This window comes from Colobus angolensis, unplaced genomic scaffold (genome assembly GCF_000951035.1).
Source record: "Colobus angolensis palliatus isolate OR3802 unplaced genomic scaffold, Cang.pa_1.0 Scaffold272, whole genome shotgun sequence".
NCBI lineage: Eukaryota > Metazoa > Chordata > Mammalia > Primates > Cercopithecidae > Colobus > Colobus angolensis.
The window spans coordinates 1,527,869-1,598,623 of record NW_012115955.1 but is presented as its reverse complement, the minus strand read 5'-3'; the positions used below and the strand labels follow the sequence as shown (position 1 = coordinate 1,598,623).

General features: G+C 40.5%; 1 protein-coding gene across 4 annotated transcripts; it reads right to left on the bottom strand.

Moving 5' to 3' along the window:
• Positions 1-15,777: 15,777 nt before the first annotated feature.
• DIRAS2 (DIRAS family, GTP-binding RAS-like 2) lies at positions 15,778-47,669 on the bottom strand. Of its 4 annotated transcripts, none has more exons than XM_011948012.1 (2): positions 47,529-47,669; positions 15,778-19,810 (listed from the first exon to the last, which is right to left on the bottom strand). In XM_011948012.1, the coding sequence occupies exon 2, from the start codon at positions 19,772-19,774 to the stop codon at positions 19,175-19,177; it is 600 nt and encodes a 199-aa protein (XP_011803402.1). In that variant the 5' UTR covers positions 19,775-19,810; positions 47,529-47,669; the 3' UTR covers positions 15,778-19,174. The 4 variants fall into 4 exon arrangements, with proteins under 4 accessions (XP_011803402.1, XP_011803400.1, XP_011803401.1 ...); XM_011948010.1 differs by having other exon boundaries at positions 47,299-47,652; XM_011948011.1 differs by lacking the exon at positions 47,529-47,669 and adding an exon at positions 47,163-47,344.
• Positions 47,670-70,755: the final 23,086 nt, after the last annotated feature.

Here is a 70,755-nt window from a genome sequence, read left to right as displayed (position 1 = left end):
TAGACAATGTGGAGGTTAAGTGCATCTCTTTTCATTCAGATGATCTAGAATTCCTTTTCTTAAAAATGGTCCCACCTTCCTCCAACCAATCACCATGGCAACAAGTTCCAATATCTAGAATTCACTCTCCGCCTGGATGCTGCTCCAGCCTTGGATGCACCCTGGGACCTCATTAAAACCACCTACCCTCGCCTCACCTTTCCCACCTTAGCTGGTGCTTTTATTAACAGGAAATTTAAATATCTTTCCTCTATCTACCTCATATAGGGATATTTCTGCCTCCAAAATCTTATGCAATGGGACTTCCTTCAGCAAGCTCTTCTGATGAGACTTTGATTATGATCTTATCTAAATACACAGCCAGTTGGATGTTGCATGAAATTGAACATAATTGAACAAAATAACTGGTGAATGTAGACCAAAATGGCAGGGATGATTGGCTATGCAGACAGCGTCTTCCCCAAATGATACATGGTCTCATTTTCTACTCTCAGTAGAGAGGTTTTTTGTCCTCCTTTGAAAGCACGTATTCTCAGTAAAAGCTATGAATTTTATGAGGATAGAATCCACCAATAGAAGGATTAATTCCAGTTTCCCATTGTATTTTCACTGCCTTTCAATGGAGACCCTGCACCCAGCTAGAATGCTGGATGGACAGGTGATCATTAGTGCTATTTTCTTCTTCACTGGCTTCCTCCCTCTAGGAACATGGTGGGACTGTATTTTCTGGCTCCTTTGAGCTTGGGCAAAGACATGACTAATTCTGGCCAATTACTTATGGACAGAAACAATGTGTGTCATTTCATTCCAGAGAATAAAGTCTACATTAACATCTTAGATCCTGTTGGAGGAGTGCCCCAGCTAAGGAACAGAGGAAAAGCAGCAGGACAAGAAATGAAACGTTGTTGTTTTCAGGCACTGGTATTCGGGGCTGTTTGTTATCACCGTATAACATAGCCTGTGCTGACTGATATGATTAGGAAGTTCAGTTCTTCAGAACTATTTTCAGACTTACTTCCAGAATCATTGTCTGCCACTAAGCAGAGTTAGTTATGTTTAATGAGCAGAGGGGAGGCCAGGAGAAGAAATTCATCCAAGTCACATTCAAAGGTAAGAGCAACTCCACATTACAGGGACATGAAGTGGGGCAGCCAAAGCCTAAACCATGCCTGTGGCTCGTGGCACTCCTGGGTCCAGTCATCCTCAGCTAAGGTCTCATTTCTTCCTGGAGGATGAGAGAAGGTTGATTCCTATCAGAATTTGAATGGAATCTATTCAATTTGACCAAAAAATGGCACAGATACTTCTGAAACAATACCTACTGCATTTCCCCCACCTTCCCCTGTTGCTGCTTAATGGAGACTGTCAACCTGGATAGAATGCTGGGATGCTGTCTGGTCATTATTTTTTCCACTTGAGTCAATAAATTCTGGTGTTAAATTATATAGCAAAATAGTAAAAATGTACTTTTACTAAGAGACTGAGAAGTTCCTTACTGCCATACATAGGATCATATTTTCCAGTGTGCTAAACTCTCCTAAACTCTCCTGAGACTTTGCTCTAGATAAGTGAATAGGCTTTTATTTCCTTCTCAGATCACTTATGCCATGCTTTGCTCATACTTCATATACAATTATGATGAATTAGGGGGACAGAACTAAGGGAATATATATATGTGTGTATATATATATGTATATGTATATTAAGGGGAGTTTATTAAGTATTAAGTCACATGATCTCAAGGTCCCAGAATAGGCCATCTGCAGGCTGAGGAGTAAGGAGAGCCAGTTTAAGTTCCAAAACTGAAGAACTTGAAGTCCGATGTTTGAGAGCAGGAAGCACCAAGCAGAGGAGAAAGATGCAGGCTGGGAGGCTAGGCCAGTCTCTCTTTTCATGTTTTTCTGCCCACTTATATTCTAGCCTCGCTAGCAGCTGATTAGATGGTACCTACCCAGATTAAGGGTGGGTCTGCCTTTCCCAGCCCACTGACTCCAATGTTAATCTCTTTTGGCAACACCCTCACAGACACACCCAGGATCAATACTTTGTATCTTTCAATCCGGTGAAGTTGACTCTCAGTTAACCATCACAGATGATAAATTAACATCCAAGGCCCAAGGCACTGGGATACCCCGACTGAGTTGTTTTATTCTCAAAAATATGAGTGACATGTAGTTGCTAATCTCTAAGGCCTCCCCCACCCCCCTACTTCCCTACTTCATCCCCATTCTTGGTAGATGATAGGCTTAACTGAGAGCCTAATCAAAGCAAGAGTTTTAAATTTTCCCAGGTGTTCATGTACTTAGGAAGTGTCTAATGTTGGGTAAATGCTGGGTAGTGCCTAAGGGAAAATTTGGTGGGGAGACGGAGGGAAGACAGAAGGAGCTGACCACAACTAGCCAGGACTGGAGGGTCACCTAATGTGGCATCCCACCCTGAAGCTTCCGTGTATCTATGATACCCTTGGAACCAAGGAAAACTAACTCTCTTTATCACGAGTGAGAAAGGGATGGGGCCCAAATGGCATCTGATACACTTTGCAATAATGGTTTTTGCAGTGACTTGCAGACAGCAATATGCTGGAATAATTGAGCTAGCACATAGCATAATCTGCTGTAGCCACCGCACAATTGCAGAATCAGACCCGTCGGTGCTGTATTTGACTAAGAGCAGCCACGGAGGGAAAAAAAATCTGTTACCCACTAGACTAATGATGCTAATTTGGCTAATTTGATATTAATTGTTTGGACGGTTTTACTTGAAGCTTCTGTGGAATTTTGTTTTTGTGTTCAAGTTGCATAAAACTATCAGCTTAAGAAGTTCAGCAAGCACTGCATTTGGACATATTAAGTAACATTAAGTACACATAGTATAGATCTCCACCCAAGGTTCACAATCTTTTCTTTTTTTTCTGCAAAGTTACCAGTTCATTACTCAAAGTAGAGAAGTGCTATTTGGGAGGAAATATTTAAGATACTGGGCAGCCGCTGAGGGCAAGGGAACAAGGGGGTGAAGTCCAGAGGCAAGCCCCCTTCTGCGGATGGGGTGGAGCTTCATGAAGAGTTGATGGAGACATTCTGACAAAGGCAGCAACCCAGCCAGGCTAGGAAATGAGGACGCTTTCTATGAAACAATCTCCTTTAGTTGCCCCAGCTGTTCAATAATGTCTGATATGGAATCAAAACACACAGTTGTGTCAGGGATGATGTCAACAATGAAGGGACAAGACAGTGGTGGCCTCTTCCCCTTTCCTACCAGTATACCAATTTCACAAGGTGTGGCAATGTGCCTAGCTCACTGCTGGCCCTCTCCCTTCCCATTCCTCTGCTAATTAAGGCTACAAAGAGCATCTCTGTGTATAAGATTATTTATAGTCTTATAAATAGACCAGTAGGTGGGTGGCCCTGTGAAAGAGTGCTGGGCAGTGAAGGATGAGTGGAGGTTAGGTGGGGCTTCCAGAAAGCTCCAGAAAGCAGAGGAGTGTGACTTGGCTGGCAGGATCTCTTTTCCCCTTTGCCTTTCCTCCCGCTGGCCATATAGAATATGGCATAGCAATTGGTGCTGCTGCAGCCATTTGCAAGTAACCAGGATGGAGAAGCCTAGAGAAATCCCAAGGATCCCTGGATGCTTCCTGAAGACTCCCTTATGACTCAAGAGGAAAACTGTGCGCAAGTCACTGTCATTGGGGGTTTCTTTCAGATGCAGCTGAGCACAAGCCTTCAGGAGAAGGGCACCCTTGCTTGTCACGCATCACACTCATCAGGTGCTGCATCATGGGGAGGACAGGGCCTCTCATAAAGTCCTTGGCCGGCAGCAAGGTGACCACGAGCCCCTGGCCAGTCCCGCAGCGGAGGAGGAAGAAGGTCGGTTGATCTCAGGAGGGGCCACCTGGGTCTCCATCAGGAAGAGTGAGCAGGAGCCCACCACAAACCTCTTTTCAAAGAACTCAGAAGGAAAGAGAACCTTAAAGGAAAAGGTAAAAATAGCTATTTCAAATTACCTATATTTAGCACCAGTTTGAGTTCTGGGTGAAAGAAAGTAACAGCAGATTTTAAAACAGAATGTGAACAGAAACAGTGAAAACGTAACCTAAAGAAGAAAAACTATAGCAAAGTCATTCTAAACTACATTATTTCAATTCTCATTGACTATTAGAAAGCATGATGTTACAATCAGAAAAACAAATAAAGACATAAAGAAATAGTGCTCAGGTTAGACTCACGTAAGGTGTTGGATGCTGTCTCGTGCATCCTGCCTGGGAACAGCTTTCACTGAGTGAATATAATCTTGTCTGTTACACCTGAGTGTTTACCATTGACAACACTGTGCCAAGTCTTTTACCTGTGTGTGGTTTCACTTAACCTTAAGAGATATTACCATAATTCCCAGTTACAGTTGAGGAAACTGGGGTGTGGATCTGCCCCCAATCATAGCTCTCGATGAATTTGACATTGCTGTTTTCTATCTACCTAAAAAAACTACATCGCCTGCAGCAGAAACAAACAGCCCTACTCTAAAGACACTACAAGGCTTTTTGTTTTAAATGTGATTGTAAAAAACCTCAATTAGAGGAGTCTTCAATTAATTGAGTGTGCCAAGTAATCTGATTTCCTGGCTTAATTGAGCACTAACCGGAAAAAAAATTTCCCATTAAAACACATTGTTTTAAAGTATATAAAACACACTTTCTTGACTTAGTGAACCCGATTTAAACTTTTTTGATAATTAAGTCACTGACGGTGCCTCAGGGTGGCTATACTGCCAGTCACTTCTCACTACCTCGTGCTATATCCAACTGTTAGTTTTTTTCCATTCTTCTGCTAATTAAGGCTACACAGAGCATCCCTGAGTATAAGATTTTTTTTTTATATTTCACATTAGTTTCAGATATGCCTAAAGTGGATGCCGGGCCAACAGGGTTGTATATATTTTTTTAATGCTTCCAAAAATATTCCCAAAATGCCTCACAAATTTTTACCACACTGCTTCCAGGTTATAGTTCTTCAAAACTCTTCAAATATAATTCCTAAGTGTGAATTTAACAATCAACTGGTAACTGACAAGCTGGGAGATTTGGGGAAGGTTCTGGTGAGAGGATGATGAAGATGGAGAGCACTGAACCAGGAGAGGAGGGATATGAAGAGTGACGACATCTCAAAGGGGAGAAGTTACAAGCTTTGTGCATTGCAAGCAACAGTGTGCTGGTAAAAGCTTAACAACCAGTCCTCCAGAGAAGAAAAGGGGAAACCCTGATTGGTAGCGTTTTGCCAAGGTGGAAATATTCCTGCTACAGCCCATTTCAAGTCACTGGATGCATTTGAAAAACTGGACCACATTTGGTTTTGTGAGCCAATAGGAACTATCCTCTAGAACACACAGACTGCAAGGGACCAGGGGACCACTGGGAGGGACAGCGAAATGAGCATTCTTGGATGTGGTGTGCTACCATCCTCTGCTCGTGCTATGCAACAGTCTGGACACTTAAAGGGCCCCTGAACAGAGGTCTGGGGACCTGGATGCCCTTTGTGGTCTCTCAACCATGGGACAATTGAACAGACCCCATGGGAGAATGTCATATGTTTGGGGGAAGCAGTGTCCCCAGGCACTAGCAAGTGCTCTTGTCTCTTCATAAGGTTGTCACATCTCATTGCCTAGTCACAGTCTTTTATTGGTCATATTAATATATGCTTACCAAATTAGAAACTCATAAGTCAAAGGAATAATGGCTCATTATGAGTGACAGTCAGTGGTTGATTATTTTAGCAGGCAGTTCTGGGCACTATGATTAAAAATGGACCCAGAAAGAGGGAAAGATTTCTCAGTGGACCCTATTTTCAGTGTTTTACCTAATGGTAGCCAAAGAGCATGACATACCCAAAAGCCAGAGGTTAAAATTTCAGTGAAAAGGTGGCTGCAAATGGATTCTTACTCTAGTCACTTATTTCATTTGGCTTTATAAAGTGTCTCCTCATGCTCTTTTTTCAGCATTTGGATATGCTCTCAAATTATTCATAATATGGCATTGCTTTATTTCTCTAAAAAATTTGGAAAAATCATAACACATCAGGGAAATGCTGATGATTGAACAATTTTACCTTCTCATGAAATCTTGATGCCCTATCCAAGACAGAGATTGGCAGTTTATTAATATCCTTTTTTATTTTCTGTATTTCTGATGCTTTGATATCTGGATGACCCTGGAGGCATCCTATCCAGATTAGCCAACTTTTAAAAGCAGTAAATGACTCCCTACAAGCACACCTCATGTATGCAAACCAACCAACCCAGCGCCCACCTCCTCTCCAACCTTCATCCTCAGGTTCTCACCATCTAGGCCACCATCTTCCTTCCCTAATCACACCAGAGCCAGGCACCAGATGTCAAGAGATAGCCCTCCTGTCCCAGAGCCTGCTGAAATTATCCAAGCTAGCCAATCCTAAACCTGGTTACCCTGCCTTGCCTTGTCTTTCCGGCAGAAGCCACATGATAAAGGCTCTTATGCAGGTTTCACCCCTCCTCTCTCAGCCTCCTCACTGACCCTGGTACTTCCCCGTGTAGCCCCACTTGGCATTGCATGCCCCCTCCTCTTAGGAACTATGAGTAACTGCTGACTTTTCAAAGGAAGCCCTCTCCTGATCTGTTGGTTTCACCATACCTGAATAGTAATAAAACCTACATTTAGAAACAGCCAGTTCCTCTCAATACCCATGTTTCTCTTCTTAATAAAAAAATCCCCAACTTCTAGGTAAGCATATGGCCTTCAAGATAAAAAAAAGACTGAGCTTTTGCTGATTCTCCCTGGCTATTAGCCGTGGCCACGCGAATCAGATCAGCTCCTTGCTTACGAAGTGCAAGGAGGAGTGCTCCGAAGTGCTGTGGAGGATGCGTGCTTTCTTCTGAGTGCCTCCTCCAGCTGCAGAGGATTTGATGGCTGAGGTTCCAGCAGTCATCATGGGCCGTTAGGATGCAGCCCACACTCACATCCTAGAATCATCTAGGATGGGGAAGATGATTTATCTAAATACTCTGAATAGCTCATGATTTCGTGGAGCCATGGACTCCTTTTGTGGAACAAATAATGAAAATCTGTTTTTTAAGTAACTATTATTTGAGGTTTTTCTATTGCACTCAGCTAGACTTCATCACAGATAATGAACTATCCTTAATGGAAGAAAGACCATAGTATCTGTCTGTCAAGGTACTCACTGTGTCTCGAAAGTATGTCATTTGACCATGCTACTGATATTATCAATATCAAAAAGAAAACAGTTTTACCCATCTGTAATGTCAAAACCATGGTAAGTGCCTTCCCCTTCAAGGGTCACCGTGCTCAGTGCTGAAAATCAGGGTGCTCAATCAATCCTCTGTCCCTCCCCCTGTTTTCCTAAACATAGCAGACCACAACATGCGGGTGGACATGATTTAGTTATGTTCACAACTTTCACTATTTCCTTGAACAAGAAATAATATATCAAGAGCAGGAGACATATTGTGAACCACCAATTGCTCTGCAAAATAAAGCAGCATGTGATTTGGCATTTAAGTAAAATCTTCCCTTTTCATGCCAGTCATCATGAGTCCCCGCTGGACCTGACCCCAGTGTACTTTCTCCAGCCCATATCCTCTATTAAATAATAATTACTAATTAAACAAATAACAATAACAGAACATCTTATATGGCATGGATTCTCTATTGACCACTCACATGTTCCACCAGCATATGATGAGCTGATCCAAGCATGAAACAGAATCAGCTAACAGCCTATTGCTATGTTCTTCTACATTGTGTGCTTTTAATGTTACGTGATATCTAACAATAAGTAAAGAAATTTTAACCAAAGACCAATTGTTCTTTCTCTCTGAGAAATTTTGCGAAACACTTTGGGTTTGGTTTTATAGGTCTCTGTTATGTTACTTATGTCTCTTTCTGCTACAAAATATATAACTTTGGGTTATTTTTCCCTTTTAAAAACTCATTTCACACTGCTACAAAATACATAATTTGGGTTATTTATCTTCTTTTAAAAACTCATTTATTTCAGATTTTGCACAGTATTACTTTGCATTCATTCTGTTAAAAAATAAGATCTTGATTGGTGTACCAGTGGTGGCAGAAGTTTAATGAATTGATAAACTTTCATAAAGATCAATGCATTGTCATGAGGAATCCAGACCTAAAATATCACATCTTCAGATATTTTGGTCTTATCTCCTATACACACCATTTTTGGTATGGGAGACATTTAAATTTTTAAAAAATTTTTGATTTCAGTAGGTTTTGGGGGAACAGATGGTGTTTGGCTAGATGAATAAGTTCTTTAGTGGTAATTTCTGAAATTCTGGTATACCCATCACCCTAAGCAGTATACACTGTACCCAGTGTGTAGTCTTTTATCCCTTAACCCCCTTCCATGCTTTCCCCTGAGTTCCCAAAGTCTACTTTGTCATTCTTATGCTTTTGGGTCCTCATAGCTTAGCTCCCACTTATCAGTGAGAACACACAATGTCTGGTTTTCCATTCTTAAGTTACTTCACGTAGCATAATCGTCTCCAATTCCATCCCGGTTGCTGCAAATGCCATTATTCTGTTTCTTTTTATGGGTGAGTAGTATTTCATGGTATATATATACACACACACACACATACACATGCCACATTTTCTTTATCGACTAATTGATTGATAAGCATTTGGGCTGGTTCCATATTTTTGCAATCGCAATTGTGTTGTTATAAACATGCATATGCAGGTATCATTTTTGTAAAATGACTTCTTTTCCTCTAGGTGGATAACCAGGAGTGGGATTGCTGGATCAAATGGTAGATCTACTTTTAGTTCTTTAGGGAATCTCCACACTGTTTTCCACTGTGGTTGTACTAGTTTACATTTTTTTGACTTGGAAAATTATCATACTCACAAACTGACAAATTGACTGTAGGCACAGAAAGCTTCAAGGTGCTTTATGACATCATAAGTTGAGTATTTCGCTCTTATTTTATCTCGACCTTTGTGCTTCACTGAACCATGAGTTAGGAATATAACAGGAAAATGCAATTTAACAAACATAAGAAAGTACAGGCAACAAACATGAAAATACACTAGCTGTCATGTCAAATCTCTGTTCACTTCAGTAGGGATGGCACCAGGTTCAAGAGACTAAAGAGACCTAGAGCCAGCAAATGAGACATAGGGTTTTATTTGGGGAATTTTAAATACAGGGACAGTCCAATGGTGGAGGGCTGAACGGGAGAACTACAAACACCGGCAAAAAGCATGCAGTTGATTCAGCACCCTCACTGAGCACCTTCCCTCAGCAACCTCCGCATGACAACCTTCATTTCTGAAATTATTGCTCTCAGATTGGACGTGGTGGCTCATGCCTATAATTCCAGCACTTTGGGAGACTGAGGCCAGTGGATTATTTGAGGTCAGGAGTTCGAGACCAGCCTGGCCAAGATGGTGAAACCTCGTTTCTACAAAAATGCAAAAATTGGCCAGGCCTAGTGGCACATGCCTGTAATCCCAGCTACTCGGGAGGTTGAGGCAGGAGAATCTCTTGAACCTGGGAGACGGAGGCTGCAGTAAGCTGAGATTGTACCACTGTACTCCAACCTGAGCAACAAAGTGAGACTGTCTCAAAAAAAAAAAAAAAATTCTTGCTGTCAGGTGTCTACCCTATACTAGCCAAGATGAAACGCACAATGTTAATAGAATATCTGCCTCAATGTCATGACAAAGGTCCCACTGTCTCTGCAACTGCTGTTGACAACACCACTGTTAGGAATTCAATGGAATTTTGATAAATGTCAATTAGTTTTATATTTCACGTCTTTAAATTTATAAGAAGAAAAAAAACTTCACTACGTTTTCTTTGGAGACTAGGTAAATCCTTACAGACTATTCAATTGCCGAATATCTTGAACAATACTGACTTACCAGGCAAAAGACAAAAAAGTGTAGAATACCTGAGTACTTTTTATCTGGTTGACTTTGTTGCATAATTTCTGTAGTCTAATTTATTTCTTGCTAACACTAGTCAGCCTACATTTGACAATATTATTTTTTATAACCTGCTAAAAGGATTGGGAAAAAAACCACTTTATGAGTTGCTGGCATTTCTTAAATTTCTTGAGAACTTCAACCTCTATTGTACTGTATTTATTTACATTGTACAGATTTTAGCAACTTCTCATTTGAATCTTGGAAGGAAAAGGGTGACAAGAAGGAAATGCTAATCTCTGAGACTATAAAAAGAGGTAACACATTAGTCAAGATGGGTTGGGTTATGCCCAGTAACAAACAACTCCAAAATCTTGAAGGCTTAAAACAACAAAGGTTTATTTCTCCCATAGACTTTTAAATCTATCACAGGTCAACAGGGACCTCTGCTCCCATCTCAGCCTTGCCCTAACTCTGAAAAGCAAGTCAGGAGAGCAACCCGTCTCTGGAACACTGCCTGTTCTTTGGGGAGAGGGCAATGAAATGCTCCAGCCTAAAATCAGGGTCCTCCTTCACTCACAACTACATGGCAGAAATGCTCAGATCTCACCAACAAGAGGGCCAGAAGTGCAATCTTACTCTGTGCCCAGAAGGGGGAAGAATGGGAAGACCCAGAGAACTGCACAGGTGATTCCCATGGCGAGCAGCCAGGTGAGTTTTGCTGCTCTGTCTAGCAAATGTGTGTGGGATACTTATTGGTCCAAAGCATAGTTCAGGTTGTCAAGAGGGTTCAATAATGGACTTGGGTTCAACTTCAAACAAGTCAGAATTATAAAGAAATCACTTCTGTATAGCAAAATGTCCTACAAGCCAGAAAGGTCAAGAAAGCAAGAATCAAGAAACATTTCAAAGAGAGAGAAAATCCTTTTTTTTTTTTTGACTTAAATGAATGGAAAAAGCATAGAGGGGGCCATTTGAGGGCAGCCTTAGTATAGGAAAGATGTTCATATGCAGGGATGGACATGGAGACTGAAAGAAGGGATTTCCAAGCAGAGGAAATAACATAATCAAAGCAGTACATTTTGACACATCCACTCTGTAAGTGTGTATTTCCAGTTTCATAGTGACAATGATATATTAAAGCCCATACTCTGGCCCACTCTGAGTTCCTGATTCTTATGCTAAGATTGCAGTGGGGATATTTGAGATATTTTGTAGTATCTAACTTTGGTGGCTGCTTTATTTCTGTTGGAGTGTGTGCATGTCGTGTGTGTGTGTGTGTGTGTGTGCACGTGAACACTTGGAGAGGTACTTCTTGAAAGCTAAAAGGACTGCAAAAGATGTAGTCTTGATTTTTGGCAAGGGCAAATAATACATTTCACATCTACTGTGTTGCTCCCTAACAAAGAAACTGGATAACTTTCATCTTACATTCATGGCGAACAGTTCTATCTCCATTAGGTTTTTTTCTGAGCTCGCCATCTCTCCTTACAAAAGTAAAGTTGGAGTATGGTGATTTCCTCTGTTTTCCTACACCTAAGCTAACTCCGTGTCTTTTGAGGCAGACTGTGAGGAGTTAGAAGAGCAAACAAATGATAGCAACAATAATGATAATTATTACCATTGTGACAATAGAATTTATGTTAAAATGTCTCAGGCAGATGCCTGCCTCTTTGGGCCTCTCAGTAACTTGTGATAGACTAGGATAGGCAAAGACCCCTTGTAGTGAAGAAAGGTAAATGGAAATTTAAAAGTGAATGAGGACAATTCAGAGATATGAAAGGATGAAGACATGAGAGTTCCTGCCCAGATCTGAAGCAGCAACGTTGGCAGGGCAGAGCCAGTGCCATGGGTTAAAGGAATACTGTGGATGTGCCGCAGCAGCAGCCACTGGGTGCTGAATGCAAGAAACTGTGGCCACGGACCCCACATTCACAGTATCTGGGGCAACAGCAAGTCGGCAAAGCCAAGGCAAAATTGATGAGGGCATAACCTCCTGACAGGTTCATCTTGCCCTCTGCCCAGGGGCAGCCAATTTATCAAGAGAGGGCAATCGCAACAGAGAAAGAACTTAATACACATGGAGATGGCTAAGCGGTAGACTGGAGGTTTTATTATTCCTCAAATGAGTGTCCCTGAAAATTCAGAGGCTATGGTTTGTAAAAGGTAGTTTGGTGGACAGGGTGCTGGAGAATGGGAAGTGCTCACGGCTGGGTTAGGAATGGCATTATAGGGAGTCAAGGCTGTCATCCTCTTACGCTGTGTCAGTTTCTGGGTGGGGGCCACAAGACCAGATGTGCCAGTTTACCAGTCTGGGTGGTACTAGCTGGTCCATGAGAATGCAGGGTCTGAAAAATACCTTGAACATCAATCTTAGATTACAGTAGAATTATTATATATAGGAAAAATTGGAGAGGTTAGAAATCTTGTGGTCTTTGGTTACATGGTTTCTGAGCCATAATAATTTCTAATCTTCAGGCACTTTGGGAGGCTGAGGTGGGTGGATCACCTGAGGTCAGGAGCTCGAGACCGGGCTGGCCAACATAGTGAAACCCTGTCTCTGCTAAAAATATGATAATTATCCGGGTGTGGTGGTGCATGCCTATAATCCCAGCTAATCAGTAGGCTGAGTCAGGAGAATTGCTTGAACCTGGGAGTCGGAGGTTGCAGTGAGCCAAGATCGTGCCATTGCACTCCAGCCTGGGCAATAGAGAGAGACTCTGTCTCAAATAATAATAATAATAATAATTTCTAATCTTGTGGCTAATTTGTTAGTTTTGCTAAAGAGTCTGGTCTCCAGGCAAAGAGAAGTTTGCTCAAGCAGGAGCTATTATTACCTATGTTTCAAAGTTAAACTCTAATTCATCCCAAAGTTAGTTCGGCCTAAGCCCAGGAATAAATAAGGGCAGCCTGGAGGTTAGAAGCAAGATGGAATCTCTTAGGTCAGATTTCTTTCACTCATAATTTTCCTGTGTCAGATTTTTCTGTCATAATTTTTGCAAAGATGGTTTTAAGGGCACCTGTCTTCAGTATTTGCAGGCATTGAAGAAACTTGAAGAGTTGTTAAGAATAGAGCGTGTGCCATGCTTAGATCAGGAGGGCAAGGAGGGGTGGTCCAGATGGTTGCTGGGGCTCAGACCCACAACCAGGAACATCACTGCCCACATAGCCCTGATGGAACTTCCCAGGGTGGAGCAGGTGGGCAGGTGCTCTGTACCTGAATTACAATTTTCTCTCAATGCTAACCCTGGAAAATGCTGTACATAGAGAAAGCCGAGACCCTCAATACCACTGATTGAAAAAAGTCACTAAAGGGAAACTTGATTTAACAAAGCCTGCGCCCATCTCCATCCCACCCCAAGACTTAGGGAACTGACAGGCATTCCCAATTAAACTTGGCTAACAGCAGTGATTCTTATATTCGATTCCATATCAAAATTACCTACTAACACACAGTTTCTGTGAGGGGTAGGCAGTCTGGGTATCAATAGTTTGCAAGACTCTTTTACCAAGTGATTCTTATGTGCAACAAAACTAAAGAGCAAATAGATTATAGCCTTGCATGTTAAAGTGTGGTCTCGGACCAGGAGCAAGGACATCACCTAGGAGCTGATAGAAATGCAGACTCCCAGGCCCTACTCAGCCCTGCTGCCTCAGAGGCTACAGAATCACAAGACCCTGAAGTGCTTCATTTGCACATTAAAGTTTGATAAGCACCAGAATACCCTTTAATGGTGCCTTTAATGGTGCCTAATGGGGTCTGCTGATTGTCATTATCTCCATAAATGGGAGCCCTGACTAATGTTGCAATAATGACCTGAAGCTGGGCGGAGGGTTGGAGTGGGGAGGGGCATGCAGACAGCAAGACCAGGAAAGCTGTTGATAAAAAGAGGCTGGAAGAAGGGGAAGTTTCTGGTGGTTTTTATACTTGGGTAGTTTGATTTTCACATTGCCGCCAACCTTCCTGATAGAATGCTACGTAGTCAGCAGATTTTTGTACGTTTCCACTGAAAGCTCAATACATGACCAGCCAGCGATGTGCTTCGTGCTTATCATGAAATTAATCCTCAGGGCCGCCACCCTGCAGACTTCAATCATTCCCATTTTGCAGAAGCACTAAGAGGGCAAGAACCTACCCAGAGTCACTTAGCCATTCCGTCGCAGAGTGAGGATTTTGCTTTTAGTGTTTCATGGATTTTTCCTGCATCATCAAAATTAAGCTTTATTTTACAATTAGTGTGGAAAAAGAGAAACAAAAACTGAAGCAGGACTCAGCAACACTGCCAGGGCAGAAACTGTCCCCACAGGGTTGACAAGAACAGCATGCCAGGTTCTGGATAGAAATACAGTCATAATTAAGCATTAATCAGGCTGCACTTTGGCCCACTTCCTTGTTGCTAAAAGTCACACAGCACTAGGTCCTGACCATTTGTATCTCTTTGTTCCTGTAGATAAGATTTCTAGCATTAAGGTTACAAGATGGTTCAAGAGTTGATTTGCATCCCTGTTGTTCTCATAGACAGGCCCTCTGACGTTAGAATCATAAGGTTTTTGTTCAAGGATCAGTTAAGACTTTTTTCAGGCCCCAAATTCCAGCACCCAATTTGAAGACCCCACAGAAGGATGGGATCAGCATAAGACTGCAGTTTCTTCATCCTCATCCCACAACTTCACCCCTCACTCTTCGACCAATCAATGATTTCCACACTTCGCGCCGTGGCGCACTCCAAAACCCTTAAAATCACTAGCCCCACAGTCCTCTGGGAGATGGATTTGAGGTTTCCTCCTGTCTCCTCATTGGGTGACCCTACAATTAAACCTCTTGCTCTACTGCAACCCCATGTCTCAGGCATCGACTTGTCCCAGGCTTAACACCATCATTTTGTCAATGAAAAGAACACTCTATATAAAATTTCCGAAGACATTTATTCTGAGCCTAATAGGAGTGGCTAATGACCCTAGACACAACCCCAGGAGATCCTGAGAACATGTACCCAAGGTGATCTGGCTACAGTTTCGTTTTATACATTTTAGCAAGATGTAAGACATCAATCACTACGTGTAAGATGTACATTGGTTTGGTCCAGAAAGGTGGGATAACTCAAAATGGGGGCTTCCAGGTCATAGGTAGATTCAAGAATTTTGTAATTGGCAACTGGTTGAAAGAGTTAGATTATTATCTAAAGACTGGAATCAATAGAAGGGAATGTCTGGATTAAGATAGGGCTTATGGAAACCAAGGTTCCTATTATGCAGAAACAATCAATAGAAGGAAATGCCTCTTACCAGACCCGAACAGTCTATCATTCTTCAGATGTTTTAATGTTAATGCTGGTCAGTTGTGCCTGAATTTCAACAGAAGGAGGATATAATGAGGCATGTCTGATCCCTACTTCCCATAATGGCCTGAACTAGTTTTTGAGTTAACTTTGGAATGCCTTTGGCCAAGGGGAGCATTCATCAATCACTTGGGGGGCTTAGAATTTTATTTTTGGTTTACAGTTTAATAGCCTGGGGTTGTAGAGGAAGGCAGGATTTAAGAAAAGAGAAGGGAGTTTGTCTTCACTTCTATTTTGACACAAGTAAGGGCCCTGTCCTACTCCTCCTTCCCTCTCACGTTAACCTGTCTGGAGCTTCTGCTTCATTTCCACCCAATGACAGGGAGCATGGGAAAGGTTCACGGGACACCCCAGGGTGAGCTACTGTTGCCTATACTAGTTTTGTGCAGAGCCTGATATCCTTCTATTGTGGTCATAAGCACATAACAGCTGCTGAGGGGTCACCAAGTCAAGGTCATCCTAGACCAGCTAACCCCATAAGACATAGCACCACCTTCCAGCCAGGGTGTCATAACTGTGACTTTATTGTAATATGTCCCATTATTTCCAGAACATCACTGGCAACTAGAAACTTGTATGCAAGGGTGATTTTTATAACCGCAGAGTAAATAAAATATAATAGAGAGTAGACTTGTAACAATAAATACACTTTAAATATAAATATACACATTGATATCCCACACATATAAAAGTCATGCTCTGCAAATACTTTGTATACACACTGTCCTTGTGGGGTACTGAATTCCAGGGTGTGTCTTCAAGGATTTACATGTGTCCTATTAATTGTAGATATTTCCAGAGAACTTACGTAGAAGCAACACATTACAAATTTAGGGAAAAAAAATTAAGTATCACAGAGCAATTTTTAAAATATTTAATACATTTTTGTTCTACAAAGAATGAGCATTTCTTAAATATTACAAACAGTGAAACAAATATACTAGCTTACAGATATGTACAATTTATGACTTTATACTTCAAAAATGCAGGAAGATCAATTATATGTTTTATATACATGTCATTTTAGATAGAATGAACAATTCAATATTGCTCTTGTGTTGGTCTTGCTGCATTGTATGCATGCCCATGGCTTGTCGCTGGATGGAGGAGGGGCTCGTGGGGACAGAAGGGAAGTCGTGGAGCCCCATGCTCATGCCCAGGGCGCCATCCTCAAAGCAATATTTAATTAAATATTAACCGATTCTGGCTGGGTCAAAAACTGCTGTGCCCATATGCAATGGAGGAGGTGTTTTCTAGAACCACAGCTACACATTTGGGAATGGAAACATACAAATGCTTTAAAAAAAATCTGATGCTGTGATACTAACTCCTCAAACCCTGAGTCAATTGGGGAGCTCCTAAAAGATGATTTTGAGATAACCATCGATAGCCTCAGTTCAGCTCATAGAAAATGATCTCAAAATGAAGACCCATATTTGAAGCTTCAATAGCCTTCCTAGCCTATAAATTCACAGGCAAAATATGAAGGGAAAAAAACGTGTCCTGAATGAAATCAGATTTTCAGTAATTATAAACTTCTCATGCTGATGAAGCCCTAAACACTTAAACATGTAGAAACTGATTTGAAAGGGATAAAAGAAATTCTGACTTACAATCAGTAGAAATGGGATGGTTTGTAGGAATATCTCACATTAAAAGCTTTATTAACACTACAGTCAGTGGTGAATATCACATTCTACTGTTAGCAAAGAACCCACTCAAAATCTATACACACCATTTCGGCCATGAAGTTCTGTTTCTTCTACCATTTAACCTATACCCAAATTAAAACTTGATCATCTCTCTCTCAGAATAGAAACAGAAAAAAATGTCGGGACAAGTGGAAAAACAAATGTTCCAGAAAATCCGCCAACTAAAGATATCATTGCAAATGCTGTGCAACAGCTTTCTAGAACAGAACAATCCTGCTTGAGGAATTTGAAGCGGGGCACAGGGCTGGCCCAAATGCTCTGCACCCCCAGCTGGCTCCCAGTCCACTTCTCTGCTTTCTCAGCTCAGCATGAGTGCTCCCCCTGTAAAGTCAGGGCGGTTTTGTTCTAGGAGACCATGGAGTCAAGCAGTTCTCAAAAGCACCTCCCACGCACTAAACACATCCCAAGGGTGAGTTATTGGGAGACCAGAGAAGATGAGATCAGGACAAGGGAACTGAACCAGAAAAGGCTAAAGAAAACTAGGACATATTGAGAGAGCAAGTGCGCTTTGGGGGATGGAGATGGCCACATTGCTGCTGCTGCAAGCCCTGCACAGGAGGGACAGGAGAAACAGCAGCTGCAGGAGGTGGCACAGTCAAACATCCCCAACTTAAGCCCTGCCTGTGCTGGCACTGCCACCCAACAGCCAGGCAGCCCCCACCCCCCAGGCAGGCCCACGTGGGACTGCAGCTTCTTCTGCCTGCCAGGCGGGTGACAGGAAGATTGCTGAGAGGATGATGCCACAGTTGGGGCCAGTAAATGTTCTGCCAACTGAAACAAACAGGAGATCTAACAGGCACTATCAGTGGGAGTTTTCAGGAAGCCAAGTCCAGCCAGGCTCTACGATGGCAGAGCAATTCAGCTGAGTGGGCTCTTCCCAGGGCAGAGCAGCCTGCCTGTCTCCAGCCACCATCCTATCCCCAAGCTAACACAGGAAACCTGAAATGGCTGTAATTTGGCTTGAAAGATTAAAGATGCACGCAAAATCATTAGGAGAAAAAGATAATTGTTTCTAGAGTGAATACTCTATCGAACAGCTCTTAGAAGACATGTCTAATGGAACATGCAGGAGAATTTACTATTACTTAAATGCATTTTCCAGGAATATATTTCCAATATAGATAGATCATCAAAAACACAGTGAATAACTTCTGTTGCAAAGTATTTCATTAAGGTGCAAAGTGTGGCATATACATGTTTGTGACACTACAAAAATGGATGTGCTTCAGGTTGTCTGATGGCCTTTGCTGGCTGCTACCCAGCTGGGTACAGATTGAGTTATTTAAGAGAAGAAAACCACCTTGGAGGAAGAAAACGTCTAAAAACCGAGTTTATTTGCTTATGTTTAAAATCTGAGGGCTGAAAGAAGTTATACCCCTCACAGGTCAAAAGAAGAAAATTACATTTCTAAAACCCTCGATGTATAACACACAGGAACATTATTGCGATGTTTTAATACTGTCACGATATCCTCACTTAAAAACTGAAGAACTTCTGACAGAGCAGCACACTATTAGTGCACTTATCCCTGCACATGAAGATAAATACTCTAATACGTTAAAACGATACTTCCTAACTAGGTCTAGTGAGGTGAACACATGCCCTCAGGGTAGCAAGGCTCCTAACTGGCCAGGTGGGAATTAAGAATGAACACCCTTTAGGGGAGAGGCTGTGGTTTTTAATCCCCTTTAAAAATGTGTGAAATGGACCAACTGTGGTCCACTTTGGACCATCTGATCTTCTCCCCTCTTCCTGCCCCTCGCCTCCCCCAAAGATGTGATTGGCTTCTGTCTGGGGTTGGTGCGGGTAGCTCTGGGTTAACAGGCTCTCACATGCACGGAGACGACATTTAGTCCTCTCGGTACATGTTGCTTTGTGGGTACCAGTCCTCCCTCCCACCTTCGGGTGTTCATCGCCATCTTCAGAAATTGCTGGCAGCTCTCAGATCCCGGGGATGCTGAGCGTATTGGTTTTCACTTGAACCGCCTGGCAGATCCTGTGACTCCAGAGGGGGTGGCTTACTGTTGGTGGTGTGGAACGCCCTCTTAAGGACTATAGGGCGCATCTCGATTAAATGCAATGTTTAACACGTGGGCATTGTACATGCTACCCTGGCGACGGTGGGTGTCACTTGGGGGGAGTGAGGTGCCGGGGACACACAGCTGCTCCTCCCGCAGGAAGGGCCTTCACATGATCACGCACTTGCCTTTGAGCTTCTCTTTCCTCTTCTGCTGCTTGCTCTTTTTGCCGTCGATCTGCAGACTCACGGTCCTGCGCTTCTCCAGGTTGAGCAGCTCCTGGAAAAGCTCCTTCACGTTATGGTTGAGCTTGGCTGAGGTCTCCATGAAGGCGCACTTCCATGTGCGGGCCAAGGCCTCCGCCTCGCTGCTCTGCACCTCGCGGCTGGGGCTCTCGTCACACTTGTTCCCCACCAGCATGATGGGGATGCTCTCCACGTCCCCTTTGATCTCGCAGATTTGTTCGTAGATGGGCTTGAGCTCCTCCAAGGACTGCCGGCTGGTAATGGAGTACACCAGGATGAAGGCGTGCCCTTTGGAGATGGACAGCCGCTGCATGGCCGGGAACTGGTGGCTCCCCGTCGTGTCGGTGATCTGCAATGTGCATATGCTCTTGTCGCAGCTGATCACCTGCCGGTAGGTGTCTTCCACCGTCGGGATGTAGCTCTCCCGGAATGTGCCTTTCACAAACCTCAACACCAGGGAGCTCTTGCCAACACCGCCAGCCCCAAACACGGCCACCCGGTAATCGTTGCTCTGCTCAGGCATGTTGCTGGAGAGCTCCAACTATCAGCCAGGACGCACCTAGCAAAGGAACCAGATGTTTAAGAGAATTAATAATTAAAATATAAAAACGTTAATAAGGGTGGCTCTACCCTCTTTTGATAGCTTAAAAATGGGAGGTGATGACATTTATAATAGCTACAATTCTAAATCCAATACATTTGGTCAATCTGCCGTTTTCAAAAGAACAGACAATCTACTCGGGCTCACTGAAGCCCATCTATTTCTCTTTATTGGACCATGACAATGAGCATCTTTGCTCCCACACAGGCCCTAAGCCCAGGGAAAACATGCAAAGTGAGCCCCAGAGACAGCACCAAGGAAAGGCAATGAGAAGAGAAATTAACTACCCCCCAAAAAACACAGAGACACATATGCACACACACATCACCATCATCAGTAGCAGCATATCTTTGCTGTTTTACCTGAAGTACTGAGTACCCAATATACTGGTCATCATAGTGTGTGTGTGTGTGTGTGTGTGTATGTGTGTGTGTGTGTGTGTGTGTGTTTTAACAAATAATGGGAGAGGGAGATGAGTCAGGGAAAAGGATGTTCTTAATATTTATTCAGTGTTTATATTAACTCATGAAATCCTCACCTCTCTGCAGAAGTTGGTGCCATTAGCTCTGTTGTACAATGATGAAACTGGAAACGAGGACGAGATGGGGAATGGAATGTCTCTGATGTTACACAGCCAATAAGAGGGAAGGCTAGGATACAACCAAAGCATTGTGGATGTCAACACCCATCCCATAGGCTGTCTGTAGACAGAGCTGGTCACAGTGACTTAGGCATTACTCAGGCCAGAGTATAGATTGTCTCCATTAAGCATGAAGAGCTAACTAATAAGCGTGAAGAGTCATTTCATTCATCAAAATTAAGATGATTATATAAGCTTTATTTTTAAGAAACATAAGGAATTGGGTATTACCAGGATAGTAGCATAAACTACTTATTAAGGGTCATTAAAAATGAAGAGAATGCAGCAACTCTCCATCATAAACTTCACCCCTAGTCTAATATTTATTTTTATTCAGGGATGTGCAAATGTGCCCTCTTAATTTACAACCTATCAAATTTTTTTCATTCTGTATCTTCTTTGGTAAGGAAGGACATATAACACCAAATAAAATAGAGAATTACACAAGTTTGGATAAATTTTTAAAACTAACATGTTAATGTGAAGCATGGAATTCATTCTTTTCTGCAAGCAGGCATTGTGCTGACTTTTTGCTTTTCTAGTTTTAGGGCAACTGTGGAAAAACAATAAAAAGCTTTAGGGAAGAAAATCCATTTTAGAGTCCAGTAAAAGTATTAAACAGAACTAACAATGGAAGGAAATGCATTTGTGCAGTGAATATGTTCTCAAGACAGACAGAACATCAGGTCAAAGTCTCGGACTGAGGCCTCCCACCTTCTCAATTTGCCTTGTGCGTCTACCTACAGATCTGCTCAATTCAATACTCAGCTGTTCTTGCATGCACTTCGGAATCCCAAACCCTCCAAGAAACTAAGTAAACATCAGTGCTAACAGAGAATATAAAAGACTGTGAGGAAGCTCATTAACACCAAAAGATGGCAGAAGAGTCTGCTTGGGAGTTTGATGAAGTTTAAGAAATGCTTATGAGATAATTATGATTAATTCAAGGGTGGAGCATTGTGATAAATTGTTCTACAATTAAAAAAAAAACTCAATGGTGTCTTAGTTGGTTTTCTGTCACTATAACAGAATACCACAGACGAAATAATTGTAAAAGCAATCTATTTCTTACAGTTCTGGAGGATGGTAAGTCCGATATGAAGAAGCTGGATCTGGTGAGAGGCTTTTGCTATGGCATAACATAGCGGAGAGCATGGCATGATGAGAGAGAGCACGCATGTCAGCTAGGGTCTCTCTCCTCGTCTTAGAAAGCCACTGATGCCATGACAGGCATTGCCCAGCCTCCTCATGACCTCATCTATTCCTAATTACCTCCCCAAAGGCCCCACTTCCAAATACCATGAACATACACATTTGAGGATTACATTTCTAACACATGCACTTTTTTTTGGTTTTTTGAGACGGAGTCTCGCTCTGTCGCTGAGGCTGGAGCACAGTGGCGCGATCTCAGCTCACTGCAAGCTCCGCCTCCTGGGTTCACACCATTCTCCTGCCTCAGCTTCCCGAGTAGCTGGGACTACAGGCGCCCACCACCTCGCCTAGCTGGTTTTTGGTATTTTTTAGTAGAGACGGGGTTTCACCGTGTTAGCCAGGATGGTCTTGATCTCCTGACCTCGTGATCCACCTGCCTCAACCTCCCAAAGTGCTGGGATTACAGGCATGAGCCAGTGTGCCTGGCCAACACATGTAGTTTTAGGGGACACATTTAAACCATAGAAAATGGCCGAAGGAATCTAATCTTAAGCTTCTTTCTACATCCTCAGAATGAAGCCCTCTTTTTGCTTAGAAGGGAGTTTCCTCACTCTGTTTTGCCTTGTATTATGGTTATTTAGCTCCAGACTAGAGCATAAGCATCTAGCTGGAAGAGAACATGTCTTAACAAGTTCTGCATCCCAATATATCTCAAAGATCTCCTGGTTCACAGCACACACACATTCTTTATGAGTTTGCTGAATATGTGGTCAGCTGTGTTAAGGTGTCTCCATTATTAAACTGGCAACCAACACACAGGAAGTAAACGCTAAACATAAAGTATTCATGGCTACAATTATTCAATTACCCAGAGAAATATCCATCGAGCTTCCACCAAACCAGGCTGTAGACAAAGGGCCAGGAAACAACTAAGGAGAAGGACAGACTCAAGGAAGGATCTCTATTCTCATGGAACTCAGAACCAAGTAAAGCAGACATCAATCCAAAAGATAACTTCACAAATATGTAATAAATTATATTATAGCAAGTGCTGCAAAAGAGAGGTCTGAAGGAACTTCATGAAATTTGAGATATCAGGAAGAATTTCACTAAGGAGGTGGTATGGAAGCATGAATCTGAAAGGTGAACAGGAGTCAGAAAGTTGAAGGGGTATGAAGTTCAATGTGCATTTATGAGACAGGCCTGGGGCAATAACTCCATAGTGATCTTCAACTCACTAACAAAAACCCAAACTGTAGAGAATCACTTGGACCTAGGAGGTGGAGGTGGCAGTGAACTGAGATCGCACCACTGCGCTCCAGTCTGGGTGACAGAGCAAGACTCCACCTCAGAAAAAAAAAGAACAAAAAAAAAGCTTGTAAACTATTTTCTTCCATGTCAGAACCATTCATTTATTTCACAAGCATTTATAAAATGTCTTCTAGATACTGTGCAAACCCAATGCTTACTCAATAGCACTCATAGCATTGTGGGGGGGACAAGCATAGGAAAGTATACATTATATCCCACTTGGCAGATGCTGTGATCTAGTTATCAACAAAGGCAGGAGAAGAACCTAGTGGGGCATCCAGCTCTGCCTGGTGCCCTCAGGAAACATTTCATAGAGGGCTGGAACTTGCCAGATGGCAAAGTGATGGAAGGCATGTTAGTCAGAAGAAAGAACCTCATAAGAAGGAATAAATGAAGGAAATAGAGCTAATGCTTGTGCCATGGTAGAACAGCTTGTGTAAACTGGCATCCAGGAGTGAATCTGGGGGAGGGAGTGGTGGCACTCACCGTCAGTCAGGATAAAAGGCGGAAAAGAGAAGCAGCTTTAGAGAAATGGCAGTAAACAACAAGGAGAAAGGAGCTGTGATTGGGTCAGGTTTATGGGACAAATAGGGGGAGAAACCTGGTAGGTGATTGGGGTTTAGTGTGAAAGCTCAGCAGAGAGGTTTCATCTGGATACCATTCATATACAAACAGCAGTATAATAAACAAAAATTCTCCAGGGAGAGAGCATGTAGAATGAAAGGAGAATACCACATGCCCAATCTGTTATATGCTATTGGGAGAACTTGGCAAGTTACTTAAACTTTCTGCGTTTGAGTTTTCTCAGCCAGGAAATGGATATGATAATGCCACATTGTTTATGAGACTAGTGTGGGGAGTGAGTAACACAATGCAATCAAGCACTTGAACAGCTCTCAGCACATGGGTTTTTGGTTACATTCAAGAAGGACTATGCAGATAAGGGGTTCATAAAGGAGCAGTATGATGGACAGGGAGAAAAACTCACAAGAGGGCAACTAGCTATTAAACTCATTCAACAAGATTTCAGAATACAACATTCATATAAAGAACCAACTGTATTTCCATACACTTGCAATGAACAATCTGAAAATGAAATTTAAGAAAATAACTCAAATTACAATAACATCAAAATGAGTAAGATACTTAGGAATAAATTTAACAAAAGATGCAAAACATATCTGGAAATTACAAACATGGTTGAAAGAAATTGAAGACACAAATAAATGGAAAAACACCCTGTGTCATGTATCACTGAGGGACTTATACTGCTAAGATAGTAATATTTCCAGGAATCACCTACAGATTCAATGCAATTCTTAAAAGCATCTCACTAACTACTCTGCAGAAACTGACAAACTGATCCCAAAATTTATATAAAAATTCAAGAGACCTAGAATAGTCAAAACAATGTTGAAAAGATAAAAATGAAAAAGCTGGCAGACTCATACTTCCTGATTTCAAACTCACATCAGGGATCTAATACATCAAGAAATTGTGGTACAAACACAGGATACACAGATAGATGAACAGAACAGAATTCAGAGTCCAGAAAAAGACCCTCATATTTACAGTCAATTGTTTTTGGACAAGGGTGCCAAGAAAATTCAATTCAAAAGGGAGAAGGAATAGTTTTTCAACAAATGATGCTGAAACAGGTAAAAGAATAAGGGGAGCACCTCTCCCTCACACCATACACAAAATTGACTCAAAATAGATCAAATACCTAAATATAAGAGCTGAAACTATAAAACTCTTAGAAGAAAACATAGTTATAAACTTTGATGACCTTGGAGTAAACAATGTTTTCTTAGATGTGATACCAAAAGTATGAGAAACAAGATTAAAACTAAGTAAATCTGATTTCATCAAAACTGAAGGACACAATCAAGAAAGAAGTAACCCACAGAATAAGTGAGTATTGTTATAAATCATGTGTCTGATAAGGGACTAGTTCCAGTATATATAAAGAACTTCTACAATTCAACAACAACAAAACAACTCAATTTGAAATGGGCAAAAGACTTACAAGGGCATTTCTTGAAAGAAGATATATGAATATATTGACTATATTTAGTAGTCAATAAGAAGATATACAAATAGTCAATAATAAGTCAATAACATGAAAAGATACTCAACATAATAGTCACCAGGAAAATGCAAATCAAAACTGTAACAAGCCTGTAATCCCAGCACTTGGGAGGCTGAGGCAGGTGGATCACTTGAGATCAGGAGTTCAAGACCAGCCTAGCTAACATGGTGAAACTCTCTCTCTACTGAAATTACAAAAAAAAGTTATCCAGGTGTGGCGGCGGGTGCCTGTAATCCCAGCTACTCGGGAGACTGAGGCAGGACAATTGCTTGAACCTGGGAGGTGGAGGTTGCAGTGAGCCAATATCGCACCATTGCATTCTAGCCTGGGCGACAAGAGTGAAATTCCATCTCAAAAACAAAGCAAAACAAAACAAAAAACTATAAAGTACTACTTCATACCCACTTGGATGATTATAATCAACAACAACAAAAAACCCAGAAAATAACAAATAAATGTAGGCAAGGATGTGGGAACATTTGAACCCTTGTGCATTGTGCATTGCTGGCCAAAATGTAAAATTATACTGCTGTTTTGGAAAAAATTCTAGCAGTTCCTCAAAAGGTTAAACAGAATTATAATATGACCCAGCAATTCCCTTCCTTTGTATATACCCATGATAAATAAAAACACATAGCCACACAAAAATTTATACAAAGATACTCATAGTAATATTAAGCATAATAGCAAAAAAGTGGAAATAGCACAAATGTTTGCAACTAATGAACGGATAAGTAAAATGTGATCTATCCATTCAATGAAATATTAGTCATCAAGAAAAAGGAACTGGTACACACTACAACATGGATGAATCCTGAAAATCTTACGGTAAGTAAAAGAAGCCAGTAACAAAAGACCACACATACTGTATGGTTCCATTATATGAAATATTCAGAATTGCAAATATACAGAAAGGGTATTTGTGGCTGCCTAGGGATGGGGTGGGGTAGGCACTGCAGGGAAGCAAGAAATAACTGATAATAGGTACGAGGTTTCTTGAGGGTCAATGAAGTATCCTAGAACAGTGGTAATGGCTGTGCTGTAAAACCCTGTGAATGTACTAAAAACTGCTGAAATGTATACTTTAATAGGGGAAATTATATCTCAATAAAGCTTCTACTTAAAAATAGACATCAGGAGGGCCAGTAATCCACTGTATATAATCCATTATCTACTGAAAATGATTCACACATATAGAGCATCAGGTCACAGACCCCAGTATGAGGAATAACCTGTTAAAAGGTAACAGACCTCAGCTTTATTCCTACTAGGCAAATAATTGAAATATCCCAAATATTCACGGAAGAGGAACAAACCCTGAAATATTCATACCATGAAAAACAGTACCCTAAATGAACATATTAATACCTTAAGAAAAAGCAGTACAGGCTGGGCACGGTGGCTCATGCCTGTGATCCCAACACTTTGGGAGGCTGAGGCAGGTGGATCACTCGAGACCAGGAGTTCGAGACCAGCCTGCACAACATGGTGAAACCCGTCTCTAGTAAAATTACAAAAAATTACCCAGGCCTGGTGGTGTGTGCCTGTAATCCCAGTTATTCGGGTGACTGAGGCATGAGAATTGCTTGAACCCAGGAGCAGAGATCACACCACTGCACTCCAGCCTCCGCAACAGAGTGAGACTCCACCGTCTCAAAAAAAAAAAGAAAGAAAAAAGAAAAGGGGCCGGGTGTGGTGGTTCAAGCCTGTAATCCCGGCACTTTGGGAGGCCGAGACGGGCGGATCACGAGGTCAGGGGATCGAGACCATCCTGGCTAAAATGGTGAAACCCCGTCTCTACTAAAAAATACAAAAAAAAAAAACAAAAAAAAACTAGCTGGGCGCGGTGGCACGTGTCTGTAGTCCCAGCTGCTCCGGAGGCTGAGGCAGGAGAATGGTGTAAACCCGGGAGGCGGAGCTTGCAGTGAGCTGAGATCCGGCCACTGCACTCCAACCAGGGCAACAGAGCGAGACTCCGTCTCAAAAAAAGAAGAAAAAAGAAAAGAAAGAAAAAAAGAGAAAACACTACAAAAAATGATACATGCAACAACCTCTTTGAACCTGACGGTGGCCTGCTGGGTGCTGGAAATGTTACATATCTTAATGTGGGTGGTGGTTACACAGATGTTAACACCGTTGTTACATGGCCAATATCCAGATTATTCTATCTTATTCATTTAAAATTATCATGAAAATAAAATCTCAAGTTTAAAAAATCTGAAAACTCAAAAATCTAATAGGATACATTTTCAGATCCCAGTTAGAGGAATAGGAGTGTTGAGATATCAAGTATGATAGAAATAGAAAGTAAATCTTTGATTTCACAAAGCAGGGGTTGAATGATTTTAATTGAGAACGTAGCTGGAAATCTTAAATACTGATGCCTACTTTATTTTTCTTATAACAAAAATCAGGATAGTGGAGGAAGGAATGCCATTGTGTTAATTTTGTAGATAGATACGGTCCAAAGTCAGTAAGTCAAGACGCCAAGATCTGTTATTCAAACAATAAGTGCCTGATTTAAAATTATCATCGTGGACATCAGAAGATGATGAGTGAGAAAATTTTAGTTAAGTGACATTGGGGGGTGTGAAGGGAATAGAAGGTATGTTGCAATAGGCCTGGGAATGATGGAAATGGAAGAGATGGCTAGAAAGACAAGAAATGTAGATTTCTCTTGAAACAAATGTGGAGATGAAGGAAAGGAGAAAGAATGACTAGTATAAGGTAATGCAGGGTTAGAGCGGTAGGAAAGATTCTGTATAGATCTGGTGATGGATAACTGATGGAGCAAATCTTCAAGGAAGCAGGAGTCACTGGGGTCTAGGATGCACACGGCAGCTCCGTCTTCAAGGAGGGGAGGAAAGAGAGAAGAGAGGGCAGGTGTTAGTTCAGAAGCTCAAATTAAAGCCGCCCAGACCAAGTCAAATCACTCAGCTCACAAAGACAGCAGGAGAAAGCCTGGTTGCGTTTTAATAATTTTTTAATAAAAGTACACTTTAAAACAAAAAAATGGGCACGATGCATGTATTTGGTTAAAAAAACCAAGGTGATTATAAAATGTTCTTTTATGCATAGCCAGTCCCCTTCATTCAGGAGCGACCCCCACCCCACCCAGTTTCTCTTTTCAGAAATAACAGCTATTTAAAAGAATGAGAACTTAGTCATCATCTTCTGATGTCCACGATGATAATTTTAAATCAGGCACCTATTGTTTGAATAACAGATCTTTGCGTCTTGACTTACTGACTTTGGACCGTATCTATCTACAAAATTAACACAATGACATTCCTTCCTCCACTACCCTGATTTTTGTTATAAGAAAAATAAAGTAGGCATCAGTATTTAATATTTCCAGCTACGTTATTTATAGTTTCTTCTAAAATATACAAGTGTTCTGTGATTTGTCCACAGCCTGTTTCTAAATCCTACCAAAAAGCCGGGTGCAGTGGCTCATGCCTACAATTTCAGCATTTAGGAGGCTGTGACAGGAGGATTGCTTGAGGTCAGGAGTTCGAGATCAGCCTGGGAAACATGGCAAGACACCGTATGTACAAAAAATACAAAAATAAGCTAGGCATGATAGCGCACACCTGTGATAGTTGCTACTCAGGAGGCTGAGGCAGGAGGATCTCTTCAGCCTAGGAGCGTGAGGTTGCAGTAAGCTGTGATCACACCACTACACTCCAGCCTGGGCAGCAGAGCAAGAACCTATCTCAAATAAATAAATACATATATACCCTATCAATAAAGAATATTAATAGGATTCTGTAACTATTTTTCACTGCAGGAGTAGGTAATAGGACTGGACCCACTGAGAGAGAAGGGTAATCTTCTTTCATCAAACTTTGCTAATTGAAGAATCATTTTCTGCCAGTAACATTTGGATCTTACTTTTTTTTTCTGGAGGTTTTTTTTTTTTTTTCCTCTAATTCTTAGTTGCCAGTTTTGGTATTTCAATTTGTCTCCTTTCAACCATTTCATGTGCTGGTATAAACAAGACTAATACATTATTTTAGATGGCATTAAAATTTCTGAATTCATGGTCTCTCACTTGATTGACAGAGTCCTGAATGCAGTCCAAGTTCAAATTCTTCCTTCTTCAGACATTATTTCATTTTTAAGTTTAGCATCCAGGCTTGTTAATGTAAAATCCAAAGCCAGTGTGATTATCTTTCCTTTATAAGAAATTTGTGTTTTTTCCTTTCTTTTTGGAAGAGTTAGAGTTTTCTCTTTAACCTTGGAGTTATGAAGATTCACAAGAATCCATTCAGAATTGCTTTTCAAGGGCTGGAGGGGGAGACAAGGGATAAAAACCCAATTTCTCTCACAGCCTGGGGACATTTTCTTCTATTTTTAAAAATTACAACATTCCAATCCCTATATCTTTTCTCTTTCTGAAGCTTCTATTAGATGATGGATTGATTGTACCTATTCTCAATTTCTCCAGCATCTTCTATTTTTAATAACCTTTCTTGTCCTCTGATTTTCCCTTTTTCATAGAAGTAGTTTCTTATCTTGGGAAATGTGCTACCACGCTGAATTTCAATGAGAATGCCCATTGTCATTGGTTGTGGCTGTTCTCCTAGCTTATCTGAGCTATCTCTGTCTCTGTTTGTTCATTTTAATCCTTCTTTTTCGTCTGCTCGTTTCCCCACATGTCTGCTGGTCTCTGGTTTTCCATTTAATTTATGAAAGAATCATCACGTTGGCTGGGACAGGTAGCTGGAGTGTGAGTACTCTTGAAGATGTGCAGTTCTGTTCATCAGCAGCCGATCCCCTGAATGGGAAGCCTGGGATGACTTGATACACACCCCTGTTATTTTCCTTTTCTTGAACTTGGTTGAACTAAACTGTCTCAACACTCCCTAATACTCTGAAAAAGCTTATACATAGACAGATAGAGGAAGGAAAGGATTGAGAAAAGAAAAAAAAAAATCCATCCCAAAGTACATAAAATATAAAAATATATGTCAAGAATTCAAAATGAGACCTCCTAGGCAGTGAAAATCATTATTAGGCCTATAGGGCCTAGATTGAGGGAAAATGCATTTTGATTTACTGAGTGACACAAGTTTCCCATTCAAGAATATTTTAGAAGAAACTTGAACTCATGTGAATGAGATAGAAGCATGATCTTAGGCAAAACAAACCCACAGCCTTTATCTGTATTTCACTCTAAATTAATTCTGCTTCAAAACACAGTCATGGAGCTGGGCATGGTGAAACACACCTGTAACTCCAGCTACTTGGGAGGCTGAGGCAGAAGGAGCAGGAGGATTGCTTGAACCCAGGTGTTCAAGACCAACCTGGGTGATACAATGAGACCCTGTCTAAACAAACAGCCAAAACTAGAGTGAAAATTATAGATTGGAAGAATTCAGATCTTCGAGAGTAAATGTTTGAAAAAGGTTGATAATTTAGTGTACTATTCTGCCCTAAATGTTCTATCTACAGCCTAAGCTAAAAGGTTTATGAAGCTAAAAGTTTTATACAGATTGTCTCTGCTCAGTTATTGACTTGGTTCCCACAAAATGTTATTAGCTTTAAACAAACCCTATATTTGAAGTTTGTACATGAGAACCCCTTAAAACTCTTAATAATACAAGGTGAATAATGGTCATTAAGAAACAAAAATCAACAAAAGGTAAATTCTTTAGGTAGAAAAGTATACTTTTATATATTTTTAGAATATTGATTTAAATAATGTTTATATTCCTTCTTAGCTGAATCTAAAAAAATGATAGATTTGTTAGTGGGAAATGTTTGATCATAAAAGAGACTTAAACACCCATGGCTCTACTTTACCCAAAAAAGCAGAATGCTTTTCCAGGAATCTTGTGTTGTAGTATTATAAAGACATCTTCCCTGGCAGTGGGGCAGGTATGGAAGCAAGAGACACATCTGGAGGGTCTCAGCTGCTCACTTCAAGATGCATACTTTCTGCAAGAATGAAGTCAGTGGATATAAATGGGACACTTCTTGGAACGGCGGGGATAGCATAAGTTATTTTTAAGGTTTCATATCCAAGAGACCAATAAGCCCACAGCTTAAGTATACAAATAAGATTCACTTATATTTGTCTAGAACAATTTCATTTGGGGAATATATGATGGCAAAAAATTCCAAAGAACCAAATAAAACATACTTAATGGCACTTTTTTTTTTTTTTTGAGACGGAGTCTCACTCTGTTGCCAGGCTGGAGTGCAATGGCACAATCTGGGCTCTCTGCAACCTCCTCCGCCTCCCAGGTTCAAGCGAATCTCCTGCCTCAGTCTCCCAAGTAGCTGGGACTATAGGTATGCACCACCACCTGCCTCGGCCTCCCAAAGTGTTGGGATTACAGGCATGAGCCACCACACCCAGCCGCTTAATGACACTTTTAAGACTGCCCAGAGCCTAACTACATTTGGGCATCTTCTGATTTCTTCATTTTCTATGTGAGTAAGGAAAACAAAAAGGAAAATCATGTGAATAACAAACAAGATTGTCGTCTTGGTCAGAGGACTGGTGACCAATGACCAATGCAGCAAGCTAACCTCTGCAGGGAAATAGTTACCCAAAGATAAAGTCAACTGGAGCACACGAATCTGCATGAATGGAAAATAAAGTATTTGATGCCAGTTACGAGGGCTCGATGCACTACTGTGTGCAGCTCAGACTATTTAATTCACTGTCAGCCCGTGGGCTACCCGTGTATTCTTGGTTAGGTGAATTTCTAGTGTTAGCCACCTAAACATTTAAAAAATTGGCAAGGTTTACAAAAAATGATTCTTTCAAACAATAATGAATTATTTTGTTGTTCATGCTTTTGGTGTCATTTGAGAATCCATTACCGAATCCAAGGTCATGAAGATTTACTCCTATGTTTCTCCTAACGGTTTTATGGTTTTAGTTCTTATATTTAGGTCACTGATCTATTTGAGTTAATTCTTATATATGGTGTGAGGTAGGTGTCCAGCTTCATTATTTTACATGTAGATATCCACTTATCCCACTACCATTTGTTGAAGAGGTAATTCGTCCCCCATTGAATGGTCTCAGCCCCCTTGTCAAAAATCAATCAACTATAAAAGTGACTTTATTTCTGGACTCTCAACTCCATCTCATTGCTCTATATGTCTGTGCATATGCCAGCACCACCCAATTTTGTTTACAGTAACTTTGTAGTTGATTTTGAAATTAGGAAGTATGAATCTTCAACTTTGTACTTCTTTTTAAGAACTTTTTAATCTATGTGAGGCCCCTTGTAACTCATATAAATAGGTAAAATAGGCTTCATCTAAGTTTTAAAAATTTGTACAACTAAGGGCATTACCAAGAAAATTAAAAGAGATCCTTCTTGGCCAGGCGCGGTGGCTCACGCCTGTAATCCCAGCACTTTGGGAGTCCAAGGCGGGCGGATCTCAAGGTCAGGAGATCAAGACCATCCTGGCTACTAACACAGTGAAACCCTGTCGCACTAAAACTACAAGAAATTAGCCAGGCATGGTGGCACGCGCCTATAATCCCAGCTACTGAGGAGGCTGAGGCAGGAGAATTGCTTGAACTTGGGAGGCAGAGATTGCAGTGAGCTGAGATTGTGCCACTGCACTCCAGCCAGGGTGACAGCTTGAGACTGTCTCAAAAAAAAAAAAAAGAAAAAAAGAGATCCTACTAAATTGGAGGAAACATATCTGAAAAGGATATAGTATACAGAATATATAAAGAAACTCTTACAATTGAATGACAAAAACACAAACAAGTCAACTAAAAAATGAACAAAGAAGCTGGGTGCAGCAGCACATGCCTATAGTCCAAACTATCAGAGAGGCTGAGGCAGGAAGATGGTTTGGCCCAGGAGTTCGTGTCCAGCCTGGGCACCATAGCAAGACTCTGTTTCTTTTAAAAAAAAAAAAAAAAAAGGACAAGGAAATTGAATAGATATTTCTCTACAGAATACATACAAATGGCCAACAAGCACATAAAAAGATATCATCATTAGTCATTAGGGAGATGTAAATTAATGAAGTATCACAATGAAGTACCACTTCACACCCACTAGAATGGCTATTTTTAAAACACAGAAAATAAAAAGTGTTAGCAAAGATGGAGAGAAACCAAAACCCTTGTGCATTGCTGGTGGTAATCTAAAATGGTCCAAAATCTGTGGAAGATATCAAAGATAGAATTACCAGCCAGAATACAATGTGTATGATACAGCAATTCCACTTTTGGTGGAAAAGAAATGAAAGTAGGGACTCTAATAGATCTTTGTGTGCCCGTGTTCACACAGTGGTATTACTCACAATAGCCCGAAGGTGGAAGCAATCCAAATGTCCATAGAAAAGATGAATGAATAAACAAAATGCAGTGTACATAAACAGGTGACATAGTTTGGATATTTGTCCCTGCCCACATTTTGTGTTGAATTGTAATCCCCAATGCTGGAGGTGGGGCCTCGTGGGAGGTGTTTGGATCATGGGCGCAGATTCCTTATGGCTTGGTGCTGTCCGTGCAAAGGTGAGTAAGTTCTTGCAAGATCTGGTCATTTAAAAGTATGTGGCATTCCTCTTCCCCACACCCCCAACCTGCAACTCTCCATTCCTTTTGCTTTCACCATGTGAAGTGCCTGCTCCCGTTTTGTCTTCTGCCATGATTGTATGCCTCCTGAGGCCTCCCCAGAAGCAGACACTGCTATGGTGTCTGTACAGCCTGCAGAACCTTGAGCCAATTAAGCCTCTTTTCTTATAAATTACGAAGTCTCAGGCATTTCTTTACAGCAATGCAAAAATGGACTAGGGCAACAGAAATATTATTCAGCCTTAAATGGGAAGGAAGCTCTAACACATGCTACAACATGGATGAACCTTGAGGACATTATGCTAAATGAAATAAGCCAGTCAAAAAAGACACATACTGTACGACTCCACTTATAGCAGGTACATATAGTAGTCAAATTCACAGACAGAAATAAGAATGGGAGTTGCCAGGGACTAAGGGAATGGAAGAAGGAGAGTTGTTGTTTTATGAGTATGGCGTTTGGGTTTTGCGAGATGAAAAGATTCTTAGAGTTGGATGGTGGTGATGATTGCATGACAATGTGAGTTTACTTACTGTCACTGAATTAATTACATGCTTGAAAATGATTTAAATGGAAAATTGTACGTTATATATATTTTACCATAAAACTAGATATGACTGCATGTATAAACATTTTTAGCAATAACTGAACCATGAATTAAAGATAATGTCCGTAACGAACATAATTGGCAGCGTTACCTAGGCAGACAGCTCCTCCTTATTCATCCACACTATAGTAAAAACAGCAAGGGTTGGGGGGATTGTGGAGCAAGGGGAGGGAGAGCATTAGGACACATACCTAATGCATGCCAGGCTTAACACCTAGATGGCAGGTTGATAGGTGCAGCAAACCACCATGGCACGTGTATACCTATGTAACAAACTTGCACGTTCTGCAAAAAAAAGAAAAGAAAAGAAAAAAAAGACAGCAACCATCTCATCTAATCTGACAAGATAAACAAAACAAAACTAATATATTGAGAAGACCAATTAAAAAGCACATCTTCATGCTGGCCTTAAGTCCCTACTGTATTATTGACTGTGTGAAGCCATCACTATTAGCCATGGCGTCTAACACTCAGCCCCTAGACCTGTGCTGCCCACACAATGCCACTGGCCCCTTGAAATGCAGCTGGCTGAACTGAAATGTGCTGCCCTGGATTTTGAAAACTTAGAATAAAAACTTTTTTTTAACTTCATTCATAAATTCTGATGTTGATTACAAGTTGAAATGATCATCTTTCATAGATCTGTGAGTATATCCCCTACTTTACTATCAGCCACAGCTGTGATCGTCTTGCCATTTCAGATTGGGGAGACTAGGTGGCCGTTGTCATTACTGATCCTGTGAGAATGTAAAACTGGATAATATATGAAATGCAAAATAAAACAAAATTAAAAAAAAAATATATATATATATATATACACACACACATATGTATACTTTTTTGAGACAAGGTCTCACTCTCTTGCCTAGGCTGGAGTGCAGTGTCTCAATCACGGCTCACTATAGCCTCAATCTCCCAGGCTCAGGTGATCCTCCCACCTTAGCATCCCCAGTAGCTGCGACTACAGGCTCATGCCACCACACCTGGCTAACTTTTTGTATTTTTGGTAGAGACAGAGTTTCATCATGTTGCCCAGGCTGGTCTCGAACTCCTGGGCTCAAGCGATCCACTTCCCTCGGCCTCCCAAAGCGGTGGGATTACAAGTGTAAGCCACCTTGCCCAGCCTAAAAATCTATTACTTCAAATTAATTTCATCGTTTTACTTTTTAAAATGTGGTTACTACAAATACAAAATCATATGTGGCTCACACTGTCTGCACTGCTGGAGAACATAAAAACAAATCTCTATACACAGTTTAATAACACATAATACTTAATTTAAATAAGCTTGATTTTTAAAAAATGCTTATAATCCTCTTTTGAGGTTTTCTATTAATAGTGAAAGACAAAAAGCCATGAGCCACTGGAAAAACATTTATTTTCCCGCTGTGGCAAAATATATACAATAATCCACCAGAATGTATGGCACAAACTAAAATTCACTTCTTTCTCAAAATCCTATGGGAAGACATATAGAAAAAAAAACTGCTGACGGTGTGAAAAACCAATGCAGTTGTTCCTTTGTATCTGTGGGGGATAGTTTCCAGGACACCTGTGAATACCAAACTTTGTGACACTCAAGTCATATGCATAAGGAGTAGTACTTGCCTATATACGTACACCCTCTTGGATACTTTAAATCATTTCTAGGTTACTTATCATACCTAATACAACTTAAATGCTATATAAATAGCTGTTATGCTGCATCATTTGGGAAATAATGACATGAGAAAGAAAGTCTACATTTTCAGTACGGGCACAACCATCTTTTTTTCCCCAATTTTTTTTTCAGTTGGTTGAACCTGCAGATGTGGATGCCACAGAGACAGAGGGGCACCACCGTATTAGAAGTTACAGAGAGAGAGCTTTGCTAAACAGTTGGGTAAAAGTTCAAATGTTCCCAATACACTTCAGCTCATTTATTATTTGCTAGAATGATTCTCTTTCAACAATAAGATACTTTAGTACATATATTCTTCTTTCAGTGTTTATTTATGCACTTATTTCTGTTCTTTTTTTCTCTCTCTGTCCTACTCCCTACTTGAATATCAATATCTTTGTCTCAGTCAATAGCAACAGGAAGGCAGGGACTTTTGGTTCATTCTCCAGCACATCCATGCTTCTAGCCCAACGTCAGGTACATGAGAAACACTCAGTACATATTGATTATTTGCTGTGGAAATACATTTTGTGTGTGTGTGGTCCAACAAAGGAAAGTTGTAGCAGCGAAGATAATTGAACTATAAAAAAGTAAATAAAGTTTTTTGAAAAACTCTACTTAAAACCACTCAAAGGTTAGCAATGCCAATTGAAATAAAAACTTACACAAAGATACGTGATAACATGATAGAAACAGAATGAGAGGTGAGTTTACTGCATCATTCATCACTACACTATTGCAGAAAAGATCTTGAAGCCAAAAGTAGGCGGGAGCTACTGGATAGCATGCACTTGGATATGTTATTTTTCATTTATAAAAATCAGACTTTTAAAATACAATAGAATCTTTCCAATACTTTACATGCAGACGTGCAGCAACCATGAAAATATTTTCTATCACACAATGGCTTGCTAGTTACTCTGTAGCAAATAAAAATAATAATAAGAAGAAGAAAAGTTGCAGAACTAATATCAAGGTGTGTATTTTTTTTTAATACAAAAAGCACTGTTCTAAGTTTATTGATGTTTTCTACTTGATAGGTCTTCAGTAGCAAGCCATAGGGCAGGTATTTTCCAAAAATACGCATCCTTTCTTCATCTCTGTAATTTAAAGGTGAGAGACACAGCACCTGCATTGGAAACCTACTCATCCTATAGAGACAGCATTTTGAAAAGAGACACATAAAAATGATTCCACCCTTACGTGATATTGCTCAAAGCAGTGTAAATGTGTCCTTAAAATTAACTCTCCAATCGGCACAATTAAGAACCTGAAAATCGGCCAGGCGCGGTGGCTCAAGCCTGTAGTCCCAGCACTTTGGGAGGCCGAGACGGGCGGATCACAAGGTCAGGAGATCGAGACCATCCTGGCTAACACAGTGAAACCCTGTCTCTACTAAAAAATACAAAAAACTAGCCGGGCGAGGTGGCTTGCAGTGTGAGCCGAGATTTGGCCACTGCACTCCAGCCTGGGCGACAGAGCGAGACTCCGTCTAAAAAAAAAAAAAAAAAAAAAGAACCTGAAAATCAAATTTAAAAATTAATTTTAGAGGCTGTCCAAATGCAGGATTTCCTTAAGTGTGGAACCATTTGACAAAAATACACGAATACAATATATTTTTATTAGATATCAAAAATATGTGGTGAGCATCAAAGATAATGAGAGACAAGGGAAGGATTCCCTAAAAAGTTGATATGTTAGCAAAAGTCTGAGAGAGGTAATGGCATGAACTCTGTAGAAACCTGTGTGTGGGTGGTGGGTTTCTTCTGGCAGAGAGAACAGTAGGTGCAAACACAGATGTTTGTCCAACGTGCTCAAGACATGTGGATAAATTCTTGAACGGAGAGAGAAAAGCACATGAGGTCAGCAAAGTAGAGGGGCCAGGACAGGCAGGTCATGTAGAGCTTCGTAAGCACAGGGAAAAGGTCAGCTTTTATTCTAAGACAAACAGGAGATAGCTGGAGGGTTTTGAGCAGAGAAATGATAGGGTGGGACCTCCATTGTAAAAGTACCCCTTCAAGGGCCTGCAGGCCAAGGGTCTGGAGTGGAGGCAGGATTCCAGTCAGAAGTCTCCAGCAACAATCCCGATACACGCCGAGGGTGGCTTGTACCAGGGTAGAGGCAGCAGGAGAGGTAGGCAGCACCATCACTGCAACTAGCTCGCCCGTGAGACAGCCCACACCCTATCTTTGCTACTCTTCCTTTGCCGCTACTCTACTCATTCAGTCAGTGGGGGCCTCTGATATGCATATCGTTCATACACCAGCACCCTCAACTGCACACCCACTGCCAGGACCTCTCCCTAAAACTGCTGGCTCGTAGACCTCTCTCCTGCCTCAACATCTCCACCTGGGTGCCATGCACACACCCCAGATAGAACATGTACAAGTCTAAACACCCTGTAACACCCCAAAACTGCTCCCCTATAGTTTTCTTTGTCTCCCCCTCCAGTCACCCACTGGATGCAAAGCAATGCAAGTCACTGGTGAACCCAGCAAGAGGCGCTTCAATGGCACCGCAGGGTAGAATAAGATTGCAGTGGATTGAGAAGTGAGCATAAAATGTAGAAATTGAGATAGGCAGCTCAGAGACACTTGCTGAGACTTTGGTTGTGAATCAGAGGAAAGATTGTGAATTGGTGGCTACATGGTACACAGTTTTGATTTGTTACATTTTTAAAAATTAATTTTCAAATACAGATATATAGACATGTATACATTTTAAAGAGAAGGTAACAGCTGAATTCACCAGCAAGATTAAATGTAAGTTCCTGCTGAGGGTCAAAAGGAAGTGCTATGGTCAGAGTGGGGAGGCTCCCTCTGGTCCCCTAGAAATGCAAGAGTTTCCAGTCCTGAAAAGGTCCTCCTGTGCCTGTGGAGCATAAGAAGAGTGATGGAAAAAGAGTGAAGTGACCTTGGATGATATCTGAACATGAGGTCAGGAGGAAGACAATGAACCAGGGGCCAACACCCTTGGTGAGTGAAGAACAAGTTCCAGGAGGTCCGGAGAGAGCAAGGGCATATAGTAAGGATCTAGGAGCCATTAATCAATGAAAATTTATTTGTGTCTCCTCCACGGTGACCAGGCAGGTTAGCGATACTGCTAAAGGGGGTAATAGCTACTAATGTGTCTAGAATCCAATGATCAATAACTTCATACAGTCCCTATACCTGAGGAGCCCTTGACAGGGTTCCAGTCAAGGCCAGGACGCCCATTTACACAGATGAACAGCTCAAGGCTAGAAAAACAAGAATATGAACCAAGGCATGTTCTTTCATATTCAAAACCATACGAATTTAGTTAGAGTCAGGAACTCCCATGGGGAGATGAGTCCAGTCAACAGAGGAAAGGAACGTTGGCAAAAGGAGGAAAGTGGATTTAACTAGATAAAAAATAGAGTCCCAATTGGTCCAATGAAAACTGAAAGATATATAGGAAAAAAGCGAACGTTTTAACATTCATTTGAGAGTGTGAGCTCTGGTAAATGAGAAAGGGCTGAAGCTGAAGCCAGAATTCCATCCAGAAATAAAGTACAAACTCTAAGACAATGGGCTTCATGCCAAGTTGTAAAAGAGAGGAATAAACCTGAGACACTGAGAAAGAGGAACCACTCACATATTCATCAGATAGCAGCCACCCAAACAGCCTGAATCCTTATTACCTAGCTAGAATCCAGAGGTTCTAGGCAAGCTTCATCTTCAAAACACCTTTTGACTTACTTAGCTCTTAGTAGCCCCATTTTACAGGTGAGAGAGCTGAGGCTCTGGATGGTTAAAGAGACAGCTAGTGACAGAATCCACATTTGAACTCAAGTTTAAGTAAGTCCAAATACACATGGAAGAAGAGCAGTCAATCACAATAGCCTAGGGGGCCAGAAACATGGTCTAGGCTTCCGTTAAAACAAGGAAGCTATGGATGAACATTTCACGCCATGCAGGTATCTGGGGACAGAATCTTCATTAACGTTTTAGTGCACTTAGACATAGCAATCATAGCTAATCTGGGAAGGCACTCAAACCAATCCAAATTAGTAACAACCGAACAAGGAGCGCTGGACTCTAAAATGTTGCAGAAGGAAGCCTTTCAGACTAACCTATAATATTGCCAAGCAACTTTGAAACTTACATAATATTCATTTTAAAAATGCAACGATGATGTCAGCCAGTTTATAATGGATAACTGTGTATGTTTTCTGACACATCAAAAATGTTATACATGCTTCATATAAGGTCCACACCAAAAGCTGAACTCTGAACAACTACACCAAGAGGTCAAGAAAACACATGTTTAGAGGAAAACATGGGTTATACTTACATCATGGGATATTTGATTCATGATTTGAATGTAGCCTTAACACTAGGGGCAAAAGTGTCCTCATAAGCCTGACCAGAGAAGGCCCAGGCCATGGGAGACTAGAGTCAGAACAGGGAGTCCCATTTGTTGGTCTTTGCCAGTCTTAAGAGAAGGTAAGGGAAGATAAGAAGATAATTAGTATTTACGTATCTTTCAATGCTGGGGTAAAAGACTCACAGTTTCTAATTAGTATAAGTTTCCTATTTAGTACAAGTCCTACAACCAAGAGGTCTGGGTTCCATCTGCAGTCTTAGGGTTGCAGGGCAAGACCCTTCTGCCCCAAACACAGCTTCTGTTTCCATAATGGAAGTGGAACAACATCAGTGGAATCTGGAATTGTCCTAAAGGATAGAGAATACAACTGAATATTCTTTTTTTTTTGAGACAGTCTCGCTCTGTTGCTCAGGCTGGAGTGCAGTGGTGCGATCCCGGCTCATTGCAAGCTCCGCCTCCAGGGTTCACGCCATTCTCCTGCCTCAACCTCCCAAGTAGCTGGGACTACAGGTGCCCACCACCACACCCCGCTAATTTTTTGTATGTTTTAGTAGAGACGGGGTTTCACCATGTTAGCCAGGATGGTCTCGATCTCCTGATCTCATGAGCTGCCCGCCTCGGCCTCCCAAAGTGCTGGGATTACAGGCATGAGCCACTGCGCCCGGCCCTGAATATTCTTACAGAACACCTCTGTAAGAATAAACATATCACCAAAAAGTTACCAGCACAAAAATCAACAATATTTTGTTTGAAATGCAACAAAAAAGACAAAGTTGAATATTTCTACAATGTTTTAACTTAATTGGCTCATTGTTTCACATTAACTCCCAATGGCAACTTACTCAACATGATTTTTTTTCTCAGTCGCCAGAAATGGTCTCTTGTCAAAAGCATACACTGAATGTGAAGAAAGGGTTGGTAGTGGAACATTTAGCATGTGACTAAACGGTTTGAGTGGTCGTTGGTAACGAAGCAGCATTGTGATCAAGCGTCAACAAAATGGTACATAGTCAAAGAGAGACAGGCATCAATGGATAGCTATTTAATCAGAGATAGACAAGTACATGGAAGTATGGTATCCACAGTGTTTCATGTACAGTTGTTCCTCAACTTACCATGTGGCTACGTCCTGATAAACCCCTCATAAATTGACAATATCATGTCAAAAATGCATTTAATACAACTCATCTACTGTACACCATAGCTTAGCCTTGCCTACCTTAAATGCGCACAGAACACCTTCATTAGCCTACAGTTGGGCAAAGTCTTCTGGCAACACAATCAATTATAGAGTACCAGTTGTTTCCCTTGGTGATCTTGGGGATAACTAAGAGCTGTGGCTCACTGCCACTGCCCAGCATCATGAGAGAGTATCATACAATGTATCACTGCATATCGCCAGTCCAGGAAAATACCAAAAATTGAACTACAGTTTCTACTGAATGTATATAGTATTTCCACCATTGTAAAGTCAAAACATCATACACTGAAGCATTGCAAGTTGGGAGTCATCTACCGATTTGTTCATATTAGTATATATAGAGTCAGATTGTGTTTTTTAACAGCTTCATAAGACTCTGCTGAGGAATAAGCTATCATTTATTAACCACTTTCTTGCAATTTTCAGTCTTTTGCTCAATGAATAGCCTTATACATAAATATTTCATGCTTCTGAGCCTATCTGTAGAGAAAACTCTTATAAATGGAACTGCAGAATTAAAGGGTAGGTACACTTCAAATTTGGTAGAGATTGCCTGTTGCCGTTGAAAATTACTACCAGGTTCTCCATCTCCTGTCCCATGGTGGTGTATGAGTGCTGTTTCCCCAGACCTTGCATAATATGGTGTATTATCAAACTCTTTGATCCCTGCCATTGAAACAAGATGTCTGTTTCTCATTACTGAATTAATTGCATTTACTTAATTTGGCTGACATTGAGCACCTTTTCTGTTCAAAGTAATTGGTATTTGTGTCTTTGAAACCGGTGTGTTCTTGTTCTTTGCTCAGTTTTCAGTCGTTTGCCAGGATGGTGTTATCTTAGATTAAGGCCATGGCTCTCCAGCTGTGCTTGAAAGAGCAGCACTATCCCCTTCATCAGGACCTTCTTAGAAACGCCTGGTCCCCTTTGAGTCAGATCAGCTGAATCAGAGACACGTGGGTTTCAAGTCAGCAATCGCAGGCTTAGCAAGGCCATCAGGTGATTCTGATGCTTACAAAATTTGAGAAGCACTGTATTTTAAAAAATCAGGCCTCATCTAAAATATGTTGCAAATATCTTTCCTTTGATGTTGTTTATTTTTTATTGTCTTCTGGACAGAAATTTAAAATTTCTGTGTATTCCAATTTAACAAACTTGTCCTTTTTAGTATTTCAGTTTGAGTTCATCCTTAAAAAGTCCTCTCCTACTCTGAAACCACTAAAAATTCTCCCATATTTACCTTTTCATTTTTTGTGTTTAAATATTTGTTACAACAACTTGATTTATTTCTGCATCTTGAAACTATTGTGTATGTGGAGGAATTTAAACTAGCATTTAAAGAATGGAAGAACAAAAAAGAGGTGCACAAAGCATTATATGTAAATCTGGCAAAATTAAAAAAAAAATAGATAAGCACATGATTTTCATGATATTCAGAGAAATTCAGGTTCTTTTCAAAATCTGGGTTACCCAGCCATTTCTATTATCCAGTAGTTCTATCTCTTCTTGGCTTGCAAACATTTACACAGACCTTACTAAAAAGCTAATGTCAGTTTTACATTTTGTGGTCTGCTCCCATTCATTCTGTAGGTAAGAACCCAGTGAAGGCCAAAGAAGTCCCAAGAGAGAAGCACAAAGGTAAAGAGAAGGAAGCAAAAGTCCTAGTCAATCCTTTTTTAAGTGTCAGATGACTGTTTTATAGGCAAGGAGGCAATGAAATACTCCATTGATCGTGTGTGTGTGCGTGTGTGTGTGTGTGTGTGTGTGTATGAGTGTAATTGGGGCGGTAGGTAGCTGGGTAATAAGGCTGGGGAGATGAGTCTAAGTTTGTACAAAAATGGCATTGAGCTGGATTTTTTTATGCAAATAGAGAGCTGAGTGGACGACTCCACCTGGATTTGCCCTCAATGCAGAAACCTGGATTCTGATCACTTTTCCTTTTTGTTCAGCATCTCCTAGACAGAAACTCCCAAACTCAAAAGGCACAAAGGTGCTCCAATAAAACAATCAGAAAGTAAGGTTGACAGAGGAAGGAAAGCTTCCTCCTTCAAAGGCTCCTTTGTCTGAGCTCTGATGAGCATCTAAAGATGGTAAAGGAGGGAAGGGCGTGTGTGTGTTTATTATGCTAAGGCCTAATGGAAAGTTCTTGCATTCTTATTTTCTCAGAAAAATAATCACTTTGCAGACATTAATTAGCTTTAGAAAAATATTGTCCCAAATCCTTTCATACAAAACACTGCCCTCTTTAAATCTCCTGTCATAATTTCTGAGACAGAGAACCATGTGATGAAAATGGTACCCACCCCACGAGCACTCACTGATCATGGAGGTATTCAGGGACTAGATAAAGAAATTGACATGTTTTCATTAAGGTCATTCATTTCTGTGTTTCAAGAATCCGGTATTCATGGGTCAATTACAAAGCATTAGATGTCACCCTAACCTTTATATAATGGTGTCAGATAGACACAAACATTTAAAATACTCATACCAGTAAAGAATAATGATACTAAAAGATCTGCGAAATATATTTTATTGCATAGTAAAGAATAGCCCACTAGTTGTTCATTAGTTTTATAATGGGTTTGCTACTGCTTGTTCAGTAAAAGAAATTATATGAAAATCGAATGGTCCATAATGGGACTTGTGGACTAAGTTGCTCACCTCTGTAATCAAGAATAATGCTGAAGCAAACCCAGGGGGGCAGTACTTCTTGGGAAAGAAGTTAGCAGTGGTGCAAAATGATGACACCCATTAAGGCATACCTGTTTCCTTTGTTTCTGCCACAGTAAACCTCTAGGCTGCTTGAAGTTTGGATCCCCCATATCTACTCACTGGTTATTTTTCACAGAATCACAGGACTTATTTGATCTAATCCTTTTGTCTTTCTGATAAAGAACTAATAGGTTCAAGACAGCATCACAGTTAATGGCAGGAAGGAGAAGGACACATACTTCACAGCAATCTGAGATCGCTTGTGTATTTATTTTTGATTGTGCTTAGTTGGTGATGGTGCCGAACATTTTAGCTTTTAAATTACCATCAATTGAGTAATGATCTATAGCTGTGCTGGACAATACAGTAGCCATCAGCTGCATGGGCTACTGAGCACTGGAAGCACGGCTAATCCAAATCGAGATGTCTTGTAAGTACTCAGCAGGCATTTAAAAAGGTAAAATATCTTATTAGTATTTTGTATGGATTATACCCAAACGGTCATTTTTATATGCTGGCTTAAATATATTATTAAAGTTAATTTCAGCTGTTTCTCTTTACTTTTCCATTATGACCATTAGGACATTTTAAACTGTGCACGTGACTCACCCATTTCAATTCTATTGTACAGTACTGATTTATAAGAAAACACTTCACTGCATTTAGGAGACAGCTATAAGGAATCTCTTTCCTAAATTTGCCAGTGGTTGAGAGCAAAGAAGGAGAGAATGAGGGGGCATTTGTTTTTAGTACTTCAAAGAGTCCTTCCCCATCAGTGAGGAGAGACTTGTGAGCCATGCCATATAATGAACACTAAAGATTTATTTGACACCAGTTAAATAATTTTAAGTTCATGTTTAAATATGTATGCATGAAGTAGTAAATTTAACTCTTAAAAAGCCATCAGCAATTTTGACAACATAACAACCATCAGATTCCCTTTCGGTTGAGCAGCTGTTTTCCTGGAAAAATCAAAACCAAAATCAATTAGTGTCCTACAAATCAGTTCTGCTCTTAAAGAGACATCTGTCCACTGTTAATACTCATACCAGGTAGATAGAATGATGAAAAATAGAGCCAATCCACCCTATGAGTGAGAATTGGGGATGGTTGTTATCTGAAATAAAAGTTACAGATCGACACCAAGCACTTTTCTTACTTAAAACACCTGGCAGGCAACCACTCCACCCCAGACAACCGAATGGTCCTCTCACAACGAAATCCTCTGGTGGAAAAATGTAAGGCATTTGTCATAGGGAAATGATGATTTCGCTTAAATCAATAGGTTAATTTTGAACATATCAACTCTGGTCTCCAAATTAGAAGAAGAATGAATGATACTTTTTATTATCACAGATACACTCTCTTTTTGACAAAAGCACCCTAGTTGTTTCTTAAAAGGTTTGAATTTTTCAGTAAGATATGCAGTATTTACCACTGAAATAATACATTTCCAATACAGCAAAAGTTGTGTGTGGTGTATAGGATACGAACAACATACAATAAATAATCTCTTAAAAAAAAAAAAAAGGTCTCCTCCACTCTTCTCATGAGGAAACTGCTTTGCTGTGAACGCTGGGTTGTTAGACACAAGCTGAAAAGTGACTTCCACAACTTGGCATTCAATCTGTATATTTTCTGAGTCGCCTCTTAGGAACAACTCTATTGAAGCTGTAGCAAAGAAAGATTCTGGAGGTTTCTACAATAACCATGAACATATACTTCCCATCTGCAGAGATCACTTAAGTGTGAGCAGCAGTTCTGTGCCTTGGTGTAGAGAGCAATTCCCCCTCCTTTCCCCTTCCTTTCCCTGTGCTTGCCCCGGACTATTACCAAATTAAACGCCATCTGTTAAATGGGATGAATGTTTCCTTGCCACTGTATCTTTTATTTCTATAAAATGAACTATGTGTCTTCCTGTCCCCGGCCCACAAAGCCTCCTGCATTTCCAGAGACAGATAAAGTTGTGGACAATTTGCAATTTCAGGCAACAACCAAGAAGAAAAAAAGTATGATTCCCCTACAAATTTGTTAAATTTATTCTAATTTTATCCTCCCCTTTTCTCTCCCTCCCACTCCACCTCCTCAAATCCAAATGCCACTGGAAATGGAGCGCATTGTGACTGATTTGGAATGTAAAATGCTCCAGACTTTTAGCGTTACCTAGAAAATCTTCCTTAAAAATAATATTTTTGAAAATGTTTAGTTTGAAGCAGGAAAGTTCTGACATGCTAGACTAGCTTCTCACATCCTAAGCGATCTATTTAAAAGATAACAAGGGCAAATACGTAAAATAAATTCCTAGGGAAGGCAAGCTGTGTCTCTGCACAGCAGAAAGAAACTGAATTCCACCACAATGTTGTATTCCAACATTCAATAGATGTAACAGATGATTCACAGAGCTTCTAGTTTAAAAGTCTCCCAAACCCACATAGAATGTGAATTGGAGTTTTAAAGAGGAAAAACAGCATTTTTCAAGAGAGGACGAAAGAGGCAGGTTCCCACACCGCCAGAAGTCAGCACTGCTTTGCAGGCGAGCCTGGGAGCTGTCAGCAGTCATTGTCATCTGATGGGAAACCAGTCTTACAACTAAGGACTGGATGCAGCCCCTTGCCCATCTTCTGCTCTCACAACAAGGAAGCGGAAAGAAACCCATGTAGATATCATGAAACACATTCTTTAAGAAGACAGACAAAAGATTTAGACAGGTCTCAGCCAAGCGCCTGAAGTGAAGCAGTCGAGGATGACAGCATGCCGACCCAAACGGCAGTCTCTACCGTGCTTGGCATTTTTCTCACTTTAGACCACATCTTCTTACTCTTTTCCTCAATCCATTAAACTTCCACATTAACAGAAACACCTGCACCGCAGAATTTTCTAAAACGGTAAATCCTGTTTTGGAAGGAATCCCTAATAATATGTAAGATACAGATTTTTTTTAAAAGAACATGTTTTAGACAAGGGTCGCATGATGCTCACCCTCCCTGACAAGGAGACAGAAATGCAGGTTTCTTCCCCTCTTACCAACTCCAGTACACGCTGACTCGCCCTCCCAGAGAGTGGTAATCCCTTTCCAGGGGCTGGCAAACAATCATGCCAAAGCCACCCGTGCCCCAATGCGGACACAGCGAAGCCACGGCAGAAGGGGGAAATCGGTTACCTGGGGGAGAACACAACTCCGCTCAGAGCTTCTTCAGAGCTCCGCTCGCGCAGGACAGGGCAGCGCAGGGTGTGTGGATGCGGCTCCTCCCGGAGGCAGGCGCAGCGCGCTCCCTCCCGCCGCCGTGACGATGCTGTCAGCTGCTCGCCCGCCGTGCGCCCTGCACCGCCCGCCGGCCGTGCGCCCTGCGCCCAGCGCTCTCGCGCTCCACCCGCCCGCAGCCCCTGCACCTGCGCTGGCCTGAGCCGCGCCGGCCTGGCACTGCCACCGCCGCTGCACGCTCCTCCTACTCTCTTCAATCTCTGCCTTCTCAGATGTGCCAACTGCTGCAAAGGCTGCTGCTCCTGCTTAAATGGCGCCTGCTCGCCTCCAAAGAGCTTTTAGGTGCCACCTACTGCATGCTCCTGGAATAGATAGCGAGGACTGGAATTTTCTGATAATTTAATGAATTAAAATAATTCCATTGAAAGGGAACCAGATTCTTTTGTTCGCATTGCCAACTGTAATTACTACTAACCATATAGACTTTTTTTCCATTTCCAGATTTTAACTTTTAAAAACCAACTCATTTAAAGGCAGACGAAATGCCTTGACCCATACCATAGCCAACCACACAGCATAGATTAATATATTCTAATTTAATAGGATCCTATGACAATACCGCTATTGACAAGCTTGGATTAGAATTGCCTTTTCACTGAGGGGTTTCATATTAGCATTTCAAGGAAATAACCACGTTTATTTCCTGACATTGATAAACAACTTTGTCAAAGACGCATTGATTAAAAACAGGTGAATCAGCAAGAAAAAAGATTAATGGCTAACAATTCTGTGCAGGCATTTTTAAAAGTGCTTTAGTGTAACATTGATCCATGTTAAATTTAAACTACAGACTGAAGGAAGATTTCTTCTCTTGGTTATATTACTCATTCTTTTGTAACACCAAATATGCTAAAAGACTTGAGCAAAATTAATATTCTGTAGTTCTTTACATTTGATTGGTGTTGTAGAATCCTATTTATCGGTTTTAATCCCGTCTTCACTTTCTAAATAATTAAAACATGTTAACCTTTGAAGTTCATTTCCAAAGTAAAATTCTGCCCTGCTATTCACAGGAAATATGTGTTTTAAAAATCATACTTAAAAACTACGCATTTTACAACTTGTAGTCGAGAAAACTTATTTTATTCCCCAGTTCATCCTAATTATGGCCTTGATCCTATGGCCATTGGAATATACAAATAAAATATATACTGTTTTTACTAAAGTCATTTAAGGCTACTGTCAATAAACCTGCCCCTACACTAATGATGTCTGAAAGCAGAGTGGTCACCCTGTCCTCTACAGTGTCCTCTTCATTATAAATGAATGTATCCCACTCAGAAACCTGTCCCAGAGGAGGCTCCAAATACGATGTCAGTGAATTCTGGGCACCGTCTGGTGCAGTTTCTGGGTCCTGAGACAACCATCCAGCTTTACAAGTCAGGATGTTGTTTTCCGTGACAACCAAAATGTAGGTTATCAGGTTAAATGACAAAATGGAATTTAAGAACTCAACAAAGGAGGGTAAAAAGATTAAAGAAGTGAAAATGCTGAAGGCAAAAATCCAGTGCTAGCGTGGAATCAGGGAGAGCAAATCAGGAGCTAATAAAGAGAGCCAGTTCTATGCTGAATATCCCACAATACAGAAGAATCCTGCCTTTTGCCACATGCCATCGTTATTTTTTCTGAGAATGTGAAGCAGAGGCCCAGAGGCCTCATTTAAACAAGGAGCAACTCACTTAAAACAATGTCTCTGACCTCTTTGGCACTCCCTACAATCCCTAACCTTTCATCAGCCAGAAGGAGCAGATTGCTCCCAAATTCCTCCTTTTACTTCCCCTTAACTTACATCCTTCTAAGAGCCTGTCCCATTTGCTTCTAGGCTAGGGGTTCCTGACATCTGCCTGCACATTAGAATCAGCAGGGGAGCTATAAATACATTTTAAAATAAGGTCCAATTTCCAACCCAACTCGTGCCACAACTGGCACAGGACCTCTGTGGATGGGACCCAAACGTCCATATATTTCAACGTGTTTATGTGAAGTTGCTATTCGTGTCCTCCAAAAATTCATATGATGACATTCTAGTTACCAATGTGAGGAGGTGGGACCTCTGAGCAGAGCTCTCATGAGTGGGATTAGTGCCATTACAAAAGAGGGCCCAGAGAGCTAAGGCATCATCTATGAACCAGGAAGCAGACCCCCATCAGACACCAAATCTCCCTTGATCTTGGGCTTTCCAGCCTCCAGAACTGTAAGCTATAATTTTGGTTGTTTATAGGCTACCCAGTCTACGGGTTTTTTTTTAATAACAGCCAAGAGTAAAACAGAAGTCAAAGTCAAGAACCATTAATCTAGTATAAACCTTTGTTACTCAACGTGAATTCACAGATCTGCGGCATCCACATTACCTAGCAACTTATTAAGAATACAGACTTTTAATCCACACTCTAGAACTTCAGTCTCAGAATCTGACTTTAATAAAATATCCAGGAGATTCCCAAGTTTGGTAGAAGTGGAGAAGCTCCAAGCCAGAGTATCTCAAATACTGCGATATATCAGAATCACCTTGGAGGAGGGGGCTTGTTAAAACACTTCCAGCTGGGCCACGCCCTGGTTTTCTGATTCTGTAGGTCCAGAGTGGGGTCCCTGGTAATGCTGATGCTGCTTAGAGCAGGAATCCAGATGAGCTATGCCACTCAGGTCATGCAGAGACCAGTAGCAAATGGTGGTGGGCTGTTCAATGCTCAGGTGGAAGAAACATAACAGTCCCCCATTTTCAAAAGTAACTCAAACCAGTGTCACTCCTTTTGGGGAAGCCCCATCCTTCTCCACAGTCTCACAGGTGCACTTTCCCCAGGGTCTTTGGGTGGCTGTAAAAAGAGCCTCTTCAGCTGAGTTCCTGCTTTGATCTCACAGCTTAGGACTCTGCAAGCTTACACTTGGCCCTTGTGCAAATGAGAAGACGGCCCCTCTCTGTGTGGACACAACCCTTCCCTCTGCCCAGACAGTGAGTGGCTTGAGGGGCAGAAGACCCTTTGTGCAAAGAACTTTCTGGACAGATGCAGACACTCTGGGTACCCAGCTGGGTGAAGGATGCACCTGCTGAGCCCCAGGCCACTCTCACCCTCTGCTGGTCACCTTGTACATTATACAAACTGCACATCCCTCAAGGTACACATCAGTTCTGCTCCCCTACCAGGCCAGCATGGTCTGTGTGATGGCTCGTAGCTCCATTTATGACCTTGGTCCACAGAGTGCCAGACACTGCCAACAAAGAGGAAGAGCCAAATTTTGAGACTGGGGACACAAACTAAGGGAGAAGGCAGTAAATGCACTGATCAGGTGCTGAGCAAGCAAGCAAGCATGCAGTGAATGAAAACACATGCCTTTGGACTGTGTTCTCCATGGGTCTCTTTGTCTTACTTTCATCCTGTTCTCTCTAAGACAGTGGTTCTGGGGACCAGCAGTATCAGCAACCCTAGGAAGTTGTTATAAATACACATGTCAGCTCCACCCTGGACATATTGATTCAGAAACTCTGAAGGTGGAGCCCTGCTATCTGCTTTTTAGCAAACATTCCAGGTGATTCTGGTGCACAGCAGAGTTTGAAACTCATCGCACTACAATTTGTTTTTGTTTTTTTTTAATTATACATTTAGCAAATGCCCTGTCAACATATCTCCCCTAAAATTCTCGAAAAGTTACCTTGCTGGTAGAATGTGCTCCGGGGAACAACACACCCCATCCTCTGTGATGTTTCGCTGATGAAGACTCAGCAGATTTTCCTGACATCACAACATTGGTTTCTTCCCAGCTGTCCCTTCTAAAGTTCTACCATACAAGAGTGAGGCACAGGCCTCTGCTGCCCAGAGGACACTCCATTTCCCAGCAGTCTTGTCACCAGCCAGGATGCCCACCTCCAGGACTGGCCCGGGTCTCTCTGCACCTCAAGCCCCAGTCACCATGCCCTCCTCAACAGGGTCACTCCATCCTAATCTCTGGAGGAGCCAAATCCTGGAAACTAAGGTCACAGCTCTGAAGTGCAAAACACTCTGCAGATCTCGGAGAAAGGAAGCACATAAAGGCTTCCCCCCAGAATGGAAGAAGAAAATAAAATTTTCCTTTCATTCTTGTCCATGAGTTGACTGGTCCAAACATAAGAGCTCTGAAGTTGGGGTGGCCCTTCAAAGACAGCCCATATTGAGGCAAGAAAGCCACCCTGGATCAGTCATTGTCTGTGTGCCATCTCTCCTCACTCCTCAGGAATATAATTTTGGGCAAGTTGGCTGTCTTTGGCAGAAGGTAATGTCAAGGAAGGGAGTCAGCTGAGAGCCTTCAGCAGTGATACTCCAAAATTATAGATGTGTGATATTTAAAAACTAGTTTTAGCTCAATGAGTTTCAAACCCTTCTGTGCATCAGAATCACCTGGATTGTTTGCTAAAAAGCAGATTGCTGAGCTGCACCTTCAGAGTTTCTAAATCAGTAGGTCCAGAGTGGAACTAAAACGTGTATTTCTATTGTATTGCCACTGGTGCAATAAGAGCTTCAGTCCTGCGTGATGGATAAGGTTGTGCCCAATGGCTTCCCCCACAGTCCCCAAGGGTGACTTTTAGAGGATGGTGCCATTTTGTTGCAAATAAAGAATCTCAGAGGTAGGTCTTCTTTGCAGCAGATAAAGCTATAGTGTTATTCCATTGGCTTCAATCGTGATTCTCTATTTTTAATCATCCCTTCAGGCTGTACCACCCAACTGTACTAGATGCTCTTAAAGTTTAACAAGGTTTCACCATTCTTCTTCCTTCCTTCCTTTGATACCATGTGTGCCCCATTAATCTTTTCAGCTTACCCGAGCTACACAGATGCTAAAGCTGACATCTGTTCTCCGTAATCTCAGAGAGTTTCTCATCCCTGCCTTATGTGAGGTTGACCTAGTTTTCTCGGTCTACTCAAAATATTAGTGAACATGAACAGATGATTATATGCATAAAATGTAACTCTGCACACTAACATTGCTCTGTGCATTCCTGGATCCAGCCCATCACACTCCTCTCCTTCCCTCCTCCCCAAACCTTCCACTACACCCTCTGGAATGCTTGTGTCCTATTCATCAGATTCCCTGAAAATTTAAATTTCTTTGTGGAAGGACTGTTCTCCAGGTCCCTGCTTCTGGTCACATCTCAAGCAGAAGTTCTCCTTCCTCTGGTCACAGGTCTTTTCTGGGCCATATCTTCTACTCCCAGCTGCAAAATCTTGCCTCTTTTTGGATGATGTCATTCTCTTTTCTTCATCCTGTCATCATCTGCCATCCTTTTGGCCTGGTGGTCTTCCTCTCTACCTGGCTGCCTGAAGGATTCGCCACACCTCTGGCCTCTATTGTCAGGGTTCTCCTTTTCCCCATTGACATTTCCTGCCTGCCTGAAGGATTCGCCACACCTCTGGCCTCTATTGTCAGGGTTCTCCTTTTCCCCATTGACATTTCCTGCACCACACTCCAGCTGTCCCTCAAATAGTCATATCCTGTTCCCTGGCATCACAATAGAATATGGGTTTCAAGCATCCTAATTCCAGGCCAGTCACATAGCTATGCCTCTTCAGCAGGCCTGTGTCTCCCCTATGCTCAGGATCTCTTCTTTCTAAGTATCTGTCTCTTCCACACCCTCACTTCTCCCTGTCTGTTAGATCTTCTCCATTTGTATAAGTGGTAGGCAAAAACATTTTCTGTCCCTCTCACTCATTTGTCCCCTCTGAAAAATCAAAAAGATTGAAGGAATTACCAGGTAAGTATCAGCTTCCTAAGTGGTCTCCCCGACCTATGTGATCTCCAGTCTGTTCCTGCAGCAGCCAGGATGAGCAGAGCAGGATATTCTAGAGCTTTGAGAATCAAGCCCAAACCTTCATCTGGCCTATAAAGCTCTCACGATCCAGCTGCTTGCTACATCTCCAGTTTTATCTCAGGTCATCTTCCCTACTCACAGGTGCCAATGGGCCTGGCTTTCTTTCAATTCTCAAAATTCACCCTGCCCCTCCTCCCACTGGGGCGGCTGCACATACCATTACTTGGCTCTGTGTGCTTTTATGGCCATGGCTGTTTCACTGGATTCTTTGCCTCCCATGTACCCCTAAAAATCTTATCCACAGAGAGGCATTCTTTGATCACCTTGTTTAAAGTCTCATCACCTTCTGCTTTGGATTGAATTGTGTCCTCCAAAAAAAGATATGTACAATACTAACCCCTGGTAACTCAAAATGTGACGTTATTTGGAAATGGGGCTGTTACAGATAGAATAGGTTAAGAAGAGGTTATTCTGGAGTAGGATGGGCCCCTACAGGGAACACCCCTTGTAGAACACACGACTGGCGTCCTTGTAAGAAGAGAGAAAGAGACACAGAGAGAGAAAAACATCATGTGACAATGGAAGTAAAGGCTGGAGCGACGCATCTACAAGCCAAAGCATGCCAAAGATTGCCAGCAAACACCAGGAGCTGGGAGAAGTGAGGAAGGATTGTTCCCCAAGGTTTTAAAAGGAACAAGGTTGAAACCTTGGTTTTGGACGTCAACCTTCTAGAACTGTGAGACAATACCTCTATCTTTTTTAAACTATCCAGTTTTGATACTTTGTTACAGATGCCCTAGCAAACTAATATACTTCCTGATATGACTAAATATTTGTAAACCCCCCCCCAATTCATATATTTGAAGCCTAAATGCCCAATGTGATAGTATTTAGAGACAGGGACTTTGGAAGGGAATTAGATAATGATGGGGGAGCCTCATATGAGGAGAGACACCAGCACACTCTCTCTCCATGATGTGGGGGCACAGCAGGAAGGTGGCTATGTGCATACCTAGAAGAGAGCCCTCCCCAGACACCAGATTTCGTGGCACATTGATCTTGGAGTTTCATGCTTCCGGAAGTGTGAGAATTAAATTTCTATTGTTTAATCCATGGTCTGTAGTATTCTGTTATAGCAGCCTGGACTGCCCAGGACACTTTCCATCATCCAGCCCCCAGTTTCTGCTTCCTTTTATGGTCTAGATTATGATATCTTTATTCTTGTATGTCAGTAATTTATATGCTTATTTTTGTCTTCCCCTTTATTCTACAAACTCTATGAAGTTAGACACCACGAGTCTTTCTCGTCATTTCTTCAGCATGTCAGGTTGGAAAAAAAAATTGAGGGAGGATGTACACAATTGCTACCTCCCTCACTACCTAGATTCTAAAACAATAAAGAACATACCTAAGAATATACAGGAATCAAAATATTTGAGCAAGATGGCAAACTAGGAACTCCAGGTTCTTATTCCCTGTAGAAATATCAAGCAATAACAGACTGAGTGAATAGCTCAGTGAAAGTTCTAGAAGCCAACCAAGGATCTGTAGCAACCAAGTGAATGCCCAATCAAGAAAAAAACAAACTTTAAATGGTAGAAAATGGTCCTGTGTTTGTGTTCACCTTGCCCCATTCCCTCCCTAGCAGAGTGCCAAAAGAAGCCACTTAATTCCTGGTATCTTTCTTGGGAAAAAAGTAAAAGAATAGGACTTGTTTGCAGTGTTGTAGCTTGTCTGGGGACCACCCAAGGAATGGGTTTCTGTCTTTCCTGACTCAGCAATCACACAAGAATGATGGCAGTTTAGATAGTAGGTCAGGGGATATTGAAAGCAGTGGTGGGTGTTGGAATGCCTGAAAACTGCAGGGGAACTTCAGACCCATAGATATCTGGAAGGAAGATATTATAGGCAGAGGACCACAATAGAACATCTAAGGCCAGGGAAGAAGAAGGGGTGAAACCCCTAGGAAAATTAAGACATGTAAAATTAGTCATGTATATAAGGGTGCAGGGAAAATGGCACATACACAGTCCTAGGGAATATGCATCCCCAGAAGAGTCACAGAAGACCTTAAACCTCCATGCCAAGCTGATTAATAAGGATCTATCCTGCACAGAGGCAGTCTGCAAAGTCTGCAGTGTGGCTATTTTTATTCAAATGCCCAATTTTCAACAAAAGTTCACAAAGGATACAATAAAACAGGAAAATATGGCCCATTCACAGGAACAAAATAAATCTGTAAAAACAGATTCTAAAGAAACACTGGCTTCGAACTTACTAGACAAAAACTTACTAGACAAAGACTGTTCTATACATACTCAAAGAGCCAAAGAAAACATGGACAAAGAACTAAAGGAAATCAGAAAAAAATGATATATGAACAAAATTAGAATATCAGTAAAGAGATTATTTAAAAAAACTAAATCAAAACTTGGGAGCTAAAAAGTACAATTACTGAATTAAAAAATTCACCAGAAGGCTTCAACAGCAGATTTTTAGCAAGTGGAAAAAAGATTCAGCAAACTTGAAGACAGATCATTTTAAGATATCAAGTCTCAAGAACAAAAAGAAAAAAAAATGAAGAAAAGTGAACAGAGCCTAAGGGATTTATGAGGCACCATCAAGCAGACCAATATATACATTAGAGGAACTTCAGAAGAAAAAAGGAGGCAAAAAAAAAAAGGTCCTACCTTGCCAAATTTGAAGAAAGACATGGATATATAAATGCAAGAATGACAATGAGCTCCAAGTAGACTAAATCCAAAGACGTGAAACTGTTGAAAGTCGAAGACAAAGAATGTTGAAAGTAGCAAGAGAAAAGCAACATGTTATATACAATGGATCCTCAATAAGATTATCAGCAGATTTCTCAGCAGAAACTTTGCAGGCCAGGAGGCAGTAGGATGATGTATTTAAAGTCCTAAACATAAAACAACTATCAACAAAAACTCTGTATCTCCCGAAACTGTCTTTCAAAAATGAGGCAGAAATTAAGACATTCCAAGGTAAACAAAAACTGAATGAGTCTATTATCACTAGACCTACCCCAAAAGAAATCCTAAAGGAAATTCTTCAAGTTGAAATTAAAGGATGCGAGACAGTAACTTGAAGCCATACAAAATTTTAGAAATCTTTGGTAAAGGTAAATAACTGAGGGAAAAAATTAATACTATTATTATAATTTTGGTTCTTGACTCCACTTACTATTTTATGTAATTTAAAAGACAAAAGCATACAATAATTATAAATCTATATTAATGAGTACTCTATATAATGGATATAAAATAAATAAAGATGTAATTCATGACATTTAATAATACAAAGGGAGGGCAGAGCTGTAAATGACTAGAGGGCTTTTTTTGTTGTACGTAATTGAAATTAAGTTGTTACACATTTGATATAGATTTTTATAACTTTAGGATGTTATACATAATCCCCTGGTAAGCACAAATAAAATATCTGTTAAAATATGCAAAAAGAAAATGAGAAAAAAATGAAAATATTCTGCTACAAAAATATCAACTGAAAACAAAGGAGGGCAGTAGGAAGAAAATGAGGGCCCCCAAAAAACCTGTCACACACATAGAAAAAAGTAAAGGGGTAATAGTAAGTTTTATATCATCAATAATTACTTTAAACTCTCCAATCAAAAAGCATAGATTGACAGAATATGCAGAAAAATAAGACACAACTATATGCTATCTACAAAATATTCACTTCAGGCCTAAGGACATGCACAAGTTCAAGGTGAAATAAGGAAAAAAGATGTCCCATGAAAATAGTAACCAAGAGAGTGGAGGGGGCTATACTAAAATTAGAAAAATGGACTTCAAGTCAAAGAATGTTATAAGAGATAAATATATGATATAATGATAAAATTCAATTTATTAAGAAAATATAACAATTATAAAAATATATGCACCAAATATCAGAGCTCCAAAATATAAAAAACAAACATTAACATTAAGGGAAAAATAGACAACTCTACAGTAATAGTAGGAGACATCAATATTCCGTTTTAAATAAAAAAATAGAACAACTAAATGAAAGATTAATAAAAAAGCAGAGAGTGAATACACTGCAAAACAACTGGAACTAACAAACACATAAATAGCACTCCACTGAACATGAGCAGAATTTAAAGTACACATGCAAATTTCTCTGCTAGATTATATATTAGGTCACAAAATGAATCTCAATATTTTTTTAAATGTTGATTGAAATCCATAAAAGTATCTTTTATGTTCACAGAGGAATGAAACTAGAAATCAATGGCAGAAGGAAAACTTGAAAATCCCCAAAACAAAAACCAGTGGATCAAAGAAAAAAATCACAAGAGAAATTATAAAATAGCTAACATAAACGAAAATAAAATTACAACATCTCAAAAGTTCTGAGATGCAATAAAAACAGTGCTAAGGGAAATTTATAGCTGTAAGTGCTTATATTAAAAGCGAAAAAATATCTCAAATTAACAACCTAAACTTTATGTCTTGTATTAATGTGTTCTCACACTGCTAATAAAGACATGCCCAAAACTCTGTAATTTATAAGGAAAAGAGGCTTAATTGACTCACAGTTCCACATGGCTGGGGAGACCTCACAATCACGGCCGAAGGCAAATGAGGAGCAAATTCACATCTTACATGGTGGCAGCAAGAGAGTGTTTGCAGGGGAACTCCCCTTTATAAACCCATCAGATCTCATGAGACTTATTCACTATCACAAGAACAGCATCTGCCCCATGGTTCAATTACCTCCACCCGGTCCCTCCCACAACAGGTGGGCATTATGGTAGCTACAATTCAAGATGAGATTCAGGTGGGAACACAGCCAAACCATATCATGCCTTAAAGAACTAGAAAAAGAAGAACACACTAAACCCAAAGCTAGCAGAATAAAGGGAATAGTAAAAATTAGAGCAGAGATCAACCAAATAGAGAAGAGAGAAACCGTAGAAAGTTAACAAAACCAAGAACTGACTTTCCGAAAAGATTAAAAAAATTGACAAACCTTTAACTAGATTGATAAATTTTAAAAATAAGAAGACTCAAATTACTAAATTCAGAAATGAAAGAAAAGACATTACTATTAATATTATAGAAATACAAAGGATTATAAAAATGTACTATAAACAACTCTATGCCAAGAAATCAGATAACCAAGATAAATTAATGAATTCCTAGAAACACAGCCTAATAAGACAGAAACATGAAGAAACAGGAAATCTATATATACCTATGACCAATGGGGAGATTTGATCAGTAAGCAAAAACTTAACAAATACTTAACAGCCAATTCTTCTCAGTCATGTAAAAAATTGTATGAGGCCAGTGCTACCCTGATACCAAAGTCAGTTAAAGACACTATAAGAAGAGAAGTCTACTGACCAATATTCTATATGAATATTGATGCAAAAATATCAAAAAAGTACTAGCAAATACAATTCACCAATACATAAAAAGTTATACACCATGTCAAAGTAGGATGTATTTCTGCAATGCAAGGATGATTCAACACATGAAAATCAACCAATCAATGTAATCCACCACATAACTAGAATGAAGAAGGAAAAACACATGTAATCAACACAACTGATGCAAAAAAAAATGCATGTGATGAAATTTAACACCCTTTCATGATAAAAACACTCACCAAGGAGGTTGGAATTATTAGACAGAGAATTTAAAACAACTGTAATTAATATGCTAATGGCTCTAATGGGCAAAGTAGACAACATGCAAAAGCAGATAGGCAGTATAAGCAGAGAGATGAAAATCCTAAGGAATAACTAAAAAAAAAAAAAAATTGGAGGTTAAAAAAAAAACTGTAGCAGAAGCAAAGAGTACTATTCATGAGTTCATTAGTAGAAAGGACACAGTTGAGGACAGAATACCAGAGCTTGAAGACATGACCACAGAAGCTTCCAAAATCGACAAGTGAAGAAAACAAAGCTTGAAATAAACAAAACTGAATAGCCAAGGACGGTAGGACAGCACAAAAAGTATACTCCATGCATAATGGGAATACCAGAAGAAGAAAGAGAGACAGGAACAGAAGAAATATTTGAAAAAATTAAGAAAAAGTGTTATGACATTAAATTTAGCAATGACACCAAAATATATCACATCAACAGAACAGGCAACAAAATGAAAAATGGATAGATGGATGGCATCATAATTAAAATCTCCATGCATCAGGACACAATCAACAGAGTAAAAAGGCAACACACAGAATGGGAGAGAATATTTGCAAATTATACATCTGATAAGGGGTTAATATCCAGAACTTCCACACCTGAACAATAACAACAAATGATGGAGAAATGTGCAAAGAACTTGAATAGACATTTCTCCAAGGAAGATACATAAATGGCCAATAAGCATATGAAAAGATGCTCAGTATCACTCATCATTAAGGAAATGCAAATCAAAATGAAATGAAAATACCTTCACATCCATTAGGATGCTAATTAAAAAAAAAAAAAACAGAGGGGCACAGTGGGTCACACCTGTAATCCCAGCACTTTGGGAGGCCGAGGCAGGCGGATCACCTGAGGTAAGGAGTTCAAGATCAGGCTAGCCAACATGGTGAAACCCTGTCTCTACTAAAAATACAAAAATTCACGGGGCGTGGTGGCGGGCACCTATAATCCCAGCAATTCGGGAGGCTGAAGCAGGAGAATAGCTAGAACCCGGGAGGCAGAGGTTGCAGTGAGCCGAGATCACGCCACTGCACTGCAGCCTGGGTGACAGAGTGAGACTCTGTCTCAATAAATAAATAAATAAATAGAAAACAGAAAATAACAACTGTTGTGAGAGTGTGGGGAACTGTTGCTGGAAATGTAAAATGATGCAGCCACTCTGGAAAACAGTATGATGGTTCCTCAAAAACTTCAACATACATTTCCCATATGATCTTGCAATTCCACTTCTGGATACATACTCAAAAAATTGAAAGCAGCAACTCGAGCATATATTTGATATATTTGTACACCAATGTCCATAGCAGCATTATTCACAATAGCCAAAATGTGGGAAAAATTCAAATGTCCATTGACAGATGAATGGATAAACAAAATGTGGTATAGATATATAACGAACTATTATTAATCTTCCCAAAAAGAGGAAATTCTCCCACATGCTACAACATGGATGAGCCTTGAGAACATTAAGGTAAGTGAAACAAGCCAATCACAAAAGCCAATCACACAAATACTGTGCGATTCCACTTGCATGAAGGGTCTAGAATAGTCAAATTCATAAAGACAGAAAATAGAATTGTGGTTGCCAGGGGTTGGGCAAAGGGGGAACAAAAAGTTACAGTTTGATGGGGACAGAGTGTCAGTTTTGCAAGATGACGAGTTCTAGAAACAAATGGTGGCAATAGCTGTGCAACAATATTAATGTACTTAATGCCACTGAACTGTACATTTAAACATGGTTAAAGTGGTGAATTTTATGTTACGTGTATTTTACAATTTTTTGAAAGCATATACAGAAGTGAAGCTGAGAACAAAATAGCGCTATCATCATTTAAGGCTGATATTACCAAATATGTCATATCTTCAGACAAGTGAGCTTAATGTTATACTACTGAACTCTTGAGTTTAGAGATTTGCCTGCCCAATCACAGGCTGCCTGGAACTCCTGCTAGCTGCGTCCTGCTAGGGGCCTGGCTCTGTAAAACTCTCAGTGGGGAGGAGCAGAACAGAAAACATATGCTTCCCACAGTCCAAGGGACATCAAGGTGAATTTGGACCCAAAGCAAAGGGAGACTAGAAATTGAGGAGAGTGCCATTTCATGTCTTCTTGCATTTGGTATAATTTAATTTGTCACTGTTTTGTACCATGGCCTTGTTAATACTGTCGCTTCCACCCCACCCAGATATTCTAATTGCATTGGCCCTTTTTTCTCATCTCTCTCTTTGTGAAAAGAAACATTTCTTTAACATATCTTATCCATCTTTTTACTAGTTCTTGTTATGGAAATATATATATATTTTCAAAGATCTCTTTTCGGAAGGCTGCTGGCAACTTGATCTAATTTCTACTGATTGTTTTCTGGGCTTTCTGGAACTCTGAAGTGGATGAGGAAGGGAAGAGACTAGAGACGGAGAGACAAGTCAGGTGAGACGTCAGGAATCGCAGAGGGGAGAGATGAAGGGCTGAACTGAGGCAGCGACAGAGCACAGAAGTTAGGGAGAATTGATACTTAAGGAAGTAGACTGTCCAAGGTTTGATGGCCAGAGATGGGAGAGCACAAATGTATTCTCAAGTTCATGCTTTGCTGCATAGATCCTGGTACAACTAAAACTAGTTGGAAGGATTTGGATACTCTAGATGTTCACTCTCTACTGTATAATTTTTTAACATTAAGGAATTTTCTTTAAAAAAAAAAAAAAAACCTAATTACTGTAATCCTAACACTTTGTGAAGCAGAAGCAGGCCGATTTCTTGAGTCCAGGAGTTTGAGACCAGCCTGGGCAACATGGTGAGACTCCACCTCTACAAAAAAAAAAAAAAAAAACTGGGCCTGGTGGCACATGCCTGTAACCCCAGCTGCTTGGGATGTTGAGGTGGAAGGACCTCTTGAACCCAGGAGGCAGATGTTGCAGTGAGCCAGGATCTCACCACTGCACTCCAGCCTGTGTGATAGACCAAGACACTGCTTCAAAAACAAACAAACAAACAAACAAAACAAAACCCTAAGTAAGCAGTTAAAATGATGAAATGTAGTTGGAGAAAAAAAGTAAGTGTAATCATAAACAAAGAGGATGCTGGAAGTAAAAATTTCAATTCTGACAGGTAGGCAAGGAGGGCATGGAAGAACTGCCCCGAATGCATCTGTTCTCAAGGAGGCAGCCTTCGTGGGATGGGGTGGCACCAGTGTGACAGTAAGATTAAGGAGTTCGTTTATGAAACCTACTTGAATCAAATAAGAAATGCACTAAGAGAAATTAGTTTTCCTACTAAATGCACTGGCTATATATTTCTTGAATATCATTCAAGAGATTGTGATGAGGAATCTGTTATTTTGACAATGTTCAAAGAGATAGTGTATTAAATTTAGCATGAACTTTAAAAAAATATTTTGATTGTGGTAAAACATACATAATATAAAATCTACTATTTTAACTATTTTCAAGTGTACAATTAAGTTGAATTAGGTACACTCTCATTGTTTCAAAACCATTATCACTATCCATCTCCAGACCTTTATTATTATCCCAAACTGAAACTCTGTACCCATTAAATAATCACTCCATATTTCCCCTTTCCCCACCCCCTTTTCTATTTTCTGTCTCTGTGAACCTGACTATTCTAAATACCTCATATAAGTGCAACCATAGTTTTTTCTGTGTCTGGATTATTTCACTTTACGTTTTTGAGGTTTATCCATATTATAGTATGAATAAGAATTACTTGGTCGGAAAGGTGGTTCACGCCTGCAATCCCAGCACTTCGGGAGGCTGAGGCGGGCGGATTGCCTGAGGTCAGGAATTCAAGACCAGTCCGGCCAACATGGTGAAATCCCATCTCTACTAAAAATACAAAAAAATTAGCTGGGCCTGGTGGCGTGCACCTGTAATCCCAACTACTCGGGAGTCTGAGGCAGGGGAAGTGTTTGAACCAGGGAAGTGGAGGTTGCAGTGAGCCGAGATTGCGCCACTGCACTCCAGCCTAGGCAACAGAGCGACACTCCATCTCAAAATAAAAAACAAATAAAAATAAAAATAGAAACAAGAATGATTTACGTCTGAGTAATACTCCATCATATGTACCCAACCCATTCACTTATCCGGTTACCTGTCAATGAACATTTGGGTTGTTTCCCCCTTTAGCTATCGTGTTCATAGGCATGCTTTTATGAACATTGGTGTACAAGTATCTTTTTAAGTCCCTGCTTTCAATTCTTCTGGGTAGATATTCGAAAGTGGAATTGCTGGATTATATGGAAATTCTGTTTGATTTTTTGAGGAACTACCATATTATTTTCTGCAGTAGCTGCACCATTTGACATGCCCTACCAACAGTTCTCTACATTATTGACATTGCTATTATTTTCTGTTTTGTTTTCTATATTAGCTGTCCTAACAAATGTGATTTGCAGTTTTGGTTTGTATTTCATTGCAGTTTTGGTTTGTATTTCCCTAATCATTAGTGATGTCAAACATCTTTTCATGCGCTTAATGGCCATTTACACATCTTACTTGTAGAGGTATCTGTTCAAGTTCTTTGCCCTTTTATAAACAATTTTCTTGTCATTGAGTTGTAGGATTTCTTTGTATAATCTGGTTATCATCCTTTATCCTTTATCAAATGCATGATTTGCAAATATTTTCTCATTCTGTGTGTTGCCTTTTTACTCCGTTGATACTGGCCTTTGATAAACAAAAGTTTTTCATTTTTATGAAATCCAATTTATCTACATTTTTGTTGCCTGTTTTGGTGTTGTACCCAAGAGATCATTGCCTAATTCAAGAATACAAGAATTTATTTATATGTTTCCTCCTATGAGTTTTTTTGTTTGTTTGTTTGTTTGTTTTAGAGGGCATTTTGCTCTTGTTGCCCTGGCTGGAGTGCAATGGTATGATCTTGGCTCACCGCAACCTCTGCATCCTGGGTTCAAGCAATTCTCCTGCCTCAGGCTCCCGAGTAGCTGGGATTACAGGCACAAGCCGCCACATACAGCTAATTTTGTATTTTTAGTAGAGACGGGGTTTCACCATGTTGGCCAGGCTGGTCTTGAACTCCTGAACTCTGTTTCAGCTCTAGGTAAGGTTAAATCTGGATTGTCAGATTCCCCAGGGCGGATATTGTTCAGAGGCAGACACTTCCCCCTCTCACACTTAGGGAATTCACAGTTTTTTGGCTGTCTCATAGAGTTTGCAGCAGGATGCTGCTTCTTTCAAAGGATCTATGAATTGTTATAGCCTTCCTGGTATGTTCCCATGATGGTTCTTGGAGTAAAAGTTTACAATGTGAGTCTCCACATGCTATCTGTCTGTCCAAGTGGAAGCTACATGTTAGTCCTGTCTTCTAGCTACCATTTTCTTCCCTCATCCCCTCTAATGTACCTTTTGATTTCTTCTTTGATACAATTTAAGAGTGTGCAGTTCTTACAAATTCATGGATTTTTCAGGTTTACTTCTATTATTCTTTTACAGTTTCACTCCATTTTTATCAGAAAAGATACTTTGCATACTTAAAATTTTTTTAATTAATAAGGCTTGTTTTGTGACCTAACACATGGTCTATCCTAGGGCATATTTTATATTTGCGCTTGAGATAACTTAATTTTACCATTTTGTTATTTGATTTTAATATGTCTTACAGTCCTTTTGTCTGTCATCCTCTTCATTACTGCCTTTATTAGTGTTTACTCTTTGTAGTGATACATTTTATTTTATGTTTTTTCTTTTTGTGTATTTTCTTTTTTTAACTTTTATTTTAAGTTCAGGTCTACATGTGCAGGTTTGGGACATAGGTAAATTTGTGTCTAGGGGGTTTGTTGTACAGATTATTTCATCACCCAGGTATTAAGCCTAGTACCCATTAGTTATTTTAGTTACTTTTTCTGATCCTTTCCCTCCTCCCACTCTCCAACCTCTGATAGGCCCCAGTGTCTATTGTTCTCCTCTGTGTCCATGTGTTCTCCTCATTCAGCTCTCACTTATAAGTGAGGACATGTGGCATTTGGTGTTCTGTTCCTGTGTTAGTTTGCCAAAAATAATGCCTTCGAAATCCTTCCATGTGCCTGCAAAGGACACGATCTCATTCTTTTTATGGCTGCATAGCATTCTGTGGTGCATATGTACCACATTGTCTTTATCCAGTCAATCACTGATGGGCATTTGGTTGAGTCCATGTCTTTGCTATTGTGAATAGTGTTGCCATGAACATACATGTGCATGAGTCTTCGTAACAGAACAAGTTACATCCCTTTGGGTATATACCTAGTAATGGGATTGCCAGATTGAATGGTATTTCTGTCTTTAGGTCTTTGAGGAATTGCCACACTGTCTTCCACAATGGCTGAACTTATTTTCATTCCCACTGACAGTGTATAAGCATTCTTTCTCTTCACAACCTGTCCAGCATCTGTTATTTTTTGTCTTTTTAATAATAGCCAGTCTGACTCATTCTGACTCACTGAGATGTTATCTCATTGTGGTTTTGATTTGCATTTCTATAATGCTCAGTGATATTGAGCTTCTTTCATATATTTATTGGCCACATGTACATCTTCTTTTGAGAAGTGTCTATTCATGTCCTTTGCCTGCTTTTTAATGGGGTTGTTAATTTTTTTGTAAATTTGTGTAAGTTCTTTATAGGTGCTGGATATTAGATGTTTGTTGGATGCATAGTTTGCAAAAATTTTCTCCCATTCTGTAGGTTGCCTGTTTACTCTCTATTGATAGTTTCTTTTTCCGTGCGGAAGCTCTCTGGTTTAATTAGATCCCAGTTGTCAGTTTTTGCTTTTGTTGAAATTGCTTTTGGCGTCTTCATTATGAAATCTTTGTCTGTGACTGTGTCCTGAATGGTATTGCCCTGGTTGTTTTTCAGGGTTTCTATAGTTTTGGATTTTGCATTTAAGTCTTTAATCTATCTTGAGTTAATTTATGTATAAGGCATAAGGAAGTGGTCTAATTTTAATCTTCTACATATGGCTAGCTAGTTATCTCAGCATCATTTATTAAACAGGGAATCGTTTCTGCATTGCTTGCTTTGGTCAGGTTTGTCAAAGATCAGATAGTTATAGCTTTGTGGTCAGATTTCTTTGTTCTCTGTGCTTTTCCGGTGGTCTATGTGTTTGTTTCTGTACCAGTGTCATGCTGTTTTGGATACTGTAGTCCTGTAGTATAGTTTGAAATCAAGTAACCTGATGCCTTCAGCTTTGTTCTTTTTGCTTAGGATTGTCCTGGCTACTTGGCCTTCTTTTGGTTCCATATGAATTTTAAAATAGTTTTTTTCTAGTGCTGTAAAGAATGTCAATGGTAGTTTAATAGGCATAGCATTGAATCCATAAATTGCTTTGGGAAGTATGGTCATTTTAATGATATTGATTCTCCCTATCCATGATCATGGAATGTTTTCCAATTTACATAATCTCTGATTTCTTTGAGAAGTGGTTTGTAGTTCTTATGGTAGGGATCTTTCACCTCCCTTCTTAGCTGTATTTCTAGATATTTTATTCTTTTTGTGACAATTGTGAATGTGAGTTCATTCCTAATTTGGCTCTTGGCTTGACTGTTGGTGTATAGGAATGCTAGGAAGTTTTGCACATTGATTTTGTATCCTGAGACTTTGCTGAAGTTGTCTATCAGCTTAAGAAGCTTTTTGGGCTGAAACAATAAGATTTTCTAGATATAGGATTATGTCATCTGCAAACAGGATAGTTTGACTTCTTAAATTTTTGTTTGGATTCCCTTTATTTCTTTCTCTTGCCTGATTTCCCTGGCCAGAACTTCCAATACTATGTTGAATAGGAGTGATGAGAGAGGGCATCCTTGTCTCATGCCAGTTTTTAAGGGAAATTGTTCCAGCTTTTGCCTATTCTGTATGATGTTGGCTGTGGGCTTGTAATAGATGACTCGTATTATTTTGAGGTATGTTTCTTCAATACCTAGTTTATTGAGAGTTTTTAACATGATTGGATGTTGAATTTATCAACAACCTTCTCGGCATCTATTGAGATAATCATGTGGGTTTTGTCTTTAGTTCTGTTTATGTGATAAATTACATTTATTGATTTGTGTATGTTGAACCAAACTTGCATCCCAGAGATAAAGCCTATTCGATTGTGGTGGATAAGCTTTTTGATGTGCTGTTGAATTTGATTTGCCAGTGTTTTGTTAAGAATTTCTGCATTAATGTTCATCATGGATATTGGCCTGAAGTTTTCTTTTTTTGTTGTTGTTGTATCTCTGCCTGGTTTTAGTATGAGGATGATGCTGGCCTCATAAAATGAGTTATAGAAAGTCCCTCCTCCGCAATATTGTAGAATAGTTTCAGTAGGAATGGTACCAATTCTTCTTTGTACATCTGGTAGAATTCAGTTGTGAATCATCTGGTTCTGTGCTTTTTTTGGTTGGTAGGCTATTTACTACTGCCTCAATTTCAGAGCTCATTATTGGTCTGTTCAGTGATTCAATTCCTTCCTGGTTCAGTCTTGGGAGGGTGTATTTGTCCAGGAACTTATCCATTTCTTCTACATTTTCTAGTTTATGTAGATAAAGGTGTTTATAGTATTACCTGATAGTTGTTTGTATTTCTGTGGGGTCACTGGTAATATCCCTCTTGTCATTTCTGGTTGTGTTTATTTGAATCTTCTCTCTTTTCTTGTCTATTAGTCTAGCTAGTGGTCTGTCTCTTTTAGTAATTTGCTTCAAAAAAATGGCTCCTGGAATTGTTGATTTTTTGAATGATTTTTCATGTCTCTATTTCTTTCACTTCAGCTCTGACTTTGGTTATTTCTTGTCTTCTGACAGCTTTGAGCCTTGTTTGCTCTTGGTTCTATAGTTCTTTTAGTTGTGATGTTAGGGTGTTAACTTGAGATCTTTCTAACATTTTAATGTGGGCATTTAGTGCTATAAATTTCCCTCTTAACACTGCCTTAGCTGTGTCCCAGAGCTTCTGGTACATTGTATCTTTGTTCTCATTAGTTGCAAATAACTTCTTGATTTCTGCCTTAATTTCATTATTTACCAAAAAGTCATTCAGGAGCAGGCTATTCAATTTCCATGTAATGTTATACTTTTCAGTGAATTTCTTAGTCTTGATTCTAATTTGATTGTGCTGTGGACTGAGAGACTGTTTGTTATTATTTCTGTTATTTTGCATTTACCAAGAAGTGTTTCACTTCTGATTATGTGATCGATTTTAGAGTATGCGCCATGTGGTGATGAGAGGAATATATATTCTGTTGTTTTTGCAGGAAGAGTTCTGTATATATCTATTAGGTCCATGTAGATCCAGTGCTTAGTTCAGGTCCTAAATACCTTTGTTAATTTTCCATCTTGATGATCTGTCTAATATTGTCAGTGGGGTGTTAAAGTCTCCAACTATTACTGTGTGGGAGTCTAAGTCTCTTTGAAGGTTTCTGAGAACCTGCTTTATGAATCTGGGTGCCCCTGAATACATATACATTTAGGGTAGTTAGATTTTCTTATTGAATTGAACCCTTTACTATCATGTAATGACCTTTTTTTGTCTTTTTTGATCTTTGTTGGTTTAACGTGTGTTTTGTCAGAAACTAGGAATGCAACCCTTGCTTTGTCTGTTTTCCATTTGTTTGTAGGTTTCTCTCCATCCATTTGTTTTGAGCCTATATGTGTCATTGCACGTGAGACAGGTCTTTTGAAGATGGCATACAAATGTGTCTTGTTTCTTTATCCAGCTTGCCACCCTGTGCCTTTTAGTGGAGGCATAGCCCATTTCTATTTAAGGTCAGTATTGATATGTGTGGATTTGATCCTGTTATGATGTTAACTGGTTGGTTATTTCTCAGACCTATTTATGTGTTTGCTTTATAGTGTTGCTGGTCTGTGTACTTCAGTGTGTGTTTGTAGTGGTTGTTAATGGTCTTTCCTTTCCGTATTTAGTGCTTTCTTTGGAAGCTCTTTTAGGGCAGGTCTGGTGGTAACAAATTCCTTTAGCATTTGCTTGTCTGAAAAGGATCTTATTTCTCCTTCATTTATGAAGCTTAGTTCGACTGGATATGCAATTCTGGCTTGGAATTTCATTTCTTTAAGAACGTTGAATATTGACCCCCCAATCTCTTCTGGTTTGTAGGGTTGAGAAGTCTGCTGTTTATCTGATGGGCTTCCCTTTGTAAGTAACCTGACCTTTCTCACTAGCTGCTTTTAACATTTTTTCTTTTATTTCAGGCTTGAAGAATCTGATAATTACGTGTCTTGTTGATTATTTTCTTGTGGAGTATCTTACTAGGGTTCTCTGCATTTCCTGAATTTGAATATTGGCCTCTCTAGCTAAGTTGGGGAAATTTTCATGGTTGATATCCTGAAATATGTTTTCCAAGTTAGTTCTATTCTCCCCATCTCTTTCAGGTACACCAGTCAGTTGTAGATTTGGTCTCTTTACATAATTCCATAATTCTTGGAGGTTTTATTTATTCCTTTTCGTTCTTTTCTTTTCTATTCTTGTCTGCCTGTCTTATTTCAGGAAGGCAGTCTTCAAGCCTGAGACTCTTTTCTCCACTTGGTCTATTCTGCTATTAATACTTGTGATTACATCATGAAATTCTTATAGTGTGCTTTTCAGCTCTATCAGGTCACTTATGTTCTTCTTTATACTGGCTATTTTGTCTGTCAGATCCTGCAATATTTCATCATAATTTTTAGTGTCCTTGAATTAGGTTATAATATACTCTTATAGTTCAGTGAACTCTGTTTCTATCCATAGTCTGAATTCTACTTCTGTCATTTCAGCCATCTCTGCCTCAGCCCAGTTTGAAAACCTTACTGGAGAGGTGATGCAGTCATTTGGAGGAAAGAAGGTGCTCTGGCTTTTTGAGTTTTCAGTGTTATTGCATGTATTCTTTCTCATTTTTGTGTGCTTATCTACCTTCAATCTTTGAGGCTGTTGACCTTTGAATTGTTTTTTCCCTTTTCTCCTATGGTGACCTTGAGGGTTAGATTGTGGTATAAGGTAGATTCAGCCAACTGGCTTCATTTCTGGAGGATTTTAAGGAGACAGTGTTCAGCTCCTAACTTCTGGACTGCATGCTCTAACTCCAGGGAATTTGTATTGGGCCCTAACTTTGTTCTCTTGTTCCTTAAGGTTTGGACCTAGTGTACTGAGTAGACCAAGGTGTGGCAGCTGCAGCCAAGTGCTCGTAGATGCAGGAGTGCTTGCCACCATGCAGTCATCACCACAGTGACAGAGGCAAGGCAGTTGCAGGGAGAACAGGAGGCCCCTGCTGGAGGAGACTGTGCTGTTGCACTGGAGGTGGTATTGATTTGGGGTGGGGTGCTGGCTAGTGCAGGTCTGGGTGCCTTCTCTGTGTCCCACGAGCAAGATTAATTACTCAGGGCCTGGGAGGGTTCCTTGTTTTCTGCACAGCATGAGCACAAGAGCTGGGTGCTGGCAGAGGCAGGTCTTGCTGGCTCTGTGCCCACCAAGGCTCCATCCGCAATGGTGGTTGGTGGGGCTTGTGGGGCACAGTGCACTCCTGCATGCTGATGGGGCAAGTAAAGCAAAACCCGCCCATGCAGACACATGTTAGCAAAGTGATGTGAGAAGTTGTCGTGGGCTCAGGGGAAGCTGCTATTACATATTATATACGGGGAGGGAATGTGGAGGGAAAGACTCTAAATGCCTTATTCACACCTGCAACAAGGTGCAGTTGACCCAGGGAGAGGACACTAGTCTGTTTCCCAGGGGTCTCACACACACCCCACTGCTCATCACCAGCCAGGGAACTCCTGGCTTGGGCCCACAGGGGTCTCACACACACCCCACTGCTCATCACCAGCCAGGGAACTCCTGGCTTGGGCCCACAGGGGTCTCACACACATCCCACTGCTCATCACCAGATAGGGAACTCCTGGC

What these genes read in the sequence shown, in the direction of transcription:
- DIRAS2 (XM_011948012.1), bottom strand. Translation starts at nt 19,774, where the DNA reads ATGCCTGAGCAGAGCAACGATTACCGGGTGGCCGTGTTTGGGGCTGGC.